The sequence below is a fragment of the Pyrus communis genome, chromosome 11, assembly GCF_963583255.1.
Source record: "Pyrus communis chromosome 11, drPyrComm1.1, whole genome shotgun sequence".
In the NCBI taxonomy this organism is placed as follows: domain Eukaryota; kingdom Viridiplantae; phylum Streptophyta; class Magnoliopsida; order Rosales; family Rosaceae; genus Pyrus; species Pyrus communis.
In genome coordinates, this window is record NC_084813.1 from 1,897,587 (window position 1) to 1,956,080 (window position 58,494).

The 58,494-nt window shown below is 38.7% G+C and overlaps 2 protein-coding genes, 2 long non-coding RNA genes and 3 pseudogenes across 5 annotated transcripts; 3 read left to right on the forward strand and 4 right to left on the reverse strand.

Moving 5' to 3' along the window:
* The first annotated feature begins 5,668 nt into the window (after nt 1-5,668).
* On the forward strand, nt 5,669-9,700 carry LOC137708313 (probable glutathione S-transferase DHAR2, chloroplastic). 2 transcript variants are annotated; one of them, XM_068447372.1, is made up of 7 exons: nt 5,669-5,984; nt 6,570-6,660; nt 6,843-6,986; nt 7,356-7,473; nt 8,490-8,630; nt 8,997-9,108; nt 9,362-9,700. In XM_068447372.1, exons 1-6 carry the CDS (start codon nt 5,768-5,770, stop codon nt 9,081-9,083), a joined length of 798 nt encoding a protein of 265 aa, XP_068303473.1. In that variant the 5' UTR covers nt 5,669-5,767; the 3' UTR covers nt 9,084-9,108; nt 9,362-9,700. The 2 variants fall into 2 exon arrangements, with proteins under 2 accessions (XP_068303473.1, XP_068303472.1); XM_068447371.1 differs by lacking the exon at nt 9,362-9,700 and adding an exon at nt 9,199-9,332.
* On the reverse strand, nt 9,698-10,702 carry LOC137708312 (geranylgeranyl pyrophosphate synthase, chloroplastic/chromoplastic-like). The gene has a single exon (XM_068447370.1). The coding sequence runs from the start codon at nt 10,700-10,702 to the stop codon at nt 9,698-9,700; it is 1,005 nt and encodes a 334-aa protein (XP_068303471.1).
* Nucleotides 10,703-29,239: 18,537 nt separating this feature from the next.
* LOC137708314 (uncharacterized) lies at nt 29,240-30,500 on the forward strand (annotated as a pseudogene).
* A 1,758-nt stretch (nt 30,501-32,258) lies between these two features.
* LOC137708315 (uncharacterized) lies at nt 32,259-34,184 on the reverse strand. The gene is made up of 3 exons (XR_011064773.1): nt 34,118-34,184; nt 32,933-32,997; nt 32,259-32,323 (listed from the first exon to the last, which is right to left on the reverse strand). It is a non-coding gene; the product is annotated as an uncharacterized lncRNA (long non-coding RNA).
* A 1,311-nt stretch (nt 34,185-35,495) lies between these two features.
* LOC137708316 (uncharacterized) lies at nt 35,496-36,770 on the reverse strand. The gene is made up of 3 exons (XR_011064774.1): nt 36,341-36,770; nt 35,730-35,794; nt 35,496-35,582 (listed from the first exon to the last, which is right to left on the reverse strand). It is a non-coding gene; the product is annotated as an uncharacterized lncRNA (long non-coding RNA).
* Nucleotides 36,771-42,025: 5,255 nt separating this feature from the next.
* Nucleotides 42,026-44,456, forward strand: LOC137709498 (uncharacterized; annotated as a pseudogene).
* A 144-nt stretch (nt 44,457-44,600) lies between these two features.
* On the reverse strand, nt 44,601-53,125 carry LOC137707714 (geranylgeranyl pyrophosphate synthase, chloroplastic/chromoplastic-like; annotated as a pseudogene).
* Between the last annotated feature and the right edge of the window lie 5,369 nt (nt 53,126-58,494).

Consider the following 58,494-nt stretch of genomic DNA (forward strand, 5'->3'; position numbering starts at 1 on the left):
ATCAGCGCGTCTCTATATGCTAACAAGTAATGCTACATTTATTATATACTTGTACAATTATTTGTACCACATTCTTAATACAGGTTGAGCTTGTTAATATATGTGAGTCTTATCTCGACTCACTAACACATATGAATCTTATATTTATTAGATATATGATACAAATTATATAACATATATGCGGTAAAAGTAGCATTTTTGTATGTTAATTGTTGTATCCAGTAGAATAACAAGAAAATTTGAGCATGTTTTCCTGAATTTTAGTTGAATTAGAGTTTTGATTTTTACATTAGGAAAAAATATTGGAAATGTCATATGAACTTATACATCTTTTTTAGTTTGTTATATAAACTAAAATTTTGAGTTATTTGCCATATTAACTTAAAAAAATTATTAATTTGTTATCTCAACTTAACTCTGTTAAGTTTTTCTCAAAATAAGTCATGTGCCTTGAACATGACTTGCTTTCAAGGTTATTCCGTACTTTTAACTCCCCATAACCTTTCAAGATTATTTCGAACATTTCAACATTTTTTAAAAGGAAATTGTAGCAATGGTCCCTCAACTAAAAATCAATGACCATTGGTTCCTTAACTCATTAAAATGTGTAACTATGGTCATTTTCGTCAACTCTGTTCAATTTTTTGTCAAAATGGGTCATGATCAAGGGGCAAATATAGAAAATGAAATTAAAAAAATTGTCACAATGGTCCCTCAACATTAACTCAATTAGAGAAATGGTCCCTTAACGTTAAACCAATTGGAGCAATGGTCCTTCAACGTTAACTCAATTGTAGCAATGGTCATTCCAACATGAGTCATTTTGATGAAATTATGGTGAAGTTAATGACCATAGCTTCATGTTTTGATGAGTTAAGGGATCAGTGGTCATGAATTTTTAGTTGATGGACCATTTCTCTAATTAGGTTAAAGTTAAGGGACCCTTGCTACAATTTTTTCTTTGAACAAGTGGACCGCGTTGAATTCTTAAAGTTTGTAATTAGTTAAACTCCATATTAATGTGCCTAGTATACTTTTTTAGTATTTCACGATAAGTTTTTGAAATGAACATGACATGTTTTTTTACTAGCCAAAATTTTTGGTCCGTACCAAAGAGAATTAACCTGTAAAAAGGAGGTCATATGTCTGAATCAAATTTATTCATCCATCTCCTGGCGTACATATATCTTTCTATCAAAAACTTACAAAATAAAGTTAAAAATCCAAAATAACTCAAACAAAAGTCATATACAACGCACATGACTTATTCAAATCTCGATATTAGCAAGTATTGAGTATATTTTCGTGTGCAATACCAAGGATCAGTGAATACTTAAATATAATTTGCTCCCCCCAACCAGTGATCAATATGACTAAGATGTCAAGCGAGTGTCAACACCTGCTCTAGGTCGAGTCGGAATAAATAGTTTCCGCATACAAAACCCACCTGAGGAGGGGTCTGAGGATCAACTTTTACAGATCTTCACTAAGTCTACTAAGGTACATAATTTGAATTTTTGAAATTTGATTTAACGGTTATAAACATAAACTCACTTTAAAAGTTATAATAATTTTAACGGTTGAATCAAATTTCAAAAATCCGAATTATGTATCTTGGTGGACTTGATGAAAAAGACTCGGAGAGCATCATTTCCAAACTTTGACATCTGGACTAGCACCTAACCAATCAGATCGAGCTTAGTGTCAACATGTTGCCACGTGGAGAACCCTCAGTGCAAGTGCTATACACGCTCCCCTCCATACTGTAAATACCATCTCGAGTATACCACCCGGCCTATGTATTCAAGGGGGGCCCACGATGAGGTGGGAGTGCCGGAGGCTTCAAATGTCAACATCGTTTGTGCACCCAGTGGGACCCGCCGAAAAATAAGTATACTTCTTCTCATCTTTGTGGGACCGTCTAACCCAATTTTTATACACGGAAATGGGTACTACATCACGTTAAGACTAAACGGCGTTTTGCGTAACGGCCTTTTTTGAGAACGAAAATGATTTTTTGTGTGAAAAAAAAAGGGGGGGGGGGGGCCGCTATCTGAACCTGACACCTGTCGAATAGGGCTGACACGTGTCACTGAAATTGATACATCACCATATTATTCTGCCACGTGTCTTTTTGGTCCGTCGTGCTAAGTGTTCAAGATTCTCACAATCGTGGTTGTCCCAGACAATATGAGATCCGCTCCGGGGTTTTGTCTCTCAAGCATGCAGTTTGAGAGATTCGAACCATTTTTAAAAATACAAAAAAGATTATTACTGTTTAAATTTTTAAGTTTTTGTGAAGTTGATTAGTGAAATAAATTAATAAGTATCGTAAAATTAAAATTGAATGGTGCAATCTTTCGAGCTGCATACTCCAAACACATAATCCACCACCTTTACGGCTCCATATATCTCTCGCCATGCAATCCTTATCTTTTACTTTGCGTTAATATCTATATTTTCTGTTCCGTAGTTCAAAATACACTTTACATTTTAATTTTTACTTTTTACCATTAGGTTTAATCTCATTCAGCTCACAAAATCTACCAACTATTGGGAAGCATTTAAACTTTTTATTTGTACAGAGAGAGTTCCTATTGAAAATTGTTTGGAAGCACTTCTAAAACAATTGAAAGTGTTTTTAGATCATAAAAAACGCTTTAGATAATATTTGACCAAAAAAATTAAAAGCTGTTTAAAGTTGAAAAAATAAATACTTGAAAAGTTTTTATAAGAAGCGTTTGTATTTTTCTTAAAAGTTCGTTTTGAAACGGACGCTTATTTATTTTCTTCTCCTTTGTTTTTAATTACAGGCCTAATGCAAGTACTATTCCTCCGGAATTTGACCTTGTTTATTCCTTGAACACACAAAATAAATTCTTCTTCCAAATACAAAAGGCAATAAGATTCCTCCATCGCAAATTACAATCTCATCGGAAAGCTACTATCTTGTCGCATTACGTACGTACGTAATCCCACAATTATTTCCAAATTAAACGTATTAAATCGCTAATCTTGATGTAAGTATTTGTCATTTGTTAATTATATAATGTTGTATAGATTAACAGAAAAAATGGTGTGTGTAGATGTTAAGGCTTTTTGTTAATCATATTACTTATCACTAGATGCTTAGATTAGTGTTTCTTTAAGTATTCGCGCCGGCAATTAACGATCAGAAACAAGTACAATAAACAAGTCGTTTGAGATTTAATTAATTAATCACACATCCTAATCTGAGCTCCTGTTGATTACAACAACTTATTCCTAGAAGTTTGAAATTTAACAATAAAATACCCATCAATTATGTAGATATTGTCATCGTCGATGAGATCATGAAAGTAATGGAAGAACTGACCCATTAAAACCATATTATAAAACAACGGGTGACCGTGTTTAGAGTATAATTAACTGAAATTATACATGAAATTGAAATAGGGTCGAGTCACATTCCACATGGTCTCCTACTTGCTGAGTCAATTAATTCGCTACTTAGTACTACGGTTTAATGATATTTTTCTTTATTTGTAAGTGAGAAGTCTTAGCTTCGATTCCCACCAAAAAAAAATTTGAACCACATTATTACTAGTCCATTATATGCCTAAATTCATCATTTTCTATTTAGTGTAGATAATATCGTTTGTTAAAAAAAAAAAAAAACTCGTTAATTTTTTTATGTAACCAAAGAAAATAAAAGCTCGGCACAAAGGAAGGTTTCAAGAGGTGACAATTGGGTCGTGTTTGAACGTAAGCTATTAAGACTTAATAGCTCAAGTGTTGGAACATGATCTTTTATTCTTTTTAAGTTTATACATGTTATTAATCACTTGAGCTACTCTTTTTTTTAGGTCGTGTTATCCGTACTGACTAGGATTCTCTCTCATTCTTTTTCCATCTCCTTCCATTCTCTCATCTCATATTCTCTAATTTGTCTTTCTCTTTCTATAAAAAATTAATATAAGATGTTGATGTGGCTTAACCGTGACCATTCAAATAGAAGGGGAGAGAATGGGAGGGAAAAAAAGAGGGGAGAGTCTCCTACTCCTATCCACACACATTTTTACCTGTCACTCGCTCCTCTTGAGTATCAGTTGTGGAATCGAATAAATTGAAGAAGATCAATGGACAAAAATCAACAAGGGTGTGTGAGAGGTAAAAATGAGTAAGTGAACAGCCTTATCCTTTTTTTTTTCTTTTTTTTTTTAAATTTAATTTTAATTATTTTGTTAAATGTGTGAACTTCAAAAATAATATTTGTAAATAAAAATAATAATTAAAAAAACATTTGCAAATCTTAATAAACTAAGGATGAAGGCTAGTATTGTGAAATTCGCACTTTGTTACTTTTAGTTATGATGGGCCAAAATTATGTAATGTCATCATTTAATGGAGAGTTTGACAGAAAATCTAACGGAAATATTAAAATAAAAAAATAAAAAAATAAAAATTCAGGTATGTAATTGGATTGAAAAAAAAAAAAAAAAAAGTGTAGCAAAACACAAATTTCAAGATATTTAATGGTAATCAAGTGATAATTATCCAAAAGTAAATTTTGATTGAAAATTTGGTTGGAAGGGAACAAGGCTTCAGTTTATGTGTCTATGGGCCATAGAGTAGTACTTCAAAACGGCTAGCGGATAGCATTGTATTTGAATGAACCTTCCTTCAAGCCCATCACATGAGAGGCCACTCTTTCTCTTGCTAACTGACGTGTAACTTACATTAGTTTAATTCGAATCCGCCCAAACTCAACTCCATTTTAAACCTGATCAGACTGATTAGAATGAAGTAAGCATCCGCTCAAATCAAATTTGACGTCAACTTGATCATTTATTGGGTAGGTTGATGCTTTGTTTACCATGTCAACTCAAACCCAACCCAATTTTTAGTTTGAATTCCCTCGTGTGCATGTTACTAATCCTGCTTCATAATTTATAAGCCAGATACAAAATTGAATGACTCTGATTGAAGTTTTTGTTGATTTTTATTTGAACAATGAATGATAATGTTGCTTTTGTTGAAGGAAACTTTAGAGAGTGAGGGTAGAAGAAAGACAACAAGAGAGAAAGAAAAGGAGCTCAGCTGGTTTGTAATTGCTTGCTTTTCTCTTGTGGCCTTATATCTTTATTTATCCGAATCACATGAGCTTCACCTGCCCTACAAAGCAATGCAAGTCATAATTGGTTTTGATTCCCAAATCCTGTTGTTGAGATCTTCAAACAACATAGGAAGTTACACACACAAATCTAAATTAAAGTTCCATCATCGAAACGTAAACTCATAAAAACTTGAAAATGGTAAAATTCAGAGTGGAACAAAACCTAAAGATTCAAATAAAAAGGTGAGAAGTGCAAAGTCAAAACTTGGAGAAAACATGCGGTGATTAAAGTTCATATCAAGTATGACCAACCTAGTGTAAGTGTATCGCTAGAACCTTCTCAGGTTAGCAAAACCCGGTCACATTTTGGGAAAAAAATTTAGGGAAGTGTTATTAGCATTCCAAAAATCTCATTTTACACTCTCCTTATAAGTGCATTTTTTATTCCTAATATAGAAAGTTTGGAGTGCAGAATAAAATTTTTGGAGTGCCAATAACAATTCTCAAAATTTAAATAAATAAATTTGAGACGTGATTGCCACGCGTAAAGTTACAATCTGGAACTTCCTGGTACACAGAATCAGCTGTACGGAATATAGCTAGCTCCAGTATCACTCTTCGACACTCCTAATCTGGCTAATCTCCACGATAAGCTAAGCTTTAGATATTGCAATGTTGACCACCGCCAAAATCCATCCGGCAGCCTCCGCTGTACTCTCCTCCACCATCAAACACCACCTCCGGCCGCCTCCCAACGCCGTCGTATTCAGAACCAAACCCAACTCCCTGCGGCGCCGCGGAACCACAAGAACCCTCACGGTGGCAATGGTCGCCCCTCTCGACGTTTGCGCCAAGGCCTCCACCACTGTTCCCAACAAGCTCGGCGACTGTAAGTCTGTTTGGTGTCCTAGAAACGGCGGGAAAATTCGCAAATATCAATTGGGTCTTTCTTAGTTTAGCTTTTCTTAGTGTATCCATGTAGCAGATTTGTAGCATTGCCATGTTCGCGCTTCCAGTGCGCCAAATACGTAGAAATTGATATTTTTGTGATCGTTTTGCAAGAAATTGATAATTTAGCTGTTCTTATCTATGTTTTGGAGGAGGTAAAAATGAGTGGAAAGGTTTGGAAATTCCAATAGTTATCGAAATTATTGGACTTAATGCGAAAAGATGATGTCTTTACATTGGAGCTTTACATTGTTACATACATAGACTGAACGATGCAATGAGCTCTCATTGTTAGTGCAGATTCTGGAACCGAAATTTACCGAAAGAAGAAACCAAACTTTTGACAGGCATTGTTGGAAATGTCCGATATGTATGCCGATTTAAACTCTTGTATAATTTTATTGTTATGTAATGGTTTATGATTATTGGGTGGGAAATCGTTTAATGTGTTATTTTACGTAGCGGTAGCATTTGAATCGTGGGGAGCGCATGGTTAACTGTTTGTTTGATAACTTGTCTTTCCTAGGTCCCTTTTGTCAAAGGGTATTGCTGACTCTAGAGGAAAAGCATCTCCCTTATGACCTGAAGTTGGTAGACTTGGGCAACAAGCCAGAATGGTGATTATCTGAATTTATCTTGGATTAAATTTGATTTCTTTCGTGTTGTTTCTTTCTCTGTGGTTAAAAAATAGTTACTTGTGTATGCTGTAGCGCATAAATGTAAATTGAAGTAGCTGCTGCTATGTCGTTTTATCTTTTTAGTTCAATGATTGCGTTTTATCAATTTGTTTCTGCTTTAGGTTCTTAAAAATTAACTCGGAAGGTAAAGTTCCTGTGGTCAAACTTGATGAGAAGTGGGTTGCGGATTCAGATATTATTACACAAGCACTGGAAGAAAAGTACCCAGAACCACCTTTAGCAACCCCCCCTGAGAAGGCTTCAGTGTATGTTATATGTCCTTTAGTGTGCATTACTGTTTCTTTTACTTTTCACTAGGACATATCACATATGTTATGGGCTTGACGAATGGCGAAATATGGGAGCACCAAAGGTATTCTTGTCTAGATTTTCATTTTACTTATTCTGAGTAGTGCTTCCATCATGATTATAGACAAAATTTATTTTCCTGATATCATGGGGCTGTTTTGAGAAATATCTTATGTTAAGTTCACCTTCAATTTGTTCGTTAGTCAAAACCTTTACTTATTTATTTTAGAATTCTAGTTTTGACTTTGCTGTCTTGTCATAATATTTAAGTTTTTTAGAATCATATTTGAAGCACTATAATAAGAAATTCTGATTCATCTTTGCAGTGGATCAAAGATCTTCTCTACATTTATCGGTTTCCTAAAGAGCAAAGACCCCAAGGATGGAACTGAACAAGCCTTGCTAAATGAACTTAGCTCTTTCAACGATTATCTCAAAGAAAATGTGAGCCCTTCTACATTCTTTCCAGTTCATATTAAGGAAGATTTCATCACATTTTTGAATAACTTTTGCCTTGTGTTTGTATCAACTTGCTAATTTTGTTTTGCTTGTTCTTGAAAGATGATTTGTTTGCATATGAATAATCAAATGAATAGCGAGAATGGGTTTTTTTATGCAACTGAATAAATGTCTGCACCCAACGAAAATACTAGTGATCAGTCCAAAAATTGGCAAATGGTCTGTAAATTTCCTATCTATAACACACTTACCCTCAACATTTGGTGGCTGTTTTCCGTTTCTTAGAGACTGTTTGAAATGTCTAGTCCAAAGAACACCTTGTACTCTGTTTTCTACTTTCTCACTTTCCTTGAATGAAATTTTGTTTCTTATCAAAAAACCGAGCCACAAATGATTGCTTCCTCCTCCTCCCGAGTCACAAGATTACTGTGTATGCAGGTACGATGGTCAGTCATTGATCTTCTGTTTGATAGGAAACTTTAGAGAGGCATCAGTATGTGCCTCGATACGGAGATGCCCTGTAGATTAATAGAAAATACCACAACCTAAAGAACCTTTGAGTTTTTTCAAAATGCATGAATACATTCATGTGACCTGTGAGGAAGTCGTGCAGTGGTCAATTGATTCACAACATTGATTGCATGGGAGATATTTATTGACACGTTTTGGAGCCAAGGCAATATAATCTTTCGTTTAGAATGTCAAACTATGTAATTCCTCTAAGACAAGTGATTCACAACAATGGTATCTTAGCATTCTTATCCTACTAAATCCATGTGGTATTAAACCATCAATGGTTATAACACAAGATTAAAAACAGGGAATCATGTTGTAACTATTTCTTATTTACCTAAAAAAAAGCAGCTTTAGGTTGAGGTATCGGTGTAGTAGCCCTTCATGTATGTGCATTTCTTGAAGTTAAAATCTTGTTGTACAGTCATGCTTGGAAAAACCAAATTGAATGGTTATATCTCTGACATTTGTCTTTCGATTTATTTAAGGGTCCTTTTATCAATGGGAAAGAGGTTTCTGCTGCTGATTTGTCGCTTGGACCCAAGTTGTATCATCTAGAGATTGCTCTGGGGCATTTCAAAGATTGGTCAATTCCTGATTCCCTTCCATATGTGAAATCTTACATGAAGGTATGTGAATTGACATTTGTGTGTCACTAACAAGTTTACACTGCTAAGGAACAAGAGGTTTATCTTAATTATGAAATTGACAACACTACTCCTGGAATTTTGCTAAGAAATTAACTAATTACATCCAGATGCACTTTTCCTGGACTCTCATCAGTAATTTTGAAATTGGACTTGCAAGAATGTCAAGGATCGTATGAACTTATCCCATGTTAATGAAAGTACTGTGACCATATTGTCAAAATTTTTGCGATCATTTGAGTTTATCCCATGTAGTTCTTGCCTTTTACTCACGCCTGTGGGAGGACTAGAACCCATTTTGTACATAGTGATGTATGTTCCTAACACTGCTGAATTTCTGACATGCAGAGTATATTCTCACTGGATTCATTCGTTAAAACTAGTGCCCTGAAAGAAGATGTCATTGCAGGTTGGCGTCCAAAAGTCTTGGGTTAAAATGTCTTGTTGCTGTTCTCTCTAGGTATATACTTTTACTTTACCTGTACCGTACCTTAATCAAGTCAATCATTTCTGTATCATCGACTTAGTGTATTAAAAGTCACATTGTCAGATGAGAGAGTACACCGACTTCATAGACTCTGGCGGGAAAAAGAAAAACAAGAAGGTCGTTGATCGGGTTTAGAGTTTGGAGTGTCTTGTGTATATTGTAAATCAGAAACTCCTCAGTTAAGTATATGTGTTGAGTAACTAAGTGGATTCAAATGTTAATGCAGATGTTGGAATATCTCAAGTTTTGCCATCCTTCTGTGTTTTTTATCTATTTGCTACCGAAGCTCAGCGAGATAATATAATAGTACGTTGAGGCTGAAGCAACGTGAGTGATCTTGCATAGCTCGAGTACAGAAGGTGAGAATATAGTTACATAAAATCGCCTAAGCAACAGTTTCCAACAGTTTTCAACACAAGACGATAAGCATCAAACGCTAACATTGAACTTTTCGTGCATATTTTTCGTGTCAATTGTGCAACATGCAAATGAACGCTGCTTGGTTGGGTTTTTGTGCACCCGAATAATAACGAACAGAATTACAGTGTTCAATATTGTTCCTCTACCTCTGTCTCTTGGCTACGAAATTAGCGAAACAGTACAATGGAGCCGCCCTAGCAGCATCGAAATGAGCAAGCTCTTCCAATGCTTGAGTCTCCAACTCGGCAGCAAAATCCTTTGCCCCTTCAATCCCCATCAGCTTGGGATATGTTGCCTTATCGCTTACCAAGTCCTTCCCTGCTGTCTTGCCCAATTCCTCCGACGATTTCGTGACATCCAAAATGTCATCCACCACTTGATACAACAGGCCTATGGAACCAGCATACTTCCTTAACCTTTCTATCTCAATGTCGTTCCCTCCTCCCATTAGTGCTCCACAAACTGCCGTAGCCTCAAAGAGCTTTGCGGTTTTATGCGCATGAATGTACTCCAGTTCTCGCAGCGTCACTTCTTTACCTTCGCTTTGAATGTCCACCATTTGACCCGCCACGACGCCTAATGACCCAACTGCCGAACCAATCTCTGCAATGACTCGAACCACACACTCCGGCGAGACTGCTTTTGTTGTCTTAGCCGCAATGTGTTCAAAGGCAAGGGCTAGAAGCGCATCACCGGCTAAAACCGCAGCATCTTCACCAAAAACCTTGTGGTTCGTTGGTCTTCCGCGTCGAAGATCGGCATTATCCATGCAGGGGAGATCATCCTGGATAAGTGAGCAGGCGTGAATCATTTCGAAAGCACAAGCTGTTGGAAGGGCAAGAGACTCATCCCCTCCAACCAGTTCACATGAAGCAATGCATAAAACTGGGAGTACACGCTTGCCGCCACCCAAAAGCGAGTACCTCATTGCCTTATGGATTATTTCGGGATGTTGCACCTGCACCGCCGCATTCAACGCTTCGTCCACCATCTTCGCCTTCGCCGCCTTGTATTCGTCAAATTCGAACACGCTAGAGTGACCGGTAAGTTTTGTAACGGTTGAATGAAACTTCATGAGGCCAATGATGGGGTTTCTGAGAAGTGCTGGACTACTGTAGCTTCGGAGGATGGCTGCAAAAAGAGCCATACTTTGGTGTGGAGATTAATCCGAGTCAGAACATAGTGTTTGGTTACCAGGAAAACTACAAGTAGAGAGAAAATTTCATTAAAAACAACTGAAGGTTTGGTTGGATCTGAGGCATTGGTTAACATAATCAGGAAACTTCATTTTATTTATTTGTTTATTGTTATTGTTGTTAATTTTATTGAGATCGATGTAGCAAGATGGGTTTCTATAACTTAATATTATCCTTTTGATGTGCTCGGACTATATGGTGTGTATCATGATCTGGATGCACGTGAGTCGCATGATTTATTCCAGTTGAGATCCATCATTTCGAGTCAATGACAAACTTAGAGGCCGTTTCACAACTATTCATTTTTCGGTTTTTTATTTAAAAAAAAAACTCTCAAAAATATGGGTTCGCTACATTAAGGTTAAAATGAGTTAAAACGTCAGTCATAAAGTTTGTTTATCTAAAGATGTGGTTCCACGTTATGTACTGAAAATTAAAGGACAACTATTTAATATCATCCACAATTAGCTTAAGGTGGCAAAGAGTATTGTAAATTTTCAATTTTTTAAAACGGAAAACTGTTTGGTAATTCAATTTTTTTTTTTAAATGAAAACAACTCATCTGATTTTCAAAATTCACCCTTACCAAACTTGTAATTTTCAAAAAAATGAAACTGAAAACAAAAAAAAATAAAAAAAACGTAAAACTAAAAATGAAATGGATATCAAATGACCACTTAATTGATTAAGAAACGATAAACTGAAACTCATTGGTTGCCCAACTCATTGTACCACGCTTAGAGCCTAGCTATAATTGTTATCAAGTTTCTCCATGGTGGGTGAGTATTTTTAACTTGGCCTCAAACAAAGTTGCCTGCAACGTAACATATTAGCTAGAATTGACATGGTTCAACACAAAGATTTTCAATACAACACCATTTGGTTGATCTACAAATACAAAAACGCTAGTGTTCAAATCTTTTCTTCACAAAAAAAGGACGTGGTCTCTCTATAAAAGCGACACTTGTCCAATTACTGACACACCTAGCGCTAACTCCTTTGTTATCTCCTAAATTTGAAAAATACACGAGAAACCAAGCGTCTTTGACATTCTTCTCTTCCTCTTCTGATACACGACTTTCTACACCCAAAATCCGTCATAGCTGGCGTTCTACCATCAGTACGTGGACGAGCAGAGCACGAAGGAGATAAGGAACATCTTGGTGAAGTAGGACAGGAGTCACCTGGCGACAGAGCCAGGTTCCAGAAGTCCCACTAGTAGTAACATGTGGCTAATCCACCGCTAAAATCAACTAATGACAGTAGAAGCCAGATGGTTTTTAACATCAAGCCATCTCCCCAATGGAGCTACCTCCTTCACCTGCTTCTTTGCCCTCTCCATTCCCACAAATATTGGATATTCGTCTTGCAGATGCAAATCTCGGCCAATATCATTGACCCTGATCTGGTATGATCCAATCTCCAACAAAACAAATTTACAAGAAAGATGCCAATTGGGACGATACCTTTGAGTGAATAGAGATATAACTTCAGTATTGTATTTTGCTATACCTAGGGAGCCACCAGAATCCAAAAGATGAATAAATGTGCCAATTTGGGACTACTTCTTACAACTTCACTTCGATCGAGTCCGGAGTATTACTCATCACCTCGTTTGACGCATATTATTGATTTGAATTGGATAATTCACTGGATTTAACATACTTGAAAGTAAAATTACCTTTCAAATTATCTCCGAGCAAAAGAAATTAGATTAAAGTAGTCATGAAAGAAACTTATATACCTTTGTAAATATAGCAATGCACAAACGCTCTTAAACGTCTCTTCGATAAGCATTGTATAATAGGTTGATATTTGTGGTTTGGTAATTGGAAATGATAGTTTGAGGGTTTGAAGAATGTATATAGAAAATAAGATGAATAGGAAATAGATTGGAGAATTCATTTTTATAGAGAAAGGGTAAAAAATAGATAATAATCCGACGGATGAGATTGAGATAACAAAATCTAATCCAATAGCTGTAAAGAGTTGAAATCTTATCTTGATTCATAAATAACTCATCAAATTGGAGAATTCATTTTTATAGAGAAAGGGTAAAAAGATAGATAACAATCTGACATATGAGATTAAGATAACAAAATCTAATCCAATGGCTGTAAAGAGTTGAAATGTTATCTTGATTCATAAATAACTCATCATGACATAATCAATAACAAAGGCATGACATAACCAATAATAAAGTTATGACATAGGCATGACAAAATCCAATTATTATGTAGTCATTCTAGTAAGTTTTTTGTGAGGAAAAAAAATGTGATATAAAAAATTGATAGCAAAAATTGTGACATCCCGTCTCGGAGATATCGGAAACGTGCATAGGAAATGACCCTTTTACCCCTAGCTGGTTTTCGTATTATTGTTTTTGGTTGTTTTGTGTGGTGTTGGCAAGCTTAGGGCCACACACACACACACTGTCTCTCTCTGTCTCTCTCTCTCTGTGAGTTCCCCGAGCCCCATTCCCTTTCTTCTTCTTCCTTCGACGTACGGACAAACATAAAAAACACCCAAACCATCACAGATCGAAGGAACCAACTACACCATTCAACTCGTGAGGTCGAGGCGAGCTCAGCCATACCATTTTCAGGTGAGAAATCCTTGGTTTTCACGTCGATTCATCAATGGCTGATTTGAGTACTGTTCATGCAAAGTTTGTACATTAAGTTTTTGGGTTTTCTGAGCTCGTAGTTGTGTTTGTGAGGTTCCCAGGAGCTTGGGAGTAGCTCGTTGGGTGAATTTGGACGTCAGGATCGTTGGATGTGGAGTTGGCCGAGTTTTGAAGATTTGGACAGGTATAATCTCGTAATTTTAGGCCTTAAAACTTGTTGGGACATGTTCTACTAGCCCTAGGGTTGATTTTGGTGCAAGAAACGTGGAAAAAGGTGGAAAAACGAGCGAGAAATCGTGAGTTGCAGGTTTTCCGGCGACGGCGCCGGCGTCGGCGTCGGGGACTGATTGGAGAAGGAGACGGAATATTCCGTCAAAGTTGACGGAATATTCCTGACGCCGTTAACGGCATCAGTTAGGTTTAACGGAATATTCCGTCAGTTTAACGGAATATTCCTGACGGCGTCTGTTGACACCGTCAGTGTGCATGGCACGTGGCCGCGCGTGGGGGCGCGTAGGTCCGTGCCTTGGCCAGCGCGTGGGGGCGCGTGCGGCGGAGGAAAATTATTCTAAAAATATGGTTGTGATCCTGAGGTTGTGTAGAGCACGTTGGTATATTCATTTGTCCATTTTGAGCAATGTATGAGAAGTTATTACGAGAAGTTGGTTATATGCTTTAAAGTTAACGTTTTTATAGTTGTTTCGCATTTAGGTGACACGTACCCCGAGGACGAGCGTGCACACGCGAGGCAGGGGGTCTACGACCCTTCTACATACCAGTGAGTGGGCTTTTGTTTTCCGTATATACCTATATACATTTATATTCCCAGAAATTGATTTAAAAAGGGTTATTTGCCTTATGCCATGCATGTTATTATTATCGTTTATGCATCATTGCACGTATTAGTAGTGGCATACATATATATGCATATTGGGTGCTGTGGACGCACAGGTAAGCGCCAGGTAAGTGTTAGTCACGTTTATATTTCAGTAGTGGTTAGAGATGCTTAGAGAGCTCATAACCTGCACCCCCGGTGTTAGTGCTCCCGCCCAGAGTAGGGCACAGTCCTTCACGTGATGTTCACCTCCCGCACCACACGCTCAGCTTAGATCCAAGTTAGGTGCATAGGCCTGTCGTACAGACCACATTAGGTGGTTCCGACTCGTAGGTGACCTGCGATTATTCACACAGCCTTCACGTGATCGTAGCACTAGAGCGTATATATGTATTACACCCAGGCCTGTCGTACAGACCATTTTAGATGGTTCCGACTCGTGGGCAGGTTTAGTTATTGAGATTGAGATTTGAGCTCTAGATGTAGCCGTACAGGTCACGTAGGTGACTCCGGCTGCCAGATTACATGATATTGATTATGTTTATACCTGGGCACTTGCATATCGTTATGAAAATTCGGCATGGCATATTATCGAGCATGATTGATATACCCTGAGCATATTTGGCATATGTATTATATATATATATTTTCTGGGGAGTATACAGGTTTTACGGCGAGGGGTTAGTAAGTAATTTATAAATGGTTTTCGAAAGCTTTGTTTTTGCCCACTCACGCTTTTGTTTTGCGCCCCTCCAGGTTCTAGTTGCTTAGCCGTTGCGGTGTTTTCCCTTGAGGGCTTTCCGGCGTTTCTGACAGACACTCCCCATTGTAGGGTCGCCTTCGGGCGTACTACTGTTGTCTTTTTTCGTTTGGGCTGCTATAGACCTGCTCTGAAATTGTACCTCACTTACTAGCACTTATATTAGTACCTTGTATGCTAGTTTTTAATTATTCGTACTTTTATATTACTACTTTATTAGCTTCCGCACGTGCACATGGCTACGTCACCTTTGTGTGACGGCCAGCACGCTCCGATCTCGGTCGGGGTGTGTCAGTTTGGTATCAGAGCTTAGGTTTGGCAGTCCTGTGTCCTTGTGAATATTCTAATGATTTTGGTGTCTTCTGTCAGAACTATGCCGCCTCGTCGGGAACCCCGTCGCTCTTCTGAGCCTATTTTCCCCGATATTACTCAGTTGGGGGAAGCTTTTGCTACAGCCCTTCAGTCCGTGATGCGCCCTCCCCAGAGGACTCCTCTGGAGACTATGTACAATCTGAAGTTGGATAAGTTTAAGGGCAGTGAGGGGCACGAGGGCGCAGAGCTCTGGCTAGAACACATAGAGAAGACTTTCCGTGTGCTACATAATCAGGGGAACTTGCCTATGAAGAGGTGGGTCGAGACGACCGCATGGTTTCTGGATACGGAGTCGGCAGCTTGGTGGGAGCAGGAGCTTCGTAGGTTGACTCCGGATCAGATGACTGATTGGAATGTTTTTACGGAGTTGTTTAGGAGAAGGTATGTGCCCCCTGAGTACATTGACCGTAAGAAGCAGGAGTTTTCCGAGCTAAAACAGTGGAAGATGTCAGCGAATGAGTACTACCGTAAGTTTACGGACTTGTCTCGTTACCATCCTGATGTCGCTGGTAATCCGACGGAGATGCTTCGTCTTTTCCGTTTGGGCACTAGGAAGAAGTGGCGTTCTATGGCGTCTACTGTCCACAGCGAGACTTACCGGGACTTCTATGAGATACTGTTGAGGATCGAGGACTCTGAGAATATGTCGAGCGACACTGATGAAGAGGAGGACAACAACCAGAAGAAAGATGACAAAGGCAAAGGTCAGGCATCGCTCGGGCCCCGTCAGACTCAGAACTTCAAGAGAGGTGGAGTTAGTTCTAGTTCTTCGAGTGGTGGCTTCACTGCCACTGGACAGGGTCGTGGGGTAGATTTTTAGGTGGCGCTAGAGGCCAGAGGCAGGGCGATGGTGGGCGAGGCAGAGCCCCAATTTGCCGTAGGTGTAACAACCGGCATTTCGGCGAGTGTAGACGTGGTAGCAGTGGTTGCTTCACGTGTGGACAGGTGGGACATAGAGCGGTGAATTGTCCCCAGGGTCAGCAGCAGCAGAAACCACAGCAGACCTTTATGCCACCATCTGCACCACTCCAGCAGATCCAGGGTCCTAGTAGTTACGGCCAGACGGGTCGAGGTGGTGCTTACCACTATCAGGGTGATGCTGTCCCTTATGCTCCGGGGCAGTATCAGCACCCTCAGGATCCCTATTCCCAGGGTGGCTATCCCTAGTATTCAGGCGGCTATATGCCGTATCCTCCAGCTCCAGCGGGTGGTTCTCAGTGGTATCAGGGAGGACAGTATCATCAGGGGGAGATTGCCACTAGCAGTGTAGGGTCTTCGAGACAGTCGGGCCAGCCCAGTCAGGGGCGTGGTGCTCAGGGACGCGGCGTTCAGGCGAGCAGAGGCCGCGACGGACGTCAGCAGGGACAGGGGCGTCTTCACAATATTTCTCTGCAGGACGCTCAGAACAACCCAGACTTGATTATAGGTACGTTGAACATTCTTGGTTGTTTCGCTAGAGTCTTAATTGATTGTGGAGCTACACATTCCGTAATTTCTCATACGTTTGCTCAAGTGACGCAACCTCGCCCCACACCTCTAGGGTATGATTTAGAGTTTGTTATGCCTAGAGGAGAGAGTTGCGTTGAAGATTGTGTGTACCCAGGATGTCCAGTGATCGTAGAGGGTGTTGCTCTGTCAGCCGATCTTATCCCGTTAGATATTGTGGACTTTGACGTGATTCTGGGCACGAATTGGTTACATTTCTATCGCGCCAACATTGACTGTTACAGGAAAGTAGTTACGTTTCACCGACCTGGACTACCTGTGGTTACTTTTGTGGGTGAGCAGAGTGGGGTGAGATATGGCGTTATTTCGGCGCTGCGAGCGAAAAAGTTGTTAACTAAGGGTTGTCAGGGGTATCTGGCTCATGTGGTGCTAGATGAGGCTGTTACTAGCAGAGTGGAGGATGTGAGAGTGGTCAGACACTTCCCTGATGTATTCCCCGAGGATTTACCTGGTTTACCCCCAGATCGAGACGTAGAATTCACTATTGAGTTACTTCCAGGTACAAATCCCATTTCTTTAACTCCTTATCGTATGGCTCCCGCGGAGTTAAGGGAATTGAAAGTTCAGCTGCAGGAGTTAGTGGATAAGGGATTTATCCAGCCTAGTACTTCGCCTTGGGGCGCTCCAGTGTTGTTTGTGAGGAAGAAGGATGGAACTTTGAGGCTGTGCATCGACTACAGACAACTCAATCGGGTGACGATTAAAAACCGTTATCCGTTGCCGCGTATCGATGATTTGTTCGATCAGCTGAGAGGTGCTTGTGTGTTTTCTAAGATAGACTTGAGGTCTGGTTACTATCAGCTGAAGATCAGTAGGGATGATGTCCCTAAGACGGCGTTCAGGACTCGTTACGGTCATTACGAGTTTCTGGTTATGCCATTTGGGTTGACGAATGCACCAGCTGCGTTTATGGATTTAATGAACCGGGTGTTCCAGCCCTACTTGGATAGATTTGTTATTGTCTTCATCGACGATATTCTGGTGTATTCTAAGTCGAAAGCGGAACACGTTCGACATCTTACGTTGGTGTTGAAGAGGTTGAGAGAACACCAGTTATATGCTAAGTTTAGCAAGTGCCAGTTCTGGTTAGACCAAGTTGCGTTCTTGGGGCACGTCATTTCTGCTCAGGGTATTTTGGTTGACCCTCAGAAGGTTGCAGCGGTAGAGAGTTGGGAGCAACCGCGAACCGTCACCGAGGTGAGAAGTTTCCTTGGTTTGGCGGGGTATTATCGGAGATTCGTTAAGGATTTTTCGGTGATTGCCTTGCCATTGACGAGGTTAACGAGGAAGGATGTTAAATTTGAGTGGGATGATAGGTGTGAGCAGAGCTTCCAGCAGTTGAAGCATTGTCTCACTCATGCACTTGTTTTGGCACTCCCAGACGATAGTGGTGATTTCGAGGTTTATAGCGATGCTTCCTTGAATGGTCTGGGATGTGTGTTGATGCAGCATGGTAGGGTGATTGCTTATGCTTCGCGGCAGTTGAAACCTCATGAGTCGAATTACCCTACATATGATTTGGAGTTGGCTGCTATCATCTTTGCGTTGAAGTTGTGGAGACACTATCTTTACGGAGAAAAGTGCAGGATCTTTACAGATCACAAGAGTCTCCAGTATCTCTTTACTCAGAAGGAACTTAATCTTCGTCAGCGGAGGTGGTTGGAGTTGCTCAGCGATTACGATTGCACGATTGATTATCATCCTGGTCGTGCGAACGTAGTGGCTGATGCACTTAGCAGGAAGTCACAGGGCCGCATTAATGTGTTGTACGCTAGTCGTGTTCCTCTTTTGGTGGACTTGCGTGCTACGGGAGTAAGGCTAGAAGCCGAAGATCGAGAAGTGGCGCTACTTGATAATTTTCAAGTTAGGCCGATACTTGTTGATCGGGTACTTGAAGTCCAAGTAGCTGATCAGGAGACGCAAGAACTAATCCAGGCTCGAGATCAAGGAAGGAGGCGAGACCTCAGAGTTCGTGATTCGGATGGAATGTTGATGCTAGAGGGTAGAATGTTCGTGCCAAATGATGTGGATTTGAAGAAGGAAATTCTCGATGAAGCACATATCTCGGCTTATGCCATGCATCCAGGAGCTACTAAAATGTATCATACCATTCGACCATTTTATTATTGGCCGGGTATGAAGAGGGAGATAGCCGAGTATGTGAGCAGGTGTGCTGTTTGTCAGCAAGTTAAAGCAGAAAGAAAGAAGCCGTTTGGGTTGTTGCAGCCGCTTCCCGTTCCAGAGTGGAAATGGGAAAATATCACCATGGATTTTGTGTACAAGTTGCCGCGTACACAAAATGGCTTTGACGGCATTTGGGTGATCGTTGATCGACTCACTAAGTCGGCTCATTTTATTCCAGTGAGAGAGAAGTATTCTTTGAGCCGTTTAGCGGAGTTGTTCATCTCGAAGGTGGTGAAGTATCATGGTGTCCCCGTGAGTATTGTTTCGGATCGAGATCCACGATTTACATCGAAGTTTTGGGTAGCTTTCCAGGAAGCTTTGGGCACGAGATTACTTTACAGTACAGCGTATCATCCACAGACAGACGGACAGTCGGAGAGAACTATTCAGACCTTGGAGGATATGCTGCGAGCTTCGGTGTTGCAGTTTGGTGACGCTTGGCACCAGCGGTTGGATTTGATGGAATTTGCTTACAACAATAGTTTTCATTCGAGCATTGGCATGGCGCCATTTGAGGCCTTGTATGGCAGAGCTTGTCGCACACCGTTGTGTTGGTCAGAGGTTGGCGAGAGAGTCTTAGTAGGTCCAGAGATTGTCGAGGAGACTACTCAGAATGTTCAGGTGATCAAGTCTAACCTGAAAGCAGCTCAGGACAGGCAGAAGAGTCTAGCGGATCGGCATGCTACGGACAGAACGTATGATGTCGGAGACTGGGTATTTCTGAAGCTTTCACCGTGGAGAGGTGTTGTGCGGTTCGGAAAGAAGGGGAAGTTGAGTCCCAGATACATCGGACCATACATGGTCACAGAACGAGTTGGTGAGGTAGCTTACAGGTTGGAGTTGCCTCCGGAGTTGGCTAGAGTGCATAATGTCTTTCACGTGTCTATGCTCCGACACTATGTTGCTGATCCATCTCACGTGATACCTCCTCAACCGTTAGAGATTAATCCAGACTTGACGTATGACGAGGAACCGGTGACGATCATTGATTGGAAAGAGAAGGTTCTGAGGAACAAGACGGTGAATTTGGTGAAAGTTTTGTGGAGGAATCATTCAATTGAGGAAGCAACGTGGGAGACAGAAGATCGGATGAGGGATTTGTATCCTCGATTATTCTTTGACCACTAGGGGTTGTTACTTGGTTGTTTGAATTTCGGGACGAAATTCTATTAAGGTGGGAAGGTTGTGACATCCCGTCCCGGAGATATCGGAAACGTGCATAGGAAATGACCATTTTACCCCTAGCTGGTTTTCGTATTATTGTTTTTGGTTGTTTTGTGTGGTGTTGGCAAGCTTAGGGCCACACACACACACTGTCTCTCTCTGTCTCTCTCTCTCTGTGAGTTCCCCGAGCCCCATTCCCTTTCTTCTTCTTCCTTCGACGTACGGACAAACATAAAAAACACCCAAACCATCACAGATCGAAGGAACCAACTACACCATTCAACTCATGAGGTCGAGGCGAGCTCAGCCATACCATTTTCAGGTGAGAAATCCTTGGTTTTCACGTCGATTCATCAATGGCCGATTTGAGTACTGTTCATGCAAAGTTTGTACATTAAGTTTTTGGGTTTTCTAAGCTCGTAGTTGTGTTTGTGAGGTTCCCAGGAGCTTGGGAGTAGCTCGTTGGGTGAATTTGGACGTCAGGATCGTTGGATGTGGAGTTGGCCGAGTTTTGAAGATTTGGACAGGTATAATCTCGTAATTTTAGGCCTTAAAACTTGTTGGGACATGTTCTACTAGCCCTAGGGTTGATTTTGGTGCAAGAAACGTGGAAAAAGGTGGAAAAACGAGCGAGAAATCGTGAGTTGCAGGTTTTCCGGCGACGGCGTCGGCGTCGGCGTCGGGGACTGATTGGAGAAGGAGACGGAATATTCCGTCAAAGTTGACGGAATATTCCTGACGCCGTTAACGGCATCAGTTAGGTTTAACGGAATATTCCGTCAGTTTAACGGAATATTCCTGACGGCGTCTGTTGACACCGTCAGTGTGCATGGCACGTGGCCGCGCGTGGGGGCGTGTAGGTCCGTGCCTTGGCCGGCGCGTGGGGGCGCGTGCGGCGGAGGAAAATTATTCTAAAAATATGGTTGTGATCCTGAGGTTGTGTAGAGCACGTTGGTATATTCATTTGTCCATTTTGAGCAATGTATGAGAAGTTATTACGAGAAGTTGGTTATGTGCTTTAAAGTTAACGTTTTTATAGTTGTTTCGCATTTAGGTGACACGTACCCCGAGGACGAGCGTGCACACGCGAGGCAGGGGGGCTACGACCCTTCTACATACCAGTGAGTGGGCTTTTGTTTTCCGTATATACCTATATACATTTATATTCCCAGAAATTGATTTAAAAAGGGTTATTTGCCTTATGCCATGCATGTTATTATTATCGTTTATGCATCATTGCACGTATTAGTAGTGGCATACATATATATGCATATTGGGTGTTGTGGACGCACAGGTAAGCGCCAGGTAAGTGTTAGTCACGTTTATATTTCAGTAGTGGTTAGAGATGCTTAGAGAGCTCATAACCTGCACCCCCGGTGTTAGTGCTCCCGCCCAGAGTAGGGCACAGTCCTTCACGTGATGTTCACCTCCCGCACCACACGCTTAGCTTAGATCCAAGTTAGGTGCATAGGCCTGTCGTACAGACCACATTAGGTGGTTCCGACTCGTAGGTGACCCGCGATTATTCGCACAGCCTTCACGTGATCGTAGCACTAGAGCGTATATATGTATTACACCCAAGCCTGTCGTACAGACCACTTTAGGTGGTTCCGACTCGTGGGCAGGTTTAGTTATTGAGATTGAGATTTGAGCTCTAGATGTAGCCGTACAGGTCACGTAGGTGACTCCGGCTGCCAGATTACTTGCATATCGTTATGAAAATTCGGCATGGCATATTATCGAGCATGATTGATATACCCTGAGCATATTTGGCATATGTATTATATATATATATTTTCTGGGGAGTATACAGGTTTTACGGCGAGGGGTTAGTAAGTAATTTATAAATGGTTTTCGAAAGCTTTGTTTTTGCCCACTCACGCTTTTGTTTTGCGCCCCTCCAGGTTCTAGTTGCTTAGCCGTTGCGGTGTTTTCCCTTGAGGGCTTTCCGGCGTTTCTGACAGACACTCCCCATTGTAGGGTCGCCTTCGGGCGTACTACTGTTGTCTTTTTTCGTTTGGGCTGCTATAGACCTGCTCTGAAATTGTACCTCACTTACTAGCACTTATATTAGTACCTTGTATGCTAGTTTTTAATTATTCGTACTTTTATATTACTACTTTATTAGCTTCCGCACGTGCACATGGCTACGTCACCTTTGTGTGACGGCCAGCACGCTCCGATCTCGGTCGGGGTGTGTCAAAAATGTTTTACGATAGGAAAATGTAAAATTAATTCAAAAAATTTTACACCTAATCAAATTATCACATAAAATCGTTAAAACCTCAAATTCAGGAATTCTACTCCAAGAATATTCCATTTGAAGCACTATTTCTTCAGGGAAACAAAAATTTTCTTTAAATCCCTAAATGAGTCCTCATATGTGGCGCTTAGAGTCCCTAAATCCAGACTTTCATTGGAGATGCTCTAACTAAATGGCAAACTCTACAAAGTTCAGTATCAACAAAAAAAAAAAAAAATATGGATGCTAATTTTCTACTTTGAGGTTCATGTATGGCTTGCTTGATGTTAGTTGGCATGGTCTTGGGTTGGTATTTGTAGTCGCTTTTAACTCACCCCCAACATGGTGGTGGGTTTGAGTTCGACCAAAGACACTCCCATGCCACACAACACCTAATTTTATGCCACACTAAAGACACTTAAATATAAATTGTATGATGCAGAAAAACAATGAAACAAATCTCTTGAATTATCATGATTATTTTTGTTAAACGAAGTCATGCAAATTCCCAATATTTATGAAGTTTTAACTTTAATTTCTCTCAAAAAATTCATTCGTTTTGTTATTGTTTTTTAGCAGGTTGAGAGAGCTGGTTGCATAGGTTGTCGGGATGCCTTTGTCGACGGAATTAATTAAAGCCATGTATGAAATTTCTGACACACCATGTGATTGGAATTTTAAATTCTCACAAGTTTTGCTACTTTGTTTAATTTTGGTCCCAATTTTCTAATCAAATTTCTTCCTCTGGTACATCAAGTCGCCTAAAAAAAAGGTAGCTTTTAATCCTACTCAATTTCTATCGTTGGTTAACTAAATCACAACATCTTTCTTTTCCACTACAACCCACGTCAACATCGTGCTGCTAGGGGAAAGCAGTGGAGAACTCCAGGAACTCCATTTGGTCTCCAAAGAGGTAAGAGAGGTAGAATTCATCAGATCTCTCTTTTTTCATTCAACTTGATAGTTATGCTATCGGAGCTAGCATTGTGCTACTGTTGGCACTCTTTTCAGTATTTGTTCAAGTTTGTTTCAGTTCCAAATGTAGAACTACAGAAACCAGGTTAAATAGGACATTTCAAATATGCACACGCCATGCACAACAACTGGATAGAAATAATTTTTTTCCTACACCTTGAAATGATCTAATTGCCCTTGTAAATGGGTTAATTTGTCAAATCAAGTCAACATTTCTTCCTCCTTGTTCGAAAATCTGTGGCGCCCAACCGTTAGCTCAAAGAACCTTAGCCCTAAACGACGCGCGACCCTTTTCCACCTCAATTCCAACAGGCGCAACTTGTTCCATCCCATTTCTGGCCGACACTACCCTTTTCCACCCTAGTTTCCAACCGGCACAACTTTTTTGTATGCTCTATATATTTAGGAGGTGTTGTGATGTGCATTTGCACATCCTTTCGAAATATTTGAAAAAGTTGTTTCCACCCTAGCATTTGCACATCCTTTCCAAAATAATTCAACGGAAAAATCCCAAAAGAGGTACGCTTTGAAATGAAATTTCGGTATTTGAACCTAGGTTTTGTAAAATTGAGAATTTTGGTTTTGGTGCGAATTAGTGTTTTGTACTGTTAAGTTATTTGATGTTAATTTGTGCTATGCATGTGCTTTACAAATTGGTGGAAGTTAATTGATTGAAACATGTTCATCAATTCGTGCATTGCGTGAATGTCTATATGTTGGGTATGCTTGAATTTGGTTCATGAATTCGTTGAATTTGTGCATATTATATGTATATTCTGTGCATATCATTTTGATATTGCTGAAAATATTCGATTGAATTTTGTTCATGAACTGGTAGATATTATGTGCATATTTTGTGCACGCGTTGATGTTGGTTGATGAACTGGTTTAATTTAGGTAGACAATATCCATATATTGTGCACATCCTGTGTGCATGCTTATCTTATTTAATAGATTTGCTTATGTTCTAAACATTGCAGGTCGAAAGTCAAATGTATACCTTCGACAGAATTCATGTGTCCGCCAGATGAGGTGTTTCCTGCAACCATCTATTGTCTCTCATACGCCTTGGGGTGTCTAAGTAATATTATAGGCCGATTTTCAAATGATCTACTAAAGAAATTTGAAGCTTTGTGTTTTGGCCATTTGGTTGATGTGGACCACATTGACTTGTTTGGTCAGTTCACCCACTACGTTATCCTTAGGGTTACTAAGGATAAAGTGAGTGATGATTCTATCTCTTTCCTTTTTAAGGAACATGTCGTGACTTTTGGGAGCTGCAAATTTTGTTTGGTGACGGGACTCAGTTTTGAAGAATTCCCCCTTCCAAAGAGAAGGAAGATGAATGTCGTGTTACAGACGTCTATTTCAAGGGGAAGAAAAAGATAACCCTGAAACAATTGGAGGATCAATTCCACATGTGCCAACATCTAGAAGATACATACAACCTCGACCTACTGTACTTCGTTTACTTTGTTGTTTTGGGTAAGGATAAGGAGTCAGTCATTGACTACTACCTGCTTCAGTTGATAGATGATGAAGATAAATGGGAGGTATATCCCAGGGGATCCGCATCATTCCAGGTGTTGATGCCAAACATATTCGCATCTGCTTTGACCTGCCACAAGGTTGTAAACCTAGCAATCATTTCCTTCTGGTAAAGAGTTCTTAGGCCATTGAAGTGCAAATGACTAAATCTATGGTGCCACAACCATGACTTTCATCTTCCTTTGCATGCAAGCATGCATTTATAGTCTTGAGCTTCAATGGGAACAATTTATTTGGTGACATCTTCACCACTGCAATGGAACCTCTCTTCGGATCATATATTTCACATTCTCCTTGAAATATAGTAATCTTATACTTCTTGTCTTGAAGTTGCCCAACACTTAACAGGTTTCTTTTCAAATCAGGGATGAAAAAGACATTTGAATTGTCTTAATGAAGTCATTCTTGGTCCTGATTTGAATCTCTCATTTTCCCATAACATTCATCGTTGATTTGTCTCCAAAATTAACACTGGTATGAAAACTTTCATCTATATTGACAAAAGAATACTTACACCCACTCATGTAGCTGCTGCAATCAGTGTCCACGTACCAAGTTTCTTGATTAAACTCCTTCATAGCATGGAATGCCATTAAGAGTGTTTATTCCTCATTTTTCTAGCAAAGTTTGACTTCTCTCCCTTTTCCTTGAGAAGCTTAGTGTAGCACTCATTTTTGTAATGGCCATAATTTCCACACTTGTAACATTCAACCTGAGACTTGTCGAAGTGCTCTTTTTCTTTGCTTTGACAATCATCAACTTTCTTGGAAACATGAGATGATCTGGTATCATCCCTATTCCCAAATCTTCCCCCTGCTCTTGGGAGCCACCACGATTCAGCTTCTGTTCATGGAGAGCAAAGGAACTTTACAACTTATGAATTGACATTTCCTCAATGTCATTTGACTCCTCAATGAAGCAAACCACATAGTTGATCTTGGGAGCCATTGATCTCAGAATTTTCTCCACAACTTCATTGTCTTCAATCTTGTGACCATGAATTCTCATCTTGTTAGCAATTGCCATTACTTTTCCAACATATTCATTCACAAACTCGCCATTCTCCATTTGAAGAGTCTTAAAGTCTCTTTTAATCGCTTGAAGCTGTGCTTGCTTCACTTTTCTCGGTCCTTGATATTTCTTCCTCATTGATTCCCATATTTGATGGGAAGTCTCCTTCTCAAGAATGGTTTCCAGGAAGCATCTATCGATTGCCTGGAACAAGTAATTCTTTACCTTCAATCCTTTAGCTTAAATTCATCAACCTTCTTATGTTGCGCCCTCGTTATGACTTTTTGAGGTATATCAATCCCTGTTTCCACAAGGTTAAAGTACTCTTTGGACCTTAGGAAATTCTTCATCAGCAATGCTCCAATGGTCGTAGTGACCATCAAAATTAGGAATGGCTGGCTGCACAAAGCTTTCACTTGCCTTCTCGGTTAACATTGTTTCTTGCTACTGCAAGTATTTTTCTCTCACTCATTCTTTTTTTTTCAGGCACAAAAAACTAGCTCTCATACCAAATGTTGGTTTGAAAAACCCTAGAACCCCAAAACCCTAGTTGTGCTCTTGTAATGTTAACTCACAAAAAAATATTGAACTGATTCTTCTCATTAACACCAATGGGAAGATTACAGCCTTTTAAGGGAAAGCAAATAAACAAACTCCACTACTAAGATCATGTGCAAATTTTGTGGAGATTACACCCTAAACAACGGAAGCAAATTTAATCATGGTGAACAAGCTTAACCATTACTCCTACAAACTAGGACTCAAGCTTTACTTGGTTTCTACACATCCAATCAACTTCATTTAATTAAAAAAGCAGAATTTAAACTTAATTAAAACTCTTAACAATTTTCTTTTTTGGTTTTTCGGTAAGTGAATGTTTGAAATTTTTTAATTTATATAATTAGTTTTGAAGTCGGTTTCACAGGAAAAATACGGAAGAAGTATATTTTGCACCATCAGACTATGAAAGGTTTTAGCCCTTTCATTTGTTTTCTTTGATGTACGCTGCAAGAAGTATATTTGAAACCCTAGGATCATGAGTCCCCAAAACAGAGTCCTATTAAGTATATAGTTTCTTAGCTTTTGCAAACTGCTTGAGTTTCGCAAGTGAAGATAGCATACATGTATACTTAGCATCATTCATTTTGAGTTTCATTTTGACAATCTTAAATAGGGATTATAAAATTGGACCATTAATACGTAGTGGGTGTACGTTTCGTTAAGTTCTTTGCATTTACTAATATTAATTTCTTGTCTACATTCTCCTTGTTTCTTTTTGGTTTAATAGGCTTTGGTGCAGTCATTCTGTTTGTATGTACAACAGGTTGCCTTTCTATATTAAGTTCTTTATTATAAACCAATTTATTAGTTAAATAATGGTTACTCATTTTTGCAGAATTTAAAGGGTGGGGGGATTTTAGTTTCACTGTCCATTTTAATATGATGGTTTTCAATTTATATTGAATGCTTATGTAATGCAAGGTGGACTTGGAGCTCATTTGGATGTGTTTTTAAAATGACTGAAAGCGTTTTTGGTGAAAATATTTTTGGAACCAATCTTTAGTAAAAATGCAAGTAAATTATAGAAAAGCACTTAAAGTACTTCCTAGAAGAAGCAATAACTGGCGCTTCTTGTAGAAAACACTTTAAGTGCATTTGGAACCAAAAAATATCCACTCTAAAAGCACTTTCAGTCATTTTAAAAGCACATCCAAATGAGCATTTACTCATTAATCTTGAGTGATGAAGATACGGCTATCAAGTTTTTAAGGTACACTAATATGTATTTTTATCTTATTTTTTCGTGATTTCACGAACCCCTAATTGTGTTTCACTATTATGTTAACAATTTATGGTTTAATTTTATAAAGGTATTGTGTATCTGAACCAAAATGATAGTAATTCCATCCATGTATATATATTAGTTACAAGGATTAATAGTATCTGATGCTTGCAGGGATTAATAGTCTTTGTCCCACCTTACTTTATCTATAGTGATCCGCATTGCTATAACATACTTTGGTTGCCCTTTGTTTCAAATTGCTACCACTCAAAAATTGGAATTATCACAAGTTTGGTTTACTAATGCTTGGAATAGAGATGGTTTCAGGGAAGAAAAGACATGGCGGAGTAATACTTTGCATAGGCAGCTTAAGGGAGAGTAGAAACATGCCTTGGTTTGCATGCAAGTGGGTATTGGTTTCTTCTTTTTAGCTAAAATTTTTACTATGTTATTTTTAATTTACTGCTGATACAATTTTTCTTTAGTTTTGAGGAATGCGAGAAATAATTTAAAAATATTATTAATTTTCTTATTCGATATGTTTGTATGTATTGGGTAACTAATTCAGACATCAAGTTTGTAATTTTACTGTGTTTATTTTTAGACAGAGGGTTAATTTTCTCTTTGTATATTAAGGTTGTCTTTTTGTGTGGTTTATTTACTCAGTTTGACGATGTGACTTCTTTTGCTATCAATTGGACATAAAGTTTCATTTTTTTTGTGGCATTTGTGATATGTGAACGATCAAGAACATCATGTTTAGTTTTATTTAATTATAAGAATGTATTTATGCGTGAACGAATGTAAAATGAAAAAATAAATCTACAAGCCCCGCGTAGCGTGTCTTAAAGTAAAAAAAAAAATCTTTTGCACGCTCATGAGCATATGCAAAAAGGCTATTTCACATAACCCCCCCAGGTGACTATTACAAAAAGCTCATTATATGAAATTTTTCAAAAAGCATGAAAAAACCGCCGGGAATCGAACCCGGAGTCTACCCTGTCATAGTCCAGCGACTTATCCGCCAAGACAAAAACAAATGAGCACTAACAAACCATTACTTACGCTATATATATCAATAATTATACTACTAAACCCTAAACCCTAAACCCTAAACCCTAAACCCTAAACCCTAAACCCTAAACCCTAAACCCTAAACCCTAAACCCTAAACCCTAAACCCTAAACCCTAAACCCTAAACCCTAAACCCTAAACCCTAAACCCTAAACCCTAAACCCTAAACCCTAAACCCTAAACCCTAAACCCTAAACCCTAAACCCTAAACCCTAAACCCTAAACCCTAAACCCTAAACCCTAAACCCTAAACCCTAAACCCTAAACCCTAAACCCTAAACCCTAAACCCTAAACCCTAAACCCTAAACCCTAAACCCTAAACCCTAAACCCTAAACCCTAAACCCTAAACCCTAAACACCCTTTAAAAAATTTGATTTCCTAACGTTACCTAACGGAAAGCCAATTTTGCCCAATTTCTCTCCTATTCGCTCTGATTTCAGCGGAGCACAAGATTCCTATCACCATTTCGGCGGCAACGCACCACCTTTCGACAAGATTACGCCGGAAGCTGCCCACTTCGGAAGAGACTTCCTCTGCCCCAGCCGGTGTTTTGCTTCGGTTTTCTCCTCTTCTTTCTAATCTCTTCAGCTTTTCGTTTTTCTTCTTCAATTTTGCGGCAAAGCTTGAATTAGCTCTTCTAGGTGTCTGTTTGATTTGTGGAACTGTAAAAATTTCATCTTTTAGATACATATACACGCATATATATATATATATATATTTAGGGTTTAGAGTACTTGAACTCAGTTTGATGAAATTTGATTTATGAAACTGTAAAAAGTTTTAATTTTGAAATATAATTGTATTTTGCTTTAAGACTGAGAGGATTATTGGGCAGTATTATTAGGACAGAATTATGACAGTGAAAAGGCAGAAGCGTCACCGGAAGAGTGTGAGGTTCTACACAGCATGCTACAGATTCAGATAGCCGTACAAGGTGCTCTGCGATGTCACTTTCGTGCACCACCTCGTCACCAATCGCATTACCCCCGCCGACAAGGCTATTCACCACCAAATGCGCTCTCGCTGAGTTGAAACAACACGGTCCGATGCTTGGTCCTTCGTATTCACAGTCTCTTGAAGCTGCTAATAGCCTTATTATTGCAAGGTGTGATCATGAGAGTCCCGCAAGTGCTGAGGATTGCATCTTGGATGTTGTTGGGCAAAGTAATTCCGAGCACTTCTTTGTTGCTACTCAGCACGTTGATCTTCGTGAGAAACTTCTCAAGGTTGATGGCCTTTTTGAATCCTCTATACAGTTTGGTTTGATGCTCATTATGTTTGCCATTGTACATCTTTTCACTTGCAGATACCAGGTGTCCCTGCTATATACGCTCTGAGAACTGCTATTTTGCTTGAGTCCCCTTCTGATGCCCAACGCCAATTTGTCAAATCTTCAGAAGAACAACGCTTGCATATGACTGAATTGGAATACAAGATGTTGAAGAAGAAAAAGAATATTCTGAATTCTCATGAAAAAGACGATCCCTCTGGTGAAGAAGATGGTTCTGGAGATCAGAACATGGAAGCACAGGTTGTAGCAAAAGGGGATACCGCTAGGAAAGGATTGGGAGTGAAGGATAAAGTTCAATTTAAGAGAAAGAGGGCAAAGGTACTACCAAACTCATTTCTTTCGTATTCATTGATATTTTAAATGTATTTTTCTTTTCTTCAACATGTCTGCTTATATTCAGTCTTATGTGAGGTGTTATAATTCATCCCATGAACTTTTTTGATATGGACTGCACATAATATGAAGTAAGATGTTGGAAGGAGGACACCCGTTGTGTTTATAGTATATACTAGAAAAAGTGTCCGCGCCTTGCTGCGGGACTTGAATGCATCACCTTGAACTGCATGAATAAGATACATTTTACCTAAATGAAGAGAGAAAATGTGTCCGCGCCTTGCTGCGGGATAGATGAGTGAAACAGTTGATACGTACTTATTACATCAATTACTATGACTAAATGACGCGTCAATTCCATCATTATGCAATAAAAAAACATAGGGCTAACGAATATGATCAATCATTCTAACATTCTTCCTAGCTTATCCAATCTAAATGACAGAAATGGCTAATTTCATTGACCAATTAACCGGATTAGCTAACACTTCCTGAAGAGAGATTCTTCATGCTTCACATCTCTTAACTGGAGCTGTAATAGAATTCTAGCATAGTATCCGAAATGCTATTGAATTGGATGACGAAAATGCCGAATTTCTAAATAGCTCATCATATACTTGTGATTTGTGAATGAAGATTTTGTATTCATGAATAACGATCAAATGCTTGACAATTATCGTGCTAAGTAATTATCAATCACATTTAAAATCCAGGCAGAAAAGCTTTAGAAAAATAAATAAAAAACCCATATAACTAAATAGGCTTTGAATATGCTATTAGGGCACATAATTATATACCTAAAAATGGCAACAAACCAGCTTCTTCCTCCCACGACCCGACTTTCTGAAATTTCCCAAGAAGATAAATCCATTAGCAATTGAGAGAAATTCGAGATATATATATATATATATATATATATATATATATATATCAAGAAGCAGAGGAGCAGAATGTTCAAACCTAATTACACCAGAATCTCAAAACGACCGATGCCCCAGAAATAGCCATGCCCTATTGCTTCTCCTCGTTCCCAGTTTGCTCTGAAATGGGGGTGTGACTCATAGTTTGATCTGGAATGGGAGTTTGACTTATAGGTTGATCTACAATGGGAGTTTGAGTTATAGTTTGCTCTACAATGGGAGTTTGAATCTTGACCGAATAAAATTATTGATCAAATTCGTTCTATTTATTAATGCTTGTTCAGAGATATAATCATACCAAACAGAAAGACTCAATCCATTGCTAACATCAGCAACCCTAGTTTCCCACCAAAAGAACTTAGCTCAATAGATTTCTTAGGAAACAATTCTTAGTCGCTGCGAACCACGAACTATGCAACCGAAACAGAACCAGATTAAATAAAAGCACTTTGAGTAAAGAAAACAAAGTGAAATTTGTTTTCCATGCAAAGAATCTTTTAGCTCTCCTTTCAACACTTTTGATACGTTTTATTTAAAATGGTTTCTGGAATCGGTCATCTCACAGGGTATTCTAACTCTCTTTTTCATTCATTTCACGCAAACCAATCATACATTTAAAATAGGGCTTGAATAGCCTAATATAAACTACACAAAAAAAGATTTCGAACTTGGTTTAGCGGCTGAAAAGAATTTGTGCCTCCAAATACTAATGCTTACCCATAACCTAGAATTTAAAATTAGCATTTTGTGGCATTTGGATGTGAAAACTGAAGCGGCAGGTGGCAGCAGTGGTACCAAATTACAATTCTAAATCTAGTAACAGTATCTGGTTGATAATTAACCCAGAATATAAAATCTAAATAAGTTAGAGCAAAAATCACCTCTAATCTTTGCTTCTCTTGTACTTTGGTATTATGGGGTTGACTTGTAAACGGTAGATAAAGTCCTGAAAACCGAGAATGAAAAGCATTCTTTTAGTTAACCAAAAACCATTCATAAACGGAGTAAGACATGTAAACAAAAAACAAATCTTGGAAAGCAAACATAAACAAACTTCAATCACAATTACTTTAATACATATTTGGATACAAAGGAAAATTGAATTTATTAAATTTTGATATAAAGAACATTAACTAATGCAGGAAGAACATTTGTGCCTCAATGGTGTGAGAAGTACTCAAAACAAACTTTGTGATGTGCAAACAGAAAATGATCATGCTCTCCAACCTAATGCAGGAAAAACATTTGAATTCTTCCATGATATCCATGTTTTGCACATTTAAATATTTATATACCAATTGAGAATAACAATTTAAAGCCCCCACCCACGCCTTCTCCCCCACCCGAAAAATTCACCTAAAAATCACATTAACCGCCACAATTTAAGAATCCAGATTACATTTTTCAACAAAAAAGAATCAGCCTTCAATTATTAGCCTAAATATTGATTTGCAAACACAATGTAGCAAAAGAGTTGTTCAATAGCTCATTTTGGATTATAGGAAGTCGATTCAAAGAACTGAAAAAGCATAAATGAAAATATTCAAGAACCAACCTTTTTTGGAAACCACTGGTTCTAGTCTTATGATCTTTGATTCATTTAGCGAGAACCAAATTAATCTGAAATAAAAAGAAGCCTGTTAGTTAAATCAACTCAGAATTCAAAACTAATATAGATTGACAGTGAAAAAAGGTATTTGCACACACATAATGCAAAACACACGTGTAATATACAATTGAGTAAGATACTTTGATGCCATGTGGATCATTAACTGTTCCCTTGAGCCACAATTTTATTTGAATTAATGTACTAAAGATTAATGCTATGTACATTGAAAATGTCGAGTAGATTGTTATATCAAAAGATTTGACCACACAGGTAGGCCATGCGGCTTTGGATCGATATTAGTACACTTACATGCAAAAAATTATGAAATATTGATTGGTTTATTAATAACGTTAATGAAGATTCTTGTTTTTGGCGTGCGTCAATGAATATTGTTTTGTTACGTCATTTTATTACTTAACATTATTAGTTAAATTTAAATACATAATGTTATGATGTGAGGATTATTTTGAATTTAAATCATGGATCTCTGCTCTAATCTGTGCAAACACAACATACACATTTTAAAACAAACAATAACAATCACAAAAGAACAAACAGAGTGATGGCATAAAAATGTGGCATCATCTGCCAATGAACAAAAATCAGATGTATCATGTATTGTAGAGGAATAGATAACTGAGAATTCCATTCACAGAGTGACCACCACGACAACAAAGAATAGAAGCATGAACAAAAACATGCAAAACACATACAATTTGTTTTTTGCATAGAGGTTGTAACACTGAAAAAGTAGCAGAGCAGGAGGAAAAAGAGAAATGGAGAGCAAGGTGGTAGCCAAAAGAGAAAATCAGAGTTATTAATATCTTCTTAGCTCTCCTAATTTAATAATTTAGACTCAAAATAAATTCTGTCAGATGTCTTTCTGAATCCATGTTTTGAGAAAGATGGTATTGTCCAAGAAGAGCGGGACTTTTCCTTTCTAAAAAAAGGAAGCCAACAGCAATCATGAATAAAAGTGGGTAGAGAATATAAAATTCTACTCGTCTTTTCTTGTGGCTTTGGTGGGTTTGGCAAATGGCAGCAGAAAAGCAAGAAATAATCAAATTGCACTCGAACTTACCAATTTTTTATTCAAATAAACAAAAAAAAAGGAGTTGGAATCAAACTAACCTCCGTTTTCTATATGCAGCAAACTGCATCTTGTTTTTGCCTTCGTTAGCAACATACCGTTGGCTCTGTACACACCAAAAAACACATTAAACACCTCATTCATTACTAATAACCATTTCAATTAATTAATTATTTAGACAAAATTTTCAACGATTCCAAAGCTTAGATAAAATCTGCGGGAGAAAATTGAGATTATATGCAATTGTATGTCAAATAACTGAAAAATACCATATATCCAATATTAAGTGCATACACTTATAAACTAATCTTTATATATACTTTAAAATAATACAGATCAATGTAATCTAAAACATTGAAAACATTATCATACAATTAAAGAATAATGACGCAGAAAATTTTCTTTGCATTATTTTCAGATAACTTTTCAGGCAGCAACCATTTCTTTTATCCCATTTATCCAACACCACCCGCATTTCAAACAAAAAGGAAGAGCTTAATAACTAATAATTTCAGGCACTTTCCAATTCTCAGCTATGATAAAGACCATGGATAATTTATTGTGTCCATTTTCCTGCCAACTTAAGTGGCCAGAAACTGAAAATTTCTTATCAAATGTGTTAATGCTGCAATATATAGGATGACGGAGAAAATTCCAGTGAAGATTGGTTGAGGAAATTGACAATGTCACTACTCACCTTTGGAAACATGTCTTTTCTGGAAACCATTTCAAAGTGTTTAGGATCCGAAAACTCGTAATCGATTTTAGTGTGCCTAACATCAAAAAATGACCTTCACAAAAACTAACTCAAAAACCCTAAATCCCTAAACCAGAAATTCACATAATAATAAATAAAAAAAACCCTAATTCACAAATTACCTAGTGTTTTTGACACCGGTGATGTGGCGGCGGTGGTCGCGACGGCAGTGATGGGGTTACAATAGTGAATCGTGATGGTCTGAGCTGCATAACGGCGATTGCACGAAACCACAACCACCTTCTCAAATTCTGAAATATCCATCAAAACAGAATGAGAGGAAATCAAATTTGAAAAACAAAAATATAAACTCCACTGATACAAATAAGAAATACAGAGAGTTACGAAACACGTAGCACGGTTTAGACAACCAATCTGATTTAACCACAAAATGTAATAGCAACCTATTACAATAACATTTATGGCCATTCTATATTGTAAGCACCCCCTTCCTAAACTATGTATATAGACATTTTTAGCTTGAACGATAACAATAATGTAAAAAAAATAAAAAAAGCAATCCTCAGTTTTAACCAAATTTTTTAACCACATACATCGAGTAGGACACAATAGTGGTTCATAATTATAGACTGAAATGCACAATTACTGAGTTGAAACACAACAATATTGATTAGTTATTGGTAGTGGAGTAAACTCACTGTTCTTTGTCCGGGGATAATTCGAGAGACAGAAGCTAATTTCGGAGTTCGTTCTTCTCCATGTGAATACCAGATTAGTGTGGTTTCATCCTGTTAAAGATACGAAATATGAAGCCATTCAAGCGGTTAAGATATCTAGTAATGATCGTGGAGATGCATAACAGGAAGAAGATGTAAGATAAAAAACTTATTAGTATGAAATGAATCCAATATCCTAATGTAAAGGAAATTACTCACGGTAGAAATTCTGAATGGACAAAGTTTTGGCTTCCCTTTCCAGCTATACTTGATTAACTGGGAACCTTTTTTTAATGCAATCAGTGACTTCATGAGAGAGAGAGAGAGAGAGAGAGGAATATTAGGTGAAAAGTATTGCCAAATCACACAGAGATCAAAATCTTGAATATATATGTTTAACCATATCAAACATCATTTGGTGGATTCTACTCACATAAAATCACTTCAAAAAGTGGTGGCCATTCTAACAAAACGAACTCAATTAACCCAACATCTTAGTAAGTTATTAATCAGAAATATTAAAGGATACAGAGCAGATTAATGCATAGCAGTTATGTATGCAAGGAATACATAATGGTTTTTTCTTACACTCTTTGAATCGAACTTGAGCCATTTTGTTAACTAATGACATAAACATAAATTTTTATACCACATTCACAACAAATGACAACATAAACATAGAACACCAGTTCTGTATGCATACCAAATCAATTATGTTATAAATCACAACATTGACAACAAATGACATAAACATAGAATTTACAAATTACTTACCTTTCAACTCCAGGAAACTGATTTTTGGCTTAATTTTGTCAGTGTCGAATACTTACAATGGGCTTTCCAGTGACAACAGCTGGTGAGTGACCATTAAATTTGGAGTACTCATCCAACATCCATGCCATGGTCTGAACATTGGTGCCCATATCGGGTGCGGGAACATCAGTATGAGTTCCAATGAGGTCATGGATTTTCTGAGCGAAGACGCGATCAGACGCTCCAACTTGCTCAAACTTAAGTCCCTGGGGGTGCATCCGATTCTACCCTCGGCTCCACCATATGGAATGTCGGCCACAGCAGTCTTCCAGGTCATGAGTTGAGCCAGGGCATTCACTTCATCTGGATCAACCTTTAAGAAAACAAACCAACAACAAATTTGATACAGAATCCATCAACATAAGACATACACTTCGCTAAGCCCCTTGGGATTTTATCCCCTGTGATATGGTCCATATTAGCCTGCTTCTTCGTCGAAACCGACTTCACAAACACCTTCTTCTTCTGTTTTCAAATTTTCAGAAACACCTGCTTCTCTCTCTCTCTCTCTCTCTCTCTCTCTCTCTCTCTTTCTTCCACTCTCTGTCAGAGTTCATACCCCCGAAACCCTCCTTGAAGGACAGCAAACGAAACTGCACACAACAACCCTCGAATTCACTCAAAACCGAGAAGAAAAAACCCACTTTCCCACCTCTGAAATCCATCAGCCATACCTCTCCCTGCGCTGTCTTCCCCTCGGCATCTCTCTCTCTGTCTGTCTCTCTCTCTCTCTTTCTCTCTCTGTCTGTCTCTCTGTCTCTCCGTTTCTTCCGCTCTCTGTGATAGCTTAATTTCCCCGAAACCATAAATGAAGGACAGCAAGTGGAACCCTTACACGGCAACCCTTTAATTCACTCAAAACCGAGAGGACAAAATTGCCCTTCCAACCTAGTCCACATATAATGGGTTTCTTGCAAATAAGGTGAAATGAAGGGGTAATTCGTCCTAAACCGTCCGGACAAAATCACCCTTATCAGTTCAAATAATATCCTTCAAACCCAGCCCAATTCTCATGGTTTTTTTGTAAATAGCGTGAAATCGAGGGGCAAACAATTGACTGTAACCCAATGAACAGTCAATTGCTCCCTTGTTTTAGAATAGATAATAGTATACACTATAAACACGGATAGGCCTCAGTATAGCTGCAATCCTGCATGGTGTGGATCATTTCAAGAGCACAAGCCGTTGGGATTGCGAGCGACTCGTCCCCTCCGACTAATTCACACGAAGCGAGACATAAAACTGGCCGCACGCGCTTTTCGCTTGCCAAAAGCGAGTACCTCATTGCCCTGTGGATTTTCTCGGGGTACTGCAACGGCACAGCCTCGTTCAACGCTTTGTCCACCATCTTTGCCTTCGTTGACATGTACTCGTCGAATTTGAATACCGGCAATTGGGTAGTTTCGAGTGGTTTGGCAATTGATTCTTCATCGGCTAGGAATGGTTGGGATGCAGATGATGCGTCGGTCACTTGTGTAGCTGTGGCCATGTAGAAAAAGGATTCTTCAATAAATGTTATCAACCCAATTACATGAATTACATAAATACACCGTTGTTAGGAAGTTAGGTTCGTAACTGAAACTATACAATGAATTACATAAATACACCGTAATAACATCATAACAGTAATATCGACAATTAAATTTTAATATGGTTGAATATTTTTTTATTGATAATTTCTAAAATTACAATATGCAAGTATATATAGGAAATAACCATATAATTGATTCTTATGATTGATAAAATTGATACAAAACAGGAAAGTATATATCTAGCTAATTGATACAATCAACACTAATAGAACGGTAATCATTCCAACATATTTGCTCAAATCAACATTGATTAAATGCTACTCTAGGCAAATATCTTATATGATTGTTGACTTTCTCAACACTCACTAATCACCCTTAATTACTATTAACTTGTCTTGAAATGTGATGACAGAAGGTCACAAGACTAACAACCTCTTTCAGAATTGAGAATCGAGTTAATTACATATAAAGCATCTCTAATGTGATGACAGATGACAGATGGTTTCTATAACATAATATTATCATTTTCATTATGGCGTGTTTACCAAACCGGAATTGAAATGAAGGAATAGGAATTGCATTGTTTCCAAGTCATTTTGTTGTTTACTAAAATTTTAGGGAATCAAAAACACATGGAGCCCATCTAAAATCTGGAATCACACTCCGAAAATTCTTGGATTTGGATTCTGAAGGTTCAAAACCGGATTATGTTGCTCAATTTCGTTCCATTAGCTTATGCAACTATTCCTATAAGGTGCTATCCAAGTGTTCGCCAACCGTCTCAAACAGATTCTACCGGTTTTAATTTCTCCTACACAAAATGCTTTTGTGGCAGAAAGGCAAATTCAAGATAATATTGGCATTGCACATGAGCTCGTTCATTTCCTAAAAACAAGAAAAGCGAAATGTAAATTTGACTTGGGAATCAAGTTGGATATGCATAAGACCTATGATAGAGTGGAGTAGGATTTTTTAATGATGGTTATGGAGAAAATGGGATTCAACGGTAGATGGAGAAATTTGATTATGGGTTGTATTTCATCAGTGAATTTTGCCACCATGCTCAATGGACAACCTGGATCCAAGTTTGCGCCATCTCGCGGTCTTAGGCAAGGGGATCCTTTATCCCTTTACCATTTTCTTCTAGTGAGTGAAGTTTTTTCGCTTCTTATTCAACAGGCAAGCGATGGAAAGTGGATAAGGGGTGTGTAGATGAACCTGTCAGGTCCGACAATTTCCCACATACTCTTTGCAGATGATACTCTTATCTTTCTCAAGGCGAAGGAAGTGAACTGCTGGCACCTAATACAGTTGATTGATGAATTTTGTGCGGCTTCGGGACAACTAGTAAACAAGTTGAAATCTAGTGTTTGCTTCAGTTCCAATGTGCCTGAGACAGTCACTTAACATCTGGCGGCCATTCTCGGTATGGAGAGGGTCGGGGACCTGGGGATATATCTCGGGGTTCCTGCTATGTGGGGACGATCTAAGAAATCCGGTCTTGCCTATGTTAAAGGTAGGCATATGGAAAAGCTTCAAGGATGGAAGAAATCAACTCTTTCACAAGCAATCCCGGCTTAGCCAATGAATTTGTTTAAGTTTTCCATATTGTTTTGTAACGAACTAGATGCCATGATTTCGAAGTTTTGGTGGGGACAAAAACAGGGTGAAAATAGGATTCATTGGGTATCCAGGGAAAAGATGGGTCGGTCAAAAGAGGAGGGAGGTCTTGGGTTAAGGAGCTTTGTGATGTTCAATGACGTTCTTCTGGCTAAACAGTGTTGGAGGTTGATAATGGAGCCAAACTCCTTGCGGGCGGTAGTGCTTAAGGCCCGATATTTTCATTTTAATTAAAAACTAGGACTCAAGCTTGACTTGGTTTCTACATATCCAGTCAGCTTCATTTAATTAAAAAAAGCAGAATTTAAACTTAATTAAAACTCTTAACAATTTTCTTTTTTGGTTTCTGGGTAAGTGAATGTTTGAAAAATTTTAGTTTGTATAATTAGTTTTGAAGTTGGTTTCACAAGAAAAATACGGAAGAAGTATATTTTGCACCATCCGACTATGAAAGGTTTTAGCCCTTTCATTTGTCTTCTTTGATGTACGCTACAAGAAGTATATTTGAAACCCTAGGATCATGAGTCCACAAAACAGAGTCTTATCAAGTATACAGTTTCTTAGCTTTTGCAAACTACTTGAGTTTCGCAAGCGAAGATAGCATACATGTATTCTTAGCATCATTCATTTTGAGTTTCATTTTAACAATCTTAAATAGGGATTGTAAATTTGGACCATTAATACGTAGTGGGTATACGTTTCATTTAGTTCTTTGCATTTACTAATATTAATTTCCTCCACATTCTCCTCATTTCTTTTTGGTTTAATAGGCTTTGGTGCAGTCATTCTGTTTGTATTTACAACAGGTTGCCTTTCTATTAAATTTTTTATTATATACTAATTTATTAGTTAAATAATGGTTACTCATTTTTGCAGAATTTAAAAGGGAAAAAGAGGGGGGGGGGGTTAGTTTCACTCTCCATTTTAATATGATGGTTTTCAATTTATATTGATTACTTATGTAATGCAAGGTGGACTTACTCATTAATCTTGAGTGACGAAGATATGGCTATCAAGTTTTTAAGGTACACTAATATGTATTTTTATCTTATTTTTTCATGCTTTCACAAACCCCTAATTGTGTTGCACTATTATGTTAACAATTTATGGTTTAATTTTGTAAAGGTATTGTGTATGTGATACAAAATGACAGTAATTCCATCCATGTATATATATATTAGTTAAAAAGTCGTAACTTTATTTTGAATGTAACTGATGCTTGGAGGGATTAATAGTCTTTGTCCCACCTTCCTTCAACTGTAGTGATCCGCATTGCTATAGCATACTTTGGTTGCCCTTTGTTTCAAATTGCTACCACTCAAAAATTGGAATTATCACAAGTTTGGTTTACTAATGCTTGGAATAGAGATGGTTTCAGGGAAGAAAAGATATGACGGAGTAATACTTTGCATAGGCAGCTTAAGGGAGAGGAGAAACATGCCTTGGTTTGCATGCATGTGGATATTGGTTTCTCTTTTTTAGCTAACATTTTTACTATGTTATTTTTAATTTACTGCTAATACAATATTTTTTAGTTTTGAGGAATGCAAGAAATAATTTTAAAATATTATTAATTTTCTTATTCGATTTGTTTGTATGTATTGGGTGACTAATTTGGACATCAAGTTTTTAATTTTACTGTGATTTTTTTTTTTAGACAGAGGGTTAGTTTTCTCTTTGTATATCGAGATTGTCTTTTTGTGCTGTTTATTTACTCAATTTGACTATGTGACTTCTTTTGCTATCATTTGGACATAAAGTTTCATTTTTTTGTGGCATTTGTGATATGGAAGATTGATCATGAACATCATGTTTAGCTTTATTTCGTCCACGTGACTCTTTTCAAGTTGAAGGGCTTGAAGTATCTTAATTTAAATCTAACGGTGCAAAAGTTTATACGAATTTTTAGCCAAAACAAATTAAAATGAAAAAATACCTCCTGACAAGTACAAATATTAAAATTAAACATTGTACATCGCATTAGTACATTGTAATTTTAAGAATGTCTTTATACGCAAACGATGTAAAAAAAAATATTAATAACTCTACAAGCCCCGCAGAAAGGCTATTTCTCATAACCCCCCAGGCGATCATTACAAAAGCTCATTAAATGAAAATGTTTAAAAAGCATGAAAAATCCGCTGGGAATCGAACCCGGGGTCTTCCCTGTCATACCCCCAGCGCCTTATCCGCTGAGACCAAAAAAATTAGTGCACACAAACCATTACTTAACCAATATATATCAATAATTATATAAACCCTAAACCCTAAACCCTAAACCCTAAACCCTAAACCCTAAACCCTAAACCCTAAACCCTAAACCCTAAACCCTAAACCCTAAACCCTAAACCCTAAACCCTAAACCCTAAACCCTAAACCCTAAACCCTAAACCCTAAACCCTAAACCCTAAACCCTAAACCCTAAACCCTAAACCCTAAACCCTAAACCCTAAACCCTAAACCCTAAACCCTAAACCCTAAACCCTAAACCCTAAACCCTAAACCCTAAACCCTAAACCCTAAACCCTAAACCCTAAACCCTAAAATCCCAATTGAATACACCCCACTTAGTTAGTTTGCCCAATTTCTCTCCTCTGCGCTCTGATTTCAGCGGAGCACAAGATTCCTATCACCATTGCGGCGGCAACGCACTAACTTTCGACAAGATTTCGCCGGAAGCTGCCCACTTCGGAAGAGACTTCCTCTGCCCCAGCCGGTGTTTTGCTTCAGGTTTTCTCCTCTTCTTTCTAATCTCTTCAGCTCTTCATTTTTCTTCTTCAATTTTGCGGCAAAGCTTGAATTAGCTCTGAATTCTAGGTGTCTGTTTGATTTATGGAACTGTAAAAATTTCATCTTTTAGATAAATATACACGCATATATATTTAGGGTTCAAGGGCACTTGAACTCAGTTTGATGAAATTGATTTATGAAACTGTAAAAAGTTTTAATTTTCAAGTATAATTGTCTTTTGCTTTAAGACTGAGAGGATTATTGGGCAGTATTATTAGGACAGAATTATGAGAGTGAAAAGGCAGAAGCGTCACCGGAAGAGTGTGAGGTTCTACACAGCATGCTACGGATTCAGACAGCCGTACAAGGTGCTCTGCGATGTCACTTTCGTGCACCACCTCGTCACCAATCGCATTACCCCGCCGACAAGGCCATCTCTAATGTCCTCAGGGCCCCTGTCCTGCTATTCACCACCAAATGCGCTCTCACCGAGTTGAAACAACACGGTCCAATGCTTGGTCCTTCCTATTCACAATCTCTTGAAGCTGCTAATATCCTTATTATTGCAAGGTGTGTTCATGAGAGTCCTGCGAGTGCTGAGGATTGCATCTTGGATGTTGTTGGGCAAAGTAATTCCGAGCACTTCTTTGTTGCTACTCAGCACGTTGATCTTTGTCAGAAACTTCTCAAGGTTAGTGGCCTTTTTGAATCCTCTGTACAGTTTGGTTTGATGCTCATTACATTAGCCGTAAGTACATCTTTTCACTTGCAGATACCAGGTGTCCCTGCTATATACGCTCTGAGAACTGCTCTTTTGCTGGAGTCCCCTTCTGATGCCCAACGCCAATTTGTCAAATCTTCTGAAGAACAACGCTTGCATATGACTGAATTGGAATACAAGATGTTGAAGAAGAAAAAGAATATTCTGAATTCTCATGAAAAAGACAATCCCTCTGGTGAAGAAGATGGTTCTGGAGATCAGAACATGGAAGCGCAGGTTGTAGCAAAAAGGGATACCGCTAGGAAAGGATTGGGAGTGAAGGATAAAGTTCAATTTAAGAGAAAGAGGGCAAAGGTACTACCAAACTCATTTCTTTCGTATTCATTGATATTTTAAATGTATTTTTCTTTTCTTCAACATGAAGTAAGATGTGAGGTGTTATAATTCATCCCATGAACTTTTTTGATATGGACTGCACGTAATATGAAGTAAGATGTTGGAAGGAGAACACCTGTTGTGTTTATAGTATATATAGTATACACTATAAACACGGATAGGCCTCAGTATAGCTGCAATCCTGCATTGTGGTTAACATCAATATGAGTTACTAGAATTACACTGTATTTTATGTTGCGGTATCTTTTCGAACTTTATTCCCCACTTTTTTTTAACCAAGATACTCATATCAAGATATCATATTACATATGTATTTTATCACTTGATGATGTTGTTTTCACTAGGAAGATGCTTCCCTGAATATCATAAAAATTTAATAAATTTTTGTTCGTGCACCGGATACTTAAACAAAGATAACAATGTATATATTGCTCATTAGTTTGGAAGGTGTTCACCAACTTCTCGTCCTCATTTTCTATGCATATACAATTCTTGCACGGAGGATGGGGGACTAGACTAGAGTGAATTCTAGAAGGGTGAGTAGTTGACGGCAATAATTCGATGTCTCACTATCCTATAAAAAAAGGGTGTTTTAACGAAACAAATGCATGCCTTTAATTATTGGTACATGTGGCTCTAAACTCCAATGTTGAAACACCTGGAAATTCAATTTCAATTCGGAGAAGAGATAAGACATGAGCTCTTTCTCTTGCTTTGTGCATCTTTTGAGATTCCGAATTGTTTCATGCAGGAAAGGAAGGATGGAGATGCTACTTTGAGGAGTCGTAAGAAACGGAGTAGATCACGGAAAGGCAAAAAGACTCTGGAGGCTGATGGTTAATGTTCCTGGGATAAAAGGTTTTGTAATGTAGCTTTCATTGGAGCAATAAGTTGAACTCACACTGTACTTTGGTCAATTTTGAACGAGTGATTATAGTATCGTTAAACGAGTGATTATCATGCTTTTCGCTTGTTAATCTGTCGATTAAATATCATAATTAGGTACTCATGTTAATAGCCTCGTACTAAGTTCATATGGAGTATGTCTTCTAAAAATTACTAAATTCATTGTTAAACCCGTGTCCTCGAGTCGGTTTCTCTTGAACACTACCAATGAACTACTCAAACACTAGAACTACTCGAGAACACTATAATCTATAAAGTCGAGGGTTTAGAGGCTTTAGGTGTTCTCGAGGCTTGTCTTTAAATTAATTCCTTTATTTCCTCAAAAGAAAATGAAAAAGAAAAAACAGTCTCTGTATATTCATTAATTTATTTTTAAATTTTAGTAAAGAACGGTAAGAATTGTTCCTCTATGTGTCTGTTGGCAATATAATTGGCTAAATAATACAACGGAGCCGCCATAGCAGCATCGAAATGAGCAAGCTCTTCCGCTGCTTGCGCCACCAACTGGGCAGCAAAATTCTTTGCCCCTTCAATCCCCATCAGCTTTGGATATGTCGCCTTATCGCTTGCCAAGTCTTTCCCGGCCGTCTTCCCCAATTCAACCGACGAATTCGTCACGTCCAATATGTCGTCTACCACTTGAAACAACAACCCTACACACCTTGCATACTTCCTCAGCCTCTCCACCTCCCCTTCACCTGCTCCTCCCATGATTGCCCCACAAACCACCGACGCCTCGAGGAGCTTCGCGGTCTTGTGCACATGAATGTACTCAAGTTCTCGCAGCGTCACTTCTTTGCCTTCGCTTTGAATGTCCGCCATTTGACCCGCCACGAGGCCTAATGATCCAACGGCCGAACTGTTGAGTGTTTTTATGTATATTTCATATCTGAAACCATTACAGTGCAACATATATGGGAGAACCGAAAGCAACAAAATGATGACATCCAACATAATGATGACCTCCAACATAATGATGACACATCCAATCCCACTAATCTTAATCTATTATCTATATGGGAGAACCGAAAGCAACAAAATGATGACCTTCAACATAATGATGACCTCCAACATAATGTTGAGTGTTTTTATGTATATTTCATATCTGAAACCATTACAATGCAACATATATGGGAGAACCGAAAGCAACAAAATGATGACATCCAACATAATGATGACCTCCAACATAATGATGACACATCCAATCCCACTAATCTTAATCTATTATCTATATGGAGAACCGAAAGCAACAAAATGATGACCTTCAACATAATGATGACCTCCAACATAATGATGACACATCCAATACTCCCCCTCAAGCTGGATCCAAAAGGTTGATAGATCCAAGCTTGCCAAGAAGAAGCTGAAACTGATGAGAGGCCAATGATTTTGTGAATAGGTCCGCAAGTTGATCCGAGCTCCTTACAAAATGCGTTTGGATAACCTGAGATTGAACTTGTGTACGAACATAGTGACAATCGACTTCAATGTGCTTGGTTCTCTCATGAAAAACTGGGTTGGAAGCAATGTGCATTGCAGCCTGATTGTCACAGAAAAGGGACATGGATTGATGATTGAAAACACCTAAGTCACACAGTAAACCTTTGAGCCAGATTAGTTCACACGCAGTAGATGCCATTGCCCGATATTCTGCCTCAGCACTGGATCTTGCAACGACAATTTGTTTTTTGCTTTTCCATGAGACAAGGTTGCCTCCCACAAACGTGCAAAATCCCGTTGTAGACTTACGATCAATGGAATTGTCAGCCTAATCTGCATCACAATAACCTGTAATCTGAGTGCTTGCATTTTTCTTCATGATTATACCACGTCCCACAGAACCTTTTAGATACCGAAGTATCCTTTTGACTAGGTTAAAGTGCTCCATCGTGGGAGAGTGCATAAATTGGCTAACAATACTGACAGCATAGGTAATGTCGGGCCTTGTGATGGTCAGGTATATCAACTTACCAACCAACCGCTGATAATAACTTATGTTTGGAAGAGATTGACCCTCTAAGCTGACTTTAAGTTTAATGTCAAGAGGTGTAGGGACCGGTTTAGCATCACTCATGTTTGCTTCCTTAAGGTGATCCAGAACATATTTACGCTGGTTAAGGAAGAAGCCCTTGTGAGATGTAGCCATTTCGATGCCAAGGAAGTATCTCAGAACACCAAGATCTTTTATTGCAAAGCGTTGCTGAAGGGAGTGCTTGAGTTCTTTGATTTCTTCAGGGTTATCTCCGGTGATAATCAAGTCATCAACATACACAAGAACAACCAATGTACCAGCGGTGCCTGAGCGTACAAATAAAGAGGAGTCCGCATTGCTTCTTCCAAAACCAACACTGATAAGGACTGAACTGAGCTTAGCATACCAGGCTCTCGGTGATTGTTTAAGACCATAAATTGATTTGTGCAGTTTACACACAACATCCTGTTTACGACTTTGAGAGTGACCCGGTGGTAATCTCATGTAGACGTCTTCTTCAAGCTCACCATGTAAGAAGGCGTTTTTTACATCCATTTGGTACATAGGCCATCCTTTGTTGACAGCCACAGACAAGAGTACGCGCACTGTGTTCATCTTTGCAACGGGGGCAAAGGTTTCCTTGTAATCCACATCAAATGTTTGAGTGAAGCCACGGGCCACTAATCGTGCCTTGTGTCTTTCAATAGACCCATCCGAGTTGAATTTAATCTTGTATATCCACCTGCAGCCTACTATCTTCTTTCCTTTGGGCAGTGGCACAATGCTCCAGGTTTTATGTTGATCTAGTGCATGCAGTTCATCCTGCATTGCTTGCTGCCACACTTGGGATTGGTTAGCTTCTTGAAATGATTGAGGCTCTTCATGCGCAGATATATTACTCAAATAGGCAGTGTAATTATGTGACAACTTTTGATAAGAACAGTAGTTGGATAAGGGGTGCTTGAGCTTGTACGTAACAAAGTCTTGCAGTCTTGCTGGTGGGTGCCTCTCACGAGTTGGATTTCGTCGAGGTATGGTAGGAAGAGACTCTTCTGAAGGTTCTTCAGGACCAATACTACGTAGAGTTTCATCTTCTACAGGCATGTTGCTGTCGTCATATGAATCCGGTTGATTTGGAGCCACAAGATCCATTGTGTGAGTTTGATCACCCGCATTGTTGAGTATCTCAGTCCTTGGCAGTGGAAACATGTCCAAGATAATCTCCCCCTGACTTGTACTATCCAGAGACTTACTGTAATAAGAGTTAGTTTCATGAAATTGAACATCCTTTGAAACAATTAATCTCTTAAGTTGTGGATTATAACACTTATACCCTTTTTGTGTGGACGAGTAGCCAAGGAAAATGCATTTAGTTGCCCTAGGATCAAGTTTGTCTCGATGTAATGATTGAACATGAACAAAACAGATGCATCCAAAGACTTTAAGGTGAGACAAGTCCACCTTTCTGTTCTTGACTATCTCCATTGGGGATTTGAACCCCAAAACCCTACTAGGTAATCTGTTGATCAGGTAAGCTGCTGTCATGACGCTTTGAGACCAAAAACGTTTTGGTACATTCATTTGTAACATCAATGCCCTAGTTTTTTCAAGGAGATCTGGTTTTTTCTCTCGGCAACACCATTTTGTTGGGGTGTGCCAACACAGCTAGTTTGATGTATGATGCCATTGTTGCTCAAATATTGAGTCATGACTTGGGACATGTATTATGTGCCATTATCAGACCTTAGGGTTTTGATTTGAGAAGAAAAATGATTTTTGACAAGGTTGTGAAAGTCCTTAAACACTTCCATCACCTCATTTTTTGATTTTAACAAATATAACCAGGTGGCTCTTGAATAATCATCAACAAAAGTTATGAAATATTTATAACCATCAAAAGATTCATTTGTTGGTCCCCATATATCAGAGTGTACAAGCTCAAAAAGATGAGAAACTCTAGACATCGAAGACCCTAGAGGTAGTCTTGTTGCCTTTGACAAATGACAAGTTTCACAGTGGGTTGATTCTTTGCCTAAGTCAGGAAATAAGGTGGATAAGATAGGTTGAGATGGATGAGCTAGTCGTTGGTGCCACAAGGTGGAAGCTTGAATGGAGGTATGGATGGACTTTGACTTGGCATGGAACCCACAGGAAGAGCTTTTTGATATGTAATAGAGACCATCAAGGTAAAACCCCTCACCAATCGTCCTCTTGGTTATACAATCCTGAAAAATGACAGCTTTTGGTGAAAAAATGGCCAAACAATTTAAGGAATTTGTGATTCTTCCCACTGAGAGAAGTTGAAATGGAAATGATGGGACATATAGGGCCATAGACTCTATTTGATCAGATATCAGGTGGATTTTTCCCTTTCCTACAATCCTAGGACCTTCACCATTAGCAACAGATACATGTGAAGGATTATGTAGTTTCTCAAATCTATGTAACTTTGACATTTGATTAGTCAGCATCAGCTAAAAAACCTGCAAATTTGCCCATCAATGCAGTAGTACTTCCATTTTCATGATCAACCGATCCATCCTCTTTTCCCTTCTTTTTTTGGAGATACGCTGCGAACTCATTTAAAAGGATGACAGGATTTGCAGTGAACTGTTGATAGGTATCAACATTGTTGATAGATGAAGATGTTGCAGTGTTGGCACGAGGGTGTGCTCGACTTGTCTTTGGTGCGGATTTATCCTTCATGAAGTCAGGTTTGAGTTCTGGATGTAGGATCCAGCACTTGTCTCTCACATGCCCGATGTTGTCACAATGTAGGCACTTTAAATGAGGGTTTTTTCCTTTATATCTTTTTTCATTTGTCAGGTAAGCCCTAGCTTCTGTCACGTTGGTTTTTATACCATTGTTCATGACTTTTCTCCTTACTTCCTCACGTTGGATAGTTGCACAGATACTAGTGAAGGATGGTAGCTCCGAGTTCATGAGAATGTGACTTCTCAAATCCTCATATTCTGAGCTCAAGCTAGACAATAATTGAAAATTTTTATCTTCTTCAGTTCTTTTAAGGAGCACAGAGAGATCAGTTGTGTGAGGTATGTACACATCTAACTCATTCCACATGCTTCTCAAAGAACCAAGATGTTGAACAAAGCTTTTACCTTCTTGCTGTATGTTGGAGATATCCTTCTTGAGTTGAAAGATGCGAGCTGCATTGTTTTGATTTCCATACATCTCCTTCACGGTGGTCCAAAGGATGAGAGACGACTCGGAATAGCTGAAGATTTCAGCAATATTCCTTTCCATAGAATTTAACAACCATGACATGACCAGTTGATCTTTACATAGCCACCCTCCATATTCTGGAGAAGAAGCATCTGGTGCAGGTTGACTGCCATTGATGAAACCGAGTTTGGATCTTCCACCGAGAGCAAGACTAACAGCCCTTGCCCATGGCAAATAATTAAACTCATTCAATAATACTGAATTGAGTCGTTGGTTTGGATTGATATCCATTTCAGAAGCGCTTCCAGATGAAGAAGCAATGATACTTCCATCTGCCATTGTTTTTGAAAAATAAACACAGCAGATTCGATATACAGAACTGGCTCAGGATGATGCCCGCTTTGATACCATGTTGAGTGTTTTTATGTATATTTCATATCTGAAACCATTACAATGCAACATATATGGGAGAACCGAAAGCAACAAAATGATGACATCCAACAAAATGATGACCTCCAACATAATGATGACACATCCAATCCCACTAATCTTAATCTATTATCTATATGGGAGAACCGAAAGCAACAAAATGATGACCTTCAACATAATGATGACCTCCAACATAATGATGACACATCCAATACGAACCAATCTCTGCAATGGCTCAAACCACACGCTCCGGTGAGACTGCTTTTGTTGTCTTAGTCGCAATGTGTTCAAAGGCAAGGGAAAGAAGCGCATCACCGGCTAGAATCGCGGTTTCTTCCCCGAAAGCCTTGTGGTTGGTAGGCTTTCCGCGACGAAGATCGCCGTTGTCCATGCAAGGAAGATCATCGTGAATAAGCGACATGGTGTGGATCATTTCAACAGCACAAGCCGTTGGGATTGCGAGCGACTCGTCCCCTCCGACTAATTCACATGAAGCGAGACATAAAACCGGCCGCACGCGCTTTCTGCCGGCCAAAAGCGAGTACCTCATTGCCCTGTGGATTTTCTCGGGGTACCGCAACGGCACAGCCTCGTTCAACGCTTTGTCCACCATCTTTGCCTTCGTTGACATGTACTCGTCGAATTTGAATACCGGCAATTGGGTAGTTTCGAGTGGTTTGGCAATTGATTCTTCATCGGCTAGGAATGGTTGGGATGCAGATGATGCGTCGGTCACTTGTGTAGAAAAAGGATTCTTCAATAAATGTTATCAACCCAATTACATGAATTACATAAATACACTGTTGTTGGGAAGTTAGGTTCGTAACTGAAACTATACAATGAATTACATAAATACATCGTAACAACATCAGAACAATAATATCGACAATTAAATTTTAATATGGTTGAATATTTTTTTATTGATAATTTCTAAAATTACAATATGCAAGTATATATAGGAAATAACCATATAGTTGATTCTTATGATTGATACAATTGATACAAAACAAGAAAGCAAATATCTAGTTAATTGATACAATCAACACTAATAGAACGGTAATCATTCCAACATATTTGCTCAAATCAACATTGATTAAATGCTACTCTAGGCAAATATCTTATATGATTGTTGACTTTCTCAACACTCACTAATCACCCTTAATTAGTATTAACTTGTCTTGAAATGTGATGACAGATGGTCACAAGACTCACAACCTCTTTCAGAATTGAGAATCGAGTTAATTACATATAAAGCATCTCTAATTATACTATCAAGTCAAATTTTAAGTAAAGAGACTATCTTTTAAGCTCCTTAAAAAGTTTATATCCAAGCATAAGTTTAATTTAGGAAGTCTTAATGTTTATGAACCAATTGATATAGACTTTTTAATTTGCAAATTGTTATTATATATTTAGAAAGAAAAATAGATTTGTAAATGATGCAAATAGGGTTAAAATCACTGAAAATACTTGCAAGAATGCAAGGTAATTGTAGTATAATTGCTCATGCAAGGTCATTGTCCACAAAGATTGTTTGATTAATTCATAATTAAATCAACTCTTAATTAACTATTGAAACAGATTTTTATCAAAGATTTGAGCTTTTTGAGTTTGAAAATGTTGAATTAACAATTAAAGAACCTAGAAGTTAGAAAATAAAGGCAGCAAACATAAAAACGTTTTTTTAATTAAAACAATTTAGGAAAAGACTAGGGTTAAGCCGTCACCGTTACAATCCTATGCAATTCTATCAATTACTTATAAATTTCCACATCCATGCTTTGAAGGTTAGGTTTTCCTAACACATATTTTCCTTATGATGTTCAAGCGAAAACGTATATCTAACATGCAATCCGTCTGTGATGTTCAGATTAAATATAAACATGCAAGACTCATTAAACTTCGTGAAAACCCTTTGAAAAACCATGCAACCCTTAAGAGCGTGATGTTCGCCTTAAGTGAACTTACAATTACTAATCACAAGAAGCCCTCCTCAATTTCAGGGTGATGTTCCAACATAAATTGCATCAAATAACTTGTCTACATACCCTAATGGTGATCAATCATTAAAATATATAGATAGATTTAATCGTGGTGATTAATAATTCAAAGCAAACATGCATCCATTCATAAGCAAATTAATAAAATTACATATTCATGCTACGGTTCATGGCCTAACCCTAGCAAAAGAATTAGTTACGCATACTCATAATAAAAATCAAAGGAAATATCATTCAAATGAGTCAAAGGAATGAAAACACCTTAAAGTAGAAAATATCCACGAACCCTAGCAATCACTCTTTTTCTCTCCCCCCCTATTTAAGAACGGCCAAGCAATATAATTGTTGAGCCCCCCTACAAACCCTAAAACATAGGTCTCTTATTCCAACTCGGGAAGTAAATAATAAAAATAAAATACTTAGAAAATAAAATCCTAATTAAACTAGGAAAAACTGCAAGGGAACTGTCCAACCACGTTTTAACCTCAGAAATCCTCCAAATCCGGCCCATAATCGCTTGTTTTAAAGATCGGGACGTTCTGAACACATCTCCAGAAGACCACGAACCCATCCGAGGTCATCTTGGACTTCAAAAATGCAATTCAAGCCCAAAATGTCACTATTCTAGCACTGCACATTGCTCATTTATTTTATCGCCATAAAATAACCACTTGGTAGAAAATTCTGATATTTTGACACGATCAAGCCAAGTGACTCACGAACATCCTCCAACTAGAATTACTCCAAAATTCGTCCATTTAATTATGTTTTTCTCCAGAGGAAGTCGAAAGTCCTAAATTAGAAATACAATTCAAAGTATCAAAATTCTTTCAAAATATTAATCAAAATATACCAAGAATAGGGTTAAATATATACTATAAAATCCGCTCATCATGGTTCGTGGGTCTTCCGCGTCGAAGATCGGCATTGTCCATGCAGGGGAGATCATCCTGGATAAGTGAGCAGGCGTGAATCATTTCGAAAGCACAAGCTGTTGGAAGGGCAAGAGACTCATCCCCTCCAACCAGTTCACATGAAGCAATGCATAAAACTGGAAGTACACGCTTGCCGCCACCCAAAAGCGAGTACCTCATTGCCTTATGGATTATGTCGGGATGTTGCACCGGCACCGCCGCATTCAACGCTTCGTCCACCATCTTCGCCTTCGCCGCCTTGTATTCGTCAAATTCGAACACGCTAGAGTGACCGGTAAGTTTTGTAACGGTTGAATGAAACTTCATGAGGCCAATGATGGGGTTTCTGAGAAGTGCTGGACTTCTGTAGCTTCGGAGGATGGTTGCAAAAAGACCCATAGTTTGGTGTGGAGATTAATCTGAGTCAGAAAATAGTGTTTGGTTACCAGGAAAACTACAAGTAGAGAGAAAATTTCATCAAAAACAACTGATGGTTTGGTTAGATCTGAGGCATTGGTTAACATAATCAGGAAACTTTATTTTATTTATTTGTTTATTGTTATTTTTCTTGAGATCGAGGTAGCAAGATGGGTTTCTATAACATAATATTATCATTTTCATTATGGCGTGTTTACCAAACCGGAATTGAAATGAAGGAATAGGAATTGCATTGTTTCCAAGTCATTTTGTTGTTTACTAAAATTTTAGGGAATCAAAAACACATGGAGCCCATCTAAAATCTGGAATCACACTCCGAAAATTCTTGGATTTGGATTCTGAAGGTTCAAAACCGGATTATGTTGCTCAATTTCGTTCCATTAGCTTATGCAACTATTCCTATAAGGTGCTATCCAAGTGTTCGCCAACCGTCTCAAACAGATTCTACCGGTTTTAATTTCTCCTACACAAAATGCTTTTGTGGCAGAAAGGCAAATTCAAGATAATATTGGCATTGCACATGAGCTCGTTCATTTCCTAAAAACAAGAAAAGCGAAATGTAAATTTGACTTGGGAATCAAGTTGGATATGCATAAGACCTATGATAGAGTGGAGTAGGATTTTTTAATGATGGTTATGGAGAAAATGGGATTCAACGGTAGATGGAGAAATTTGATTATGGGTTGTATTTCATCAGTGAATTTTGCCACCATGCTCAATGGACAACCTGGATCCAAGTTTGCGCCATCTCGCGGTCTTAGGCAAGGGGATCCTTTATCCCTTTACCATTTTCTTCTAGTGAGTGAAGTTTTTTCGCTTCTTATTCAACAGGCAAGCGATGGAAAGTGGATAAGGGGTGTGTAGATGAACCTGTCAGGTCCGACAATTTCCCACATACTCTTTGCAGATGATACTCTTATCTTTCTCAAGGCGAAGGAAGTGAACTGCTGGCACCTAATACAGTTGATTGATGAATTTTGTGCGGCTTCGGGACAACTAGTAAACAAGTTGAAATCTAGTGTTTGCTTCAGTTCCAATGTGCCTGAGACAGTCACTTAACATCTGGCGGCCATTCTCGGTATGGAGAGGGTCGGGGACCTGGGGATATATCTCGGGGTTCCTGCTATGTGGGGACGATCTAAGAAATCCGGTCTTGCCTATGTTAAAGGTAGGCATATGGAAAAGCTTCAAGGATGGAAGAAATCAACTCTTTCACAAGCAATCCCGGCTTAGCCAATGAATTTGTTTAAGTTTTCCATATTGTTTTGTAACGAACTAGATGCCATGATTTCGAAGTTTTGGTGGGGACAAAAACAGGGTGAAAATAGGATTCATTGGGTATCCAGGGAAAAGATGGGTCGGTCAAAAGAGGAGGGAGGTCTTGGGTTAAGGAGCTTTGTGATGTTCAATGACGTTCTTCTGGCTAAACAGTGTTGGAGGTTGATAATGGAGCCAAACTCCTTGCGGGCGGTAGTGCTTAAGGCCCGATATTTTCATTTTAATTAAAAACTAGGACTCAAGCTTGACTTGGTTTCTACATATCCAGTCAGCTTCATTTAATTAAAAAAAGCAGAATTTAAACTTAATTAAAACTCTTAACAATTTTCTTTTTTGGTTTCTGGGTAAGTGAATGTTTGAAAAATTTTAGTTTGTATAATTAGTTTTGAAGTTGGTTTCACAAGAAAAATACGGAAGAAGTATATTTTGCACCATCCGACTATGAAAGGTTTTAGCCCTTTCATTTGTCTTCTTTGATGTACGCTACAAGAAGTATATTTGAAACCCTAGGATCATGAGTCCACAAAACAGAGTCTTATCAAGTATACAGTTTCTTAGCTTTTGCAAACTACTTGAGTTTCGCAAGCGAAGATAGCATACATGTATTCTTAGCATCATTCATTTTGAGTTTCATTTTAACAATCTTAAATAGGGATTGTAAATTTGGACCATTAATACGTAGTGGGTATACGTTTCATTTAGTTCTTTGCATTTACTAATATTAATTTCCTCCACATTCTCCTCATTTCTTTTTGGTTTAATAGGCTTTGGTGCAGTCATTCTGTTTGTATTTACAACAGGTTGCCTTTCTATTAAATTTTTTATTATATACTAATTTATTAGTTAAATAATGGTTACTCATTTTTGCAGAATTTAAAAGGGAAAAAGAGGGGGGGGGGGTTAGTTTCACTCTCCATTTTAATATGATGGTTTTCAATTTATATTGATTACTTATGTAATGCAAGGTGGACTTACTCATTAATCTTGAGTGACATCCCGTCCCGGGATTATTATAACGTACTAGTGAAATGACATTTTTGCCCCTAGTTCGTTTCGTTATTCTGTTTGGTGGGTGGTGTGGTGTTGGCATGTGTTGGGCCACACACACACACACACACACTGTCCCTATCTCTCTTCCTCTGTCTCTGTCCCGTGTCTCTCTCTCTCTCCCTTCCTTCTTCTTCTTCCTTCGACGTACGGACAAACACCAAAACCACCCAACCCATCACAGATCGAGGAAACCAACTACACCATTGAACTCGTGAGGTCGAGGGGAGCACAGCCATACCATTTTCAGGTGAGAAATCCTTCGTTTTCACGTCGATTCGACAATGGCCGATTTGAGTACTGTTCATGCAAAATTTATACATTGAGTTTTTGGGATTTCTAAGCTCGTAGGTGTCTTAGTGAGGTCCTAAGAAGCGTCGGAGTAGCTCGTTAAACGAAATTGGACGTCGGGAAGGCCTGGTTTGAAGTTGGCCGAGTTTTGAGTTTTGAGACAGGTATGATCGCGTGGGTTTTAGCTTTTAAAAGTTGTATAACGTGATTCTACTAGTCTAGGGCTTTAATTTGGTTCAAGAATCATGAAAAATGGTTGAGAAACGAGTGAGAAAACAAGGTTTGAAGTTTTTCCAGTTTTCCGACGCCGGCGACGTCGCCGGAGTCTCTCCGGAGAAGGAGACGGAATATTCCGTCAAATCTGACGGAATATTCCTGACGCCGTTAACGGAATCTGTCAAAACTGACGGAATATTCCTAACGGCGTCAGTTGACGCCGTCCGTGTGCGCCACACGTGCCTGCGCGTGGCCGGCGCGTGTGGCCGTGCCTTGGCCGGCGCATGGGGGCGCGTGCGGCGAAGGAAATTTTTTCTAAAAATATGGTTGTGTTCCTGAGGTTGTGTAGAGCACGTTGGTATATTCATTTGTCCATTTTGAGCAATGTATGAGAAGTTATTACGAGAAGTTGGTTATGTGCTTTAAAGTTAACGTTTTTATAGTTATTTCGCATATAGGTGACACGTACCCCGAGGACGAGCGTTCGCACTCGAGGCAGGGGGGCTACGACCCTTCCACTTACCAGTGAGTGGGCTTTTGTTTTCCGTATATACCTATATACATTTATATTCCCAGAAATTGATTAAAAAGGGTTATTTATGTTATGCCATGCACTTTATTATTATCGTTTATGCATCATTGCATGCATTAGTAGTGGCATGCATACACTTATGCATATTGGGTGTTGTGGACGCACAGGTAAGTGTCAGGTAAGTGGTATTCATATTTACATACAACAGTAGTTTGAGATGCTTAGAGAGCTCATAACCTGCACCCCCGGTGTTAGTGTTCCCGCCCAGAGTAGGGCACAGTCCTTCACGTGATGTTCACCTCCTGCACCACACGCTCAGCTTGGATCCAAGTTAGGTGCACAGTCTTGTCGTACAGACCACATTAGGTGGTTCCGACTCGTAGGTGACCCGCGATTATTCGCACAGCCTTCACGTGATCGTAGCACTAGAGCGTATATATGTATTACACCCAGGCCTGTCGTACAGACCACTTTAGATGGTTCCGACTCGTGGGCAGGTTCAGTTATTGGGTTGAGATTTGAGCTCTATATGCAGCCGTACAGGTCACGTTAGGTGACTCCGGCTGCCAGATGTTATATTACTGATATGATTTATACCTGGGCACTTGCATTCATTATGAGTTTCCGACATGGCATATTCTAGAGCATGTTTGGCATACCCTTGAGCATGATTGGCATTTTTATACGTACGTATATATGACTATTTTCTGGGAAGTATACAGGTTTTAAGGCGAGGGGTTAGAATGTTTTTTGCTAAATGGTTTTCAAAGAGCTTTGTTTTTGCCCACTCACGCTTTTGTTTTGCGCCCCTCCAGGTTCTAGTTGATTAGCAGTTTCGGTGGTTTTCCCAGAGGATTCTCCCGGCTTTTCTGACAGATACTCACCAGCGTAGGGTCACCTTTGGGTGTACTTATGTCGCAACTTTCTTTTGGACTGCTGTAGACCTGCTCTGAAATTGTCTTTCACTTACGCTAGCACTTGTCTTAGTACTTTGTATGCTAGTTTTTAATTTATTCGTACTTTTATATTATTACTTTATTGGCTTCCGCACGTGCACATGGCTACGTCACCTTCGTGTGACGGCCAGCACGCTCCGATCACGGTCGGGGTGTGTCAGGGGGTGTTAGTTTCACTGTCCATTTTAATATGATGGTTTTCAATTTATATTGATTACTTATGTAATGCAAGGTGGACTTACTCATTTATCTTCTTTTTTTCGTGATTTCACGAACCCCTAATTGTGTTGCACTATTATGTTAACAATTTATGGTTTAATTTTATTAAGGTATTGTGTATGTTATGCAAAATGACAGTAATTCCATCCATGTATATATATTAGTTAAAAGTCATAACTTTATTTTGAATGTAACTGATGCTTGCAGGGATTGATAGTCTTTGCCCCACCTTACTTCAACTGTAGTGATCCGCATTGCTATAGCATACTTTGGTTGCCCTTTATTTCAAATTGCTACCACTCAAAAATTGGAATTATCACAAGTTTGGTTTACTAATGCTTGGAATAGAGATGGTTTCAGGGAAGAAAAGATATGACGGAGTAATACTTTGCATAGTCAGCTTAAGGGAGAGGAGAAACATGCCTTGGTTTGCATGCAAGTGGGCATTGGTTTCTCCTTGTTAGCTAACATTTCTACTATGTTATTTTTAATTTACTACTGATACGATTTTTCTTTAGTTTTGAGGAATGCGAGAAATAATTTTAAAATATTATTAATTTTCTTATTCGATATGTTTGTATGTATTGGGTGACTAATTCGGACATCAAGTTTGTAATTTTACCGTGTTTTTTTTAGACAGAGGGTTAATTTTCTCTTTGTATATCAAGGTTGTCTTTTTGTGCAGTTTATTTACTCAGTTTGACGATGTGACTTCTTTTGCTATCATTTGGACATAAGTTTCTTTTTTTTTTGTGGCATTTGTGATAGGGGAGATTGATCAGGAACATTAT

Coding starts and splice junctions, on each gene's coding strand:
- LOC137708313 (XM_068447372.1), top strand. CDS start 5,768: ATGTTGACCACCGCCAAAATCCATCCGGCAGCCTCCGCTGTACTCTCC. Junction 5,985..6,569: donor TCCCAACAAGCTCGGCGACT/GTAAGTCTGTTT, acceptor TGTCTTTCCTAG/GTCCCTTTTGTCAAAGGGTA. Junction 8,631..8,996: donor ATGTGAAATCTTACATGAAG/GTATGTGAATTG, acceptor TCTGACATGCAG/AGTATATTCTCACTGGATTC.
- LOC137708312 (XM_068447370.1), bottom strand. CDS start 10,702: ATGGCTCTTTTTGCAGCCATCCTCCGAAGCTACAGTAGTCCAGCACTT.